Genomic DNA, 72,089 nt, shown 5'->3' with positions numbered 1-72,089 from the left:
TTCCCTTTATGGAGAATTCATCTAAATACTTCCTCAGTCCATCGGGGACACTCGCTACTATTTGGCCTCAAAGCCCAACCCCCAGGTTTCTCTCAGAGTCAGTCCTAGGGAAACACTCAGGGATTACAAGCTAAGGGATTCTTTTAGAACCCAGGCGCTGCTGTCTGTTGGAGGAACCTCCCCACACTCAGAATCCCAGAACACTACTTCCTGTGTGTGCTGGACGTGGGGAAACAGCACACGCATTTTTCAGGGGTCACAGTAATTCCCAAGTTGTGGGTTGTAATTTAAACCTCTCCACTACCCATGGAGAGGCACACGCTAATACTTAGTTTTACATCCCAAATCCCACTTTCAACCACACACTGGCCTAGGCAAACCATCAGGGAAGACAAGCAAAGGGATTCTATTAAAACCAAGACGCTGATGTCAGTTGGAGGAACTACCCCACACTCAGGATTCTTGAACCAAAACTTGTGTGGTGGGGAGATTTGAAGCCCCACTCCACGCAGATGAATGGGAGCTCTGGTGTTTCCCTTTATGGAGAATTCATCTAAATACTTCCTCAGTCCATCGGGGACACTCGCTACTATTTGGCCTCAAAGCCCAACCCCCAGGTTTCTCTCAGAGTCAGTCCTAGGGAAACACTCAGGGATTAAAAGCTAAGGGATTCTATTAGAACCCAGCCGCTTCTGTCACCTGAAATTGCCAGCTCACACTCAGGATAACAGAAAACTTCTTCATGTGTGTCCTGGTGGTGGGGATACAGAGTCCATGCTTTTTCAAGGAGCACAGGTATTCCCATGTTGTGGGTTTTTGGTTAATAACCTCCAAATCCCATGGAGAAGCACTCGCTAATACTTGGATTTAGAGCCCAACCCACCCTTTCTCCAGCACTCCGTATCAGGCAACCAAACAGTGTAGACAAGTTAAGCGATTTTATAAGAACCAAGGCCCTGCTCTCAGTTGGAGGAGGCTGCCCACTATTAGGATAACTGTGCAAGTGTTCGTGTGTGTGCTGGAGTTGTGGAAACAGACTCCACGGATCTTTATGGGGGCACAGGTGTTCCCAGGATAGGGATGTAATTTAAACACCTCCACAAACCCTAGAGAGGTCACCGCAAATACTTGGTTTCAGAGCCCAAACCACACTGTCCCCCGCATTCCCGCCTAGGCTTTCCATCAGGGAAGACAAGCAAAGGGATTCAAATAGAACCCAGGCGCTGCTGTCAATTGGAGGAACTTCCCTGCACTCAGAATTCCAGAACACATTCTTAGGTGTGGGAGAGATGTGCAGCCCCACTCCACCCAGATGAATGGAGGAAAAGGTGTTCCGTTTAGGGAGAAGTCCTCTAAGAACTTCCACAGTGGATCAGGGGGCACTCACTGCTACTTGGCCTCCAAGCCCAACCCCCAGCTTTCCCTCATGGCCTGGCCTAAAGGAACACTCAGGGAACAGAAGCTAAGGGATAATAATAGAACCCAGGTGCTGCTGTCAGTTTGAGGAACCTTCCCACACTCAGAACAACAGAACACTTCTTCGCGTGTGTGCTGGATGTAGGGAAACAGTCAAAGCATCTTTCAGGGGGCACATTTATTCCATGGTTGTGGGTTGTAGGTTAAAAACCCACATCTCATGGATAGGCTCTCGCTAATACTTGGTTTAGAGCCCAACCTCCACTTTCCCCCACTCTCCAGCCTAGGAATGCCATCAGGGAAGACAAGCTAAAGGATTCTATTAGAACCCAGGAGCTGCTGTCATTTGGAGGAGCCTCCCCACAATCAGGATACCTGAGCACGTCTCCGTGTGTGTGCTGGAGGTGGGGAAACAGATTCCACGCATCTTTATGGGGCACAGGTGTTCCAAGGTTGGGGAAGTAGTTTAAAATCCTCCACTATCCACAGAGGTGCACTCGCTAATACTTGGCTTTAGAGCCCATCCCCCACCATCGCTTACTGCTAGGCCTAGGAAAACACTTAGGGAAGTCAAGCTAAGGGATTCTATTAAAACCCAGGTGCTGCTGTCTGTTGGAGGAACCTCCCCACACTCAGAACCCCAGAACACTTCTTCCTGTGTGTGCTGGACGTGGGGAAAGAGCACACGCATTTTTCAGGGGTCACAGTAATTCCCAAGTTGTGGGTTGTAGTTTAAACCTCTCCACTGCCCATGGAGAGGCACACGCTATTACATAGTTTTACGTCCCAAATCCCACTTTCAACCACACACTGGCCTAGGCAAACCATCAGGGAAGACAAGCAAAGGGATTCTATTAAAACCAAGACGCTGATGTCAGTTGGAGGAACTACCCCACACTCAGGATACTGGAACCCAAACTTGTGTGGTGGGGAGATTTGAAGACCCACTCCACGCAGATGAATGGGAGCTCAGGAGTTTCCCTTTATGGAGAATTCATCTAAATACTTCCTCAGTCCATCGGGGACACTCGCTACTATTTGGCCTCAAAGCCCAACCCCCAGGTTTCTCTCAGAGTCAGTCCAAGGGAAACACTCAGGGATTACAAGCTAAGGGATTCTTTTAGAACCCAGGCGCTGCTGTCTGTTGGAGGAACCTCCCCACACTCAGAATCCCAGAACACTACTTCCTGTGTGTGCTGGACGTGGGGAAACAGCACACGCATTTTTCAGGGGTCACAGTAATTCCCAAGTTGTGGGTTGTAATTTAAACCTCTCCACTACCCATGGAGAGTCACACGCTAATACTTAGTTTTACATCCCAAATCCCACTTTCAACCACACACTGGCCTAGGCAAACCATCAGGGAAGACAAGCAAAGGGATTCTATTAAAACCAAGACGCTGATGTCAGTTGGAGGAACTACCCCACACTCAGGATTCTTGAACCCAAACTTGTGTGGTGGGGAGATTTGAAGCCCCACTCCACGCAGATGAATGGGAGCTCAGGTGTTTCCCTTTATGGAGAATTCATCTAAATACTTCCTCAGTCCATCGGGGACACTCGCTACTATTTGGCCTCAAAGCCCAACCCCCAGGTTTCTCTCAGAGTCAGTCCTAGGGAAACACTCAGGGATTACAAGCTAAGGGATTCTATTAGAACCCAGCCGCTTCTGTCACCTGAAATTGCCAGCTCACACTCAGGATAACAGAAAACTTCTTCATGTGTGTTGTGGTGGTGGGGATACAGAGTCCATGCTTTTTCAAGGAGCACAGGTATTCCCATGTTGTGGGTTTTTGGTTAATAACCTCCAAATCCCATGGAGAAGCACTCGCTAATACTTGGATTTATAGCCCAACCCACCCTTTCTCCAGCACTCCGTATCAGGCAACCAAACAGTGTAGACAAGTTAAGCGATTTTATAAGAAACAAGGCCCTGCTCTCAGTTGGAGGAGCCTGCCCACTCTCAGGATAACTGTGCAAGTGTTCGTGTGTGTGCTGGAGGTGTGGAAACAGACTCCACGGATCTTTATGGGGGCACAGGAGTTCCCAGGTTAGGGATGTAGTTTAAACACCACCACAAACCATAGAGAGGTCATCGCAAATACTTGGTTTCGGAGCCCAAACCACACTTTCCCCCACACTCCCGCCTAGGCTTTCCATCAGGGAAGACAAGCAAAGGGATTCAATTAGAAACCAGGCGCTGCTGTCAGTTGGAGGAACTTCCCTACACTCAGAATTCCAGAACAAATTCTTAGGAGTGGGAGAGATGTGCAGCCCCAATGCACCCAGATGAATGGAGGAAAAGGTGTTCCGTTTAGGGAAAAGTCCTCTAAGAACTTACTCAGTGGATCAGTGGCACTCACTGCTACTTGGCCTCCAAGCCCAACACCCAGCTTTCCCTCATGGCCTGGCCTAAAAGTACACTCAGGGAACAGAAGCTAAGGGATACTAATAGAATCCAGGTGCTGCTGTCAGTTTGAGGAACTTCCCCACACTCAGAATACCAGATCACATCTTCGTGTGTGTCCTGGATGTAGGGAAACAGTCAAAGCATCTTTCAGGGGGCACATTTATTCCATGGTTGTGGGTTGTAGGTTAAAAACCCACATTCCATGTATAGGCTCTGGCTAATACTTGGCTTTAGAGCCCATCCCCCACCATCGCTTAATACTAGGCCTGGGAAAACACTTAGGGAAGTGAAGCTAAGGGATTCTATTAAAACCCAGTTGCTGCTGTCTGTTGGAGGAACCTCCCCACACTCAGAACCCCAGAACACTTCTTCCTGTGTGTGCTGGACGTGGGGAAACATAATACATGCATTTTTCAGGGGTCACAGTAATTCCCAAGTTGTGGGTTGTAGTTCAAACATCTCCACTACACATGGAGAGGCACACGCTAATACTTAGTTTTAGATCCCAAATCCCACTTTCAACCACACACTGGCCTAGGCAAAACATCAGGGAAGACAAGCAAAGGGATTGAATTAGAACCCAGGCGCTGCTGTCAGTTGGAGGAACTACCCTGCACTCAGAATTCCAGAACACATTCTTAGGTGTGGGAGAGATGTGCAGCCCCACTCCACCCAGATGAATGGAGGAAAAGGTGTTCCGTTTAGGGAGAAGTCCTCTAAGAACTTCCTCAGTGGATCAGGGGGCACTCACTGCTACTTGGCCTCCAAGCCCAACCCCCAGCTTTCCCTCATGGCCTGGCCTAAAGGAACACTCAGGGAACAGAAGCTAAGGGATACTACTAGAACCCAGGTGCTTCTGTCAGTTTGAGGAACCTCCCCACACTCAGAACCCCAGAACACTTCTTCGCGTGTGTGCTGGATGTAGGGAAACAGTCAAAGCATCTTTCAGGGGGCACATTTATTCCATGGATGTGGGTTGTAGGTTAAAAACCCACATCCCATGGATAGGCTCTCAGTAATCCTTGGTTTAGGGCCCAACCCCCACTTTCCCCCACTCTCCAGCCTAGGAATGCCATCAGGGAAGAGAAGCTAAGGGATTCTATTAGAACTCAGGCGCTGCTGTCATTTGGAGGAGCCTCCCCACAATCAGGATACCTGAGCACGTCTCCGTGTGTGTGCTGGAGGTGGGGAAACAGATTCCACGCATCTTTATGGGGCACAGGTGTTCCAAGGTTGGGGAAGTAGTTTAAAACCCTCCACTACCCACAGAGGTGCACTCGCTAATACTTGGCTTTAGAGCCCATCCCCCACCATCGCTTACTGCTAGGCCTAGGAAAACACTTAGGGAAGTCAAGCTAAGGGATTCTATTAAAACCCAGGTGCTGCTGTCTGTTGGAGGAACCTCCCCACACTCAGAACCCCAGAACACTTCTTCCTGGGTGTGCTGGTTGTGGGGAAACATAGCACATGCATTTTTCAGGGGTCACAGTAATTCCCAAGTTGTGGGTTGTAGTTTAAACATCTCCACTGCCCATTTAGAGGCACACGCTAATACTTAGTTTTAGATCCCAAATCCCACTTTCAACCACACACTGGCCTTGGCAAACCATTAGGGAAGACAAGCAAAGGGATTCTATTAAAACTAAGACGATGATGTTAGTTGGAGGAACTACCCACCCTCAGGATACTGGAACACATCCTGGTGTTGTGGGGAGATTTGAAGCCCCACACCACGCAGATGAATGGGGGCTTAGGTGTTTCCCTTTAAGGAGAATTCATCTAAATACTTCCTCAGTCCATCGGGGACACTCGCTACTATTTGGCCTCAAAGCCCAACCCCCAGGTTTCTCTCAGAATCAGTCCTTGGGAAACACTCAGGGATTACAAGCTAAGGGATTCTATTAGAACCCAGCCGCTTCTGTCACCTGAAATTGCCAGCCCACACTCAGGATAGCAGAAAACTTCTTCATGTGTGTTCTGGTGGTGGGGATACAGAGTCCATGCTTTTTTCAAGGAGCACAGGTATTCCCATGTTGTGGGGTTTTGGTTAATAACCTCCAAATCCCATGGAGAAGCACTCGCTAATACTTGGATTTAGAGCCCAACCCACCCTTTCTCCAGCACTCCGTATCAGGCAACCCAACAGTGTAGAAAAGTTAAACGATTTTATAAGAACCAAGGCCCTGCTCTCAGTTGGAGGAGGCTGCCCACATTCAGGATAACTCTGCAAGTGTTCGTGTATGTGCTGGAGGTGTGGAAACAGACTCCACGGATCTTTATGGGGGCACAGGTGTTCCCAGGTTAGGGATGTAGTTTAAACACCTCCACAAACCATAGAGAGGTCATCGCAAATACTTGGTTTCGGAGCCCAAACCACACTTTCCCCCGCACTCCCGCCTAGGCTTTCCATCATGGAAGACAAGCAAAGTGATTCAATGAAAACCCAGGCGCTGCTGTCAATTGGAGGAACTTCCCTGCACTCAGAATTCCAGAACACATTCTTAGGTGTGGGAGAGATGTGCAGCCCCAATGCACCCAGATGAATGGAGGAAAAGGTGTTCCGTTTAGGGAGAAGTCCCCTAAGTACTTTCTCAGTGGATCAGGGGGCACTCACTGCTACGTGGCCTCCAAGCCCAACCCCCAGCTTTCCCTCATGGCCTGGCCTAAAGGAACACTCAGGGAACATTATCTAAGGGATACTAATAGAATCAAGGTGCTGCTGTCAGTTTGAGGAACTTCCCCACACTCAGAATCCCAGAACAAATCTTCGTGTGTGTGCTGGATGTAGGGAACAGTCAAAGCATCTTTCAGGGGGTACATTTATTCCATGGTTGTGGGTTGTAGGTTAAAAACCCACATCCCATGGATACGCTCTCGCTAATACTTGGTTTAGAGCCCAACCCCCACTTTCCCCCACACTCCAGCCTGGGCATGCCCTCAGGGAAGACAATCTTAGGGATTCTTTTAGAACCCAGGAACTGCTGTCATTTGGAGGAGCCTCCCCACAATCAGGATACCTGAGCCTGTCTCCGTGTGTGTGCTGGAGTTGGAGAAACAGAATCCACGCAACTTTATGGGGCAGAGGTGTTCCAAGGTTGGGGAAGTAGTATAAAACCCTCCACTACCCACAGAGACGCACTCACTAATACTTGGCTTTAGAGCCCATCCCCCACCATCGCTTACTGCTAGGCCTAGGAAAACACTTAGGGAAGTCAAGCTAAGGGATTCTATTAAAACCCAGGTGCTGCTGTCTGTTGGAGGAACCTCCCCACACTCAGAATCCCAGAACACTTCTTCCTGTGTGTGCTGGGTGTGGGGAAACATAGCACATGCATTTTTCAGGGGTCACAGTAATTCCCAAGTTGTGGGTTGTAGTTTAAACATCTCCACTGCCCATTTAGAGGCACACGCTAATACTTAGTTTTAGATCCCAAATCCCACTTTCAACCACACACTGGCCTTGGCAAACCATTAGGGAAGACAAGCAAAGGGATTCTATTAAAACTAAGACGATGATGTTAGTTGGAGGAACTACCCACCCTCAGGATACTGGAACACATCCTGGTGTTGTGGGAGATTTGAAGCCCCACACCACGCAGATGAATGGGGGCTCAGGTGTTTCCCTTTAAGGAGAATTCATCTAAATACTTCCTCAGTCCATCGGGGACACTCGCTACTATTTGGCCTCAAAGCCCAACCCCCAGGTTTCTCTCAGAATCAGTCCTTGGGAAACACTCAGGGATTACAAGCTAAGGGATTCTATTAGAACCCAGCCGCTTCTGTCACCTGAAATTGCCAGCCCACACTCAGGATAGCAGAAAACTTCTTCATGTGTGTTCTGGTGGTGGGGATACAGAGTCCATGCTTTTTTCAAGGAGCACAGGTATTCCCATGTTGTGGGGTTTTGGTTAATAACCTCCAAATCCCATGGAGAAGCACTCGCTAATACTTGGATTTAGAGCCCAACCCACCCTTTCTCCAGCACTCCGTATCAGGCAACTCAACAGTGTAGAAAAGTTAAACGATTTTATAAGAACCAAGGCCCTGCTCTCAGTTGGAGGAGGCTGCCCACATTCAGGATAACTCTGCAAGTGTTCGTGTATGTGCTGGAGGTGTGGAAACAGACTCCACGGATCTTTATGGGGGCACAGGTGTTCCCAGGTTAGGGATGTAGTTTAAACACCTCCACAAACCATAGAGAGGTCATCGCAAATACTTGGTTTCGGAGCCCAAACCACAATTTCCCACGCACTCCCGCCTAGGCTTTCCATCATGGAAGACAAGCAAAGTGATTCAATGAAAACCCAGGCGCTGCTGTCAATTGGAGGAACTTCCCTGCACTCAGAATTCCAGAACACATTCTTAGGTGTGGGAGAGATGTGCAGCCCCAATGCACCCAGATGAATGGAGGAAAAGGTGTTCCGTTTAGGGAGAAGTCCCCTAAGTACTTTCTCAGTGGATCAGGGGGCACTCACTGCTACGTGGCCTCCAAGCCCAACCCCCAGCTTTCCCTCATGTCCTGGCCTAAAGGAACACTCAGGGAACATAATCTAAGGGATACTAATAGAATCAAGGTGCTGCTGTCAGTTTGAGGAACTTCCCCACACTCAGAATCCCAGAACACATCTTCGTGTGTGTGCTGGATGTAGGGAAACAGTTAAAGCATCTTTCAGGGGGTACATTTATTCCATGGTTGTGGGTTGTAGGTTAAAAACCCACATCCCATGGATAGGCTCTCGCTAATACTTGGCTTAGAGCCCAACCCCCACTTTCCCCCACACTCCAGCCTAGGCATGCCCTCAGGGAAGACAATCTAAGGGATTCTTTTAGAACCCAGGCACTGCTGTCATTTGGAGGAGCCTCCCCACAATCAGGATACCTGAGCCTGTCTCCGTGTGTGTGCTGGAGTTGGAGAAACAGAATCCACGCAACTTTATGGGGCAGAGGTGTTCCAAGGTTGGGGAAGTAGTTTAAAACCCTCCACTACCCACAGAGATGCACTCACTAATACTTGGCTTTAGAGCCCATCCCCCACCATCGCTTACTGCTAGGCCTAGGAAAACACTTAGGGAAGTCAAGCTAAGGGATTCTATTAAAACCCAGGTGCTGCTGTCTGTTGGAGGAACCTCCCCACACTCAGAATCCCAGAACACTTCTTCCTGTGTGTGCTGGACGTGGGGAAACAGCACACGCATTTTCAGTAGTCACAGTAGTTCCCAATTTGTGGGTTTTAGTTTAAACATCTCCACTGCCCATGGAGAGGCACACGCTAATACTTAGTTTTAGGTCACAAATCCCACTTTCAACCACACACAGGCCTAGGCCAACCATCAGGGAAGACAAGCAAATGGATTCTATTAAAACCAAGACCCTGATGTCAGTTGGAGGAACTACCCCACCCTCAGGATACTGGAACCCAAACTTGTGTGGTGGGGAGATTTGAAGCCCCAATCCACGCAGATCAATGGGTGCTCAGGTGTTTACCTTTATGGAGAATTCATCTAAATTCTTCCTCAGTCCATCGGGGAAACTCGCTTCTATTTGGCCTCAAAGCCCCACCCCCATGTTTCTCTCAGAGTCAGTCCTAGGGAAACAGTCAGGGATTACAACTAAGTGATTCTATTAGAACCCAGCCGCTTCTGTCACCTGAAATTGCCAGCCCACACACAGGATAGCAGAAAATTTCTTCATGTGTGTTCTGGTGTTGGGGATACAGAGTCCACGCTTATTTCAAGAAGCACAGGTATTCCCATATTGTGGGGTTTTGGTTAATAACCTCCAAAACCCATGGAGAAGCACTCACTAATACTTGGATTTAGAGCCCAACCCACCCTTTCTCCAGCACTCCGTATCAGGCAACCAAACAGAGTAGACAAGTTAAACGATTTTATAAGAACCAAGGCCCTGCTCTCAGTTGGAGGATGCTGCCCACTCTCAGGATAACTGTGCAAGTGTTCGTGTGTGTGCTGGAGGTGTGGAAACAGACTACACAGATCTTTATGTGGGCACAGGTGTTCCCAGGTGAGGGATGTAGTTTAAACACCTCCACACACCATAGAGAGGTCATCGCAAATACTTGGTTTCGGAGCCCAAACCACACTTTCCCCCGCACTCCCGCCTAGGCTTTCCATCAGGGAAGACAAGCAAAGGGATTCAATTAGAACCCAGGCGCTGCTGTCAGTTGGAGGAACTTCCCTGCACTCAGAATTCCAGAACACATTCTTAGGTGTGGGAGAGATGTGCAGCCCCACTGCACCCAGATGAATGGAGGAAAAGGTGTTCCATTTAGGGAGAAGTCCTCTAAGTACTTCCTCAGTGGATCAGGGGGCACTCACTTCTACGTGGCCTCCAAGCCCAACCCCCAGCTTTCCCTCATGGCCTGGCCTAAAGGAACACTCAGGGAACAGAAGCTAAGGGATACTAATAGACCCCAGGTGCTGCTGTCAGTTTGAGGAACTTCCCCACACTCAGAATACCAGAACAATTCTTCGCGTGTGTGCTGGATGTAGGGAAACAGTCAAAGCATCTTTCAGGGGGCACATTTATTCCATGGTTGTGGTTTGTAGGTTAAAAACCCACATCCCATGGATAGGCTCTCGGTAATAATTGGTTTAGTGCCCAACCCCCACTTCCCCACTCTCTGGCCTAGGCATGCAATCAGGGAAAACAAGCTAAGGGATTCTATTAGAACCCAGGCGCTGCTGTCATTTGGAGGAGCCTCCCCACAATCAGGATACCTGAGCAAGTCTCCGTGTGTGTGCTGGAGATGAGGAAACAGATTCCACGCATCTTTTTGGGGCACAGGTGTTCCAAGGTTGGGGAAGTAGTTTAAAACCCTCCACTACCCACAGAGATGCACTCGATAATACTTGGCTTTAGAGCCCATCCCCCACCATCGCTTACTCCTAGGCCTAGGAAAACACTTAGGGAAGTCAAGCTAAGGGATTCTATTAAAACCCAGGTGCTGCTGTCTGTTGGAGGAACCTCCCCACACTCAGAACCCCAGAAGACTTCTTCCTGTGTGTGCTGGACGTGGCGAAACAGCACACGCATTTTCAGGGGTCACAGTAATTCAAAATTTGTGGGTTGTAGTTTAAACATCTCCACTGCCCATGGAGAGGCACACGCTAATACTTAGTTTTAGGTCCCAAATCCCACTTTCAACCACACACAGGCCTAGGCAAACCATCAGGGAGGACAAGCAAAGGGATTCTATTAAAACTAAGACGCTGTTGTCAGTTGGAGGAACTACCCCACCCTCAGGATACTGGAACCCAACCTTGTGTGGTGGGGAGATTTGAAGCCCCACTCCACGCAGATGAATCGGGGCTCAGGTGTTCCCCTTTATGGAGAATTCATCTAAATACTTCCTCAGTCCATTGGGGACACTCGCTACTATTTGGCCTCAAAGCCCAACCCCCAGGTTTCTCTCAGAGTCAGTCCTAGGGAAACACTCAGGGATTACAAGCTAAGGGATTCTATTAGAACCCAGCCGCTTCTGTCACTTGAAATTACCAGCCCACACTCAGGATAGCAGAAAACTACTTCATTTGTGTTCTGGTGGTGGGGATACAGAGTCCATGCTTTTTTCAAGGAGCACAGGTATTCCCATGTTGTGGGGTTTTGGTTAATAACCTCCAAATCCCATGGAGAAGCACTCGCTAATACTTGGATTTAGAGCCCAAACCACCCTTTCCCCAGCACTCAGTATCAGGCAACCAAACAGGGTAGACAAGTTAAGCGATTTTATAAGAACCAAGGACCTGCTCTCAGTTGGAGGAGGCTGCCCGCTTTCAGGATAACTGTGCAAGTGTTGCTGTGTGTGATGGAGGTGTGGAAACAGACTCCACGGATCTTTATGGGGGCACAGGTGTTCCCAGGTTTGGGATGTAGTTTAAACACCTCCACACACCATAGAGAGGTCATCGCAAATACTTGTTTTCGGAGCCCAAACCACACTTTTTCCCGCACTCCCGCCTAGGCTTTCCATCAGGGAACACAAGCAAAGGGATTCAATTAGAAACCAGGCGCTGCTGTCAGTTGGAGGAACTTCCCTGCACTCAGAATTCCAGAACACATTCTTAGGTGTGGGAGAGATGAGCAGCCCCACTCCACCCAGATGAATGGAGGAAAAGGTGTTCCGTTTAGGGAGAAGTCCTCTAAGTACTTCCTCAGTGGATCAGGGGGCACTCACTGCTACTTGGCCTCCAAGCCCAACCCCCAGCTTTCCCTCATGGCCTGGCCTAAAGGAACACTCAGGGAAAAGAAGCTAAGGGATACTACTAGAACCCAGGTGTTTCTGTCAGTTTGAGGAACCTCCCCACACTTAGAATACCAGAACATTTCTTCGTGTGTGTGCTGGATGTAGGGAAACAGTCAAAGCATCTTTCAGGGGGCACATTTATTCCATGGTTGTGGGTTGTAGGTTAAAAACCCACATCCCATGTATAGGCTCTCGCTAATACTTGGTTTAGAGCCCAACCCCCACTTTCCCCCACTCTCCAGCCTAGGCATGCCATCAGGGAAGACAAGCTAAGGGATTCTTTTAAACCCAGGCGCTGCTGTCATTTGGAGGAGCCTCCCCACAATCAGGATACCTGAGCACGTCTCCGTGTGTGTGCTGGAGGTGGGGAAACAGATTCCACGCTTCTTCATGGGGCACAGGTTTTCCAAGGTTGGGGAAGTTGTTTAAAAACCTCCACTACCCACAGAGATGCACTCGCTAATACTTGGCTTTAGAGCCCATCCCCCACCATCGCTTAATGCTAGGCCTAGGAAAACACTTAGGGAAGTCAAGCTAAGGGATTCTATTAAAACCCAGGTGCTGCTGTCAGTTGGAGGAACCTCCCCACACTCAGAACCCCAGAACACTTCTTCCTGTGTGTGCTGGACGTGGGGAAACAAAGCACACGCATTTTTCAGGGGTCACAGTAATTCCCAAGTTGTGGGTTGTAGTTTAAACCTCTCCACTGCCCATGGAGAGGCACACGCTAATACTTAGTTTTAGATCCCAAATCCCACTTTCAACCACACACTGGCCTAGGCAAACCATCAGGGAAGACAAGCAAAGGGATTCTATTAAAACCAAGACGCTGATGTCAGTTGGAGGAACTACCCCAACCTCAGGATACTGGAACCCAACTTTGTGTGGTGGGGAGATTTGAAGCCCCACTCCACGCAGATGAATGGGTGCCCAGGTGTTTCCCTTTATGGAGAATTCATCTAAATACATCCTCAGTCCATCGGGGACACTCGCTACTATTTGGCCTGGAAGCCCAACTCCCAGGTTTCTCTCAGAGTCAGTCCTAGGGAAACACTCAGGGATTACAAGCTAAGGGATTCTATTAGAACCCAGCCGCTTCTGTCACCTGAAATTGCCAGCCCACACTCAGGATAGCAGAAAACTACTTCATGTGTGTTCTGGTGGTGGGGATACAGAGACAATGCTTTTTTCAAGGAGCACAGGTATTCCCATGTTGTGGGGTTTTGGTTAATAACCTCCAAATCCCATGGAGAAGCTCTAGCTAATACTTGGATTTAGAGCCCAACCCACCCTTTCTCCAGCACTCCGTATCAGGCAACCAAACAGTGTAGACAAGTTAAGCGATATTATAAAAACCAAGGCCCTGCTTTCAGTTGGAGGAGGCTGCCCACTTTCAGGGTAACTCTGCAAGATTTCGTGTGTGTGCTGGGGGTGTGGAAACAGACTCCACGGTTCTATATGGGGGCACAGGTGTTCCCAGGTTAGGGTTGTAATTTATACACCTCCACACACCATAGAAAGGTCATCGCAAATACTTGGTTTCGGAGCCCAAACCACACATTCCCCCGCACTCCCGCCAAGGATTTCCATTAGGGAAGACAAGCAAAGGGATCCAATTAGAACCCAGGCGCTGCTGTCAGTTGGAGGATCTTCCCTGCACTCAGAATTCCAGAACACATTCTTAGGTGTGGGAGTGAATTGCAGCCCCACTGCACCCAGATGAATGGAGGAAAAGGTGTTCCGTTTAGGGAGAAGTCCTCTAAGTAATTCCTCAGTGGATCAGGGGGCACTCACTGCTACTTGGCCTCCAAGCCCAACCCCCAGCTTTCCCTTATGGCCTGGCCTAAAGGAACACTCAGGGAACAGAAGCTAAGGGATACTACTAGAACCCAGGTGCTTCTGTCAGTTTGAGGAACCTCCCCAAACTCAGAATAACAGAACACTACTTCGCGTGTGTGCTGGATGTAGGGAAACAGTCAAAGCATCTTTCAGGGGGCACATTTATTCCATGGTTGTGGGTTGTAGGTTAAAAACCCACATCCCATGGATAGGCTCTCGCTAATCCTTGGTTTAGAGCCCAACCCCCACTTTCCCCCACTCTCCAGCCTAGGCATGCCATCAGGGAAGACAAGCTAAGGGATTCTTTTAAACCCAGGCGCTGCTGTCATTTGGAGGAGCCTCCCCACAATCAGGATACCTGAGCACGTCTCCGTGTGTGTGCTGGAGGTGGGGAAACAGATTCCACGCATCTTTATGGGGCACAGGTGTTCCAAGGTTGGGGAAGTAGTTTAAAACCCTCCACTACCCACAGAGATGCACTCGCTAATACTTGGCTTTAGAGCCCATCCCCCACCATCGCTTACTGCTAGGCCTAGGAACACACTTAGGGAAGTCAAGCTAAGGGATTCTATTAAAACCCAGGTGCTGCTGTCTGTTGGAGGAACCTCCCCACACTCAGAACCCCAGAACACTTCTTCCTGTGTGTGCTGGACGTGGGGAAACATAGCACACGCATTTTTCAGGGGTCACAGTAATTCCCAAGTTGTGGGTTGTAGTTTAAACCTCTCCACTGCCCATGGAGAGGCACACGCTAATACTTAGTTTTAGATCCCAAATCCCACTTTCAACCACACACTGGCCTAGGCAAACCATCAGGGAAGACAAGCAAAGGGATTCTATTAAAACCAAGACGCTGATGTCAGTTGGAGGAACTTCCCCACCCTCAGGATACTGGAACCCAACCTTTTGTGGTGGGGAGATTTGAAGCCCCAATCCACGCAGATGAATGGGTGCTCAGGTGTTTCACTTTATGGAGAATTCATCTAAATACTTCCTCAGTCCATCGGGGACACTCGCTACTATTTGGCCTCAAAGCCCAACCCCCAGGATTCTCTCAGAGTCAGTCCTAGGGAAACACTCAGGGATTACAAGCTAAGGGATTCTATTAGAACCCAGCCGCTTCTGTCACCTGAAATTGGCAGCCCACACTCAGGATAGCAGAAAACTTCTTCATGTGTGTTCTGGTGGTGGTGATAAAGAGACAATGCTTTTTTCAAGGAGCACAGGTATTCCCATGTTGTGGGGTTTTGGTTAATAACCTCCAAATCCCATGGAGAAGCACTAGTTAATACTTGGATTTAGAGCCCAACCCACCCTTTCTCCAGCACTACGTATAAGGCAACCAAACAGTGAAGACAATTTAAGCGATTTTATAAGAACCAAGGCCCTGCTCTAGTTGTAGGAGGCTGCCCACTTTCAGGCATGCCATCAGGGAAGACAAGCTAAGGGATTCTATAAGAACCCAGGCGCTGCTGCCATTTGGAGGAGCCTCCCCACAATCAGGATACCTGAGCACGTCTCCGTGTGTGTGCTGGAGGTGGGGAAACAGATTCCACGCATCGTTATGGGGCACAGGTTTTCCAAGGTTGGGGAAGTAGTTTAAAACCCTCCACTACCCACAGAGATGCACTCTCTAAAACTTGGCTTTAGAGCCCATCCTCCACCATCGCTTACTGCTAGGGCTAGGAATACACTTAGGGAAGTCAAGCTAAGGAATTCTATTAAAACCCAGGAGCTGCTGTCTGTTGGAGGAATCTCCCCACACTCTGAACACCAGAACACTACTTCCTGTGTGTGCTGGACGTGGGGAAACATAGCACACGCATTTTTCAGGGGTCACAGTAATTCCCAAGTTGTGGGTTGTAGTTTAAACCTCTCCACTGCCCATGGAGGGGCACACGCTAATACTTAGTTTTAGATCCCAAATCCCACTTTCAACCACACACTGGCCTAGGCAAACCATCAGGGAATACAAGCAAAGGGATTCTATTAAAACCAAGACGCTGATGTCAGTTGGAGGAACTACCCCACCCTCAGGATACTGGAACCCAACCTTTTGTGGTGGGGAGATTTGAAGCCCCACTCCACGCAGATGAATGGTTGCTCAGGTGTTTCCCTTTATGGAGAATTCATCTAAATACTTCCTCAGTCCATCGGGGACACTCGCTACTATTTGGCCTCAAAGCCCAACCCCCAGGATTCTCTCAGAGTCAGTCCTAGGGAAACACTCAGTGATTACAAGCTTAGGGATTCTATTAGAACCCAGCCGCTTCTGTCACCTGAAATTGCCAGCCCACACTCAGGATAGCAGAAAACTTCTTCATGTGTGTTCTGGTGGTGGGGATACAGAGACAATGCTTTTTTCAAGGAGCACAGGTATTCCCATGTTGTGGGGTTTTGGTTAATAACCTCCAAATCCCATGGAGAAGCACTAGCTATTACTTGGATTTAGAGCGAACCCACCCTTTCTCCAGCACTCCGTATCAGGCAACCAAACAGTGTAGGCAAGTTACGCGATTTTATAAGAACCAAGGCCGTGCTCTCAGTTGGAGGAGGCTGCCCACTTTCAGGGTAACTGTGCAAGTGTTCGTGTGTGTGCTGGAGGTGTATAAACAGACTCCACGGATCTTTATGGGGGCACAGGTGTTCCCAGGTTAGGGATGTAGATTAAACACCTCCACACACCATAGAGATGTCATCGCAAATACTTGGTTTCGGATCCCAAACCACACTTTCCCCCGCACTCCCGCCTAGGCTTTCCATCAGGGAAGACAAGCAAAGGGATTCAATTAGAACCCAGGCGCTGCTGTCAGTTGGAGGAACTTCCCTGCACTCAGAATTCCAGAACACATTCTTAGGTGTGGGAGAGATGTGCAGCCCCACTGCACCCAGATGAATGGAGGAAAAGGTGTTCCGTTTAGGGAGAAGTCCTCTAAGTACTTCCTCAGTGGATCAGGGGGCACTCACTGCTACTTGGCCTCCAAGCCCAACCCCCAGCTTTCCCTCATGGCCTGGCCTAAAGGAACACTCAGGGAACAGAAGCTAAGGGATACTACTAGAACCCAGGTGCTTCTGTCAGTTTGAGGAACCTCCCCACACTCAGAATACCAGAACATTTCTTCGTGTGTGTGCTGCATGTAGGGAAACAGTCAAAGCATCTTTCAGGGGGCACATTTATTCCATGGTTGTGGGTTGTAGGTTAAAAACCCACATCCCATGGATAGGCTCTCGCTAATCCTTGGTTTAGAGCCCAACCCCCACTTTCCCCCACTCTCCAGCCTAGGCATGCCATCAGGGAAGACAAGCTAAGGGATTCTTTTAAACCCAGGCGCTGCTGTCATTTGGAGGAGCCTCCCCACAATCAGGATACCTGAGCACGTCTCCGTGTGTGTGCTGGAGGTGTGGAAACAGATTCCACGCATCTTTATGGGGCACAGGTGTTCCAAGGTTGGGGAAGTAGTTTAAAACCCTCCACTACCCACAGAGATGCACTCGCTAATACTTGGCTTTAGAGCCCATCCCCCACCATCGCTTACTGCTAGGCCTAGGAAAACACTTCGGGAAGTCAAGCTAAGGGATTCTATTAAAACCCAGGTGCTGCTGTCTGTTGGAGGAACCTCCCCACACTCAGAACCCCAGAACACTTCTTCCTGTGTGTGCTGGACGTGGGGAAACATAGCACACGCATTTTTCAGGGGTCACAGTAATTCCCAAGTTGTGGGTTGTAGTTTAAACCTCTCCACTGCCCATGGAGATGCACACGCTAATACTTAGTTTTAGATCCCAAATCCCACTTTCAACCACACACTGGCCTAGGCAAACCATCAGGGAAGACAAGCAAAGGGATTCTATAAAAACCAAGACGCTGATGTCAGTTGGAGGAACTACCCCACCCTCAGGATACTGGAACCCACCCTTGTGTGGTGGGGATATTTGAAGCCCCACTCCACGCAGATGAATGGGTGCTCAGGTGTTTCCCTTTATGGAGAATTCATCTAAATATTTCCTCAGTCCATCGGGGACACTCGTTTCTATTTGGACTCTAAGCCCAACCCCCAGGTTTCTCTCAGAGTCTGTCCTAGGGAAACACTCAGGGATTACAAGCTAAGGGATTCTACTAGAACCCAGCCGCTTCTGTCACCTAAAAATGCCAGCCCACACTCAGGATAGCAGAAAACTTCTTCATGTGTGTACTGGTGGTGGGGATACAGAGACAATGCTTTATTCAACGAGCACAGGTATTCCCATGTTGTGGGAATTTTGGTTAATAACCTCCAAATCCCATGGAGAAGCACTAGCTAATACTTGGATTTAGAGCCCAACCCACCCTTTCTCCAGCACTCCGTATCAGGCAACCAAACAGTGTAGGCAAGTTACGCGATTTTATAAGAACCAAGGCCCTGCTTTCAGTTGGAGGAGGCTGCCCACTTTCAGGGTAACTGTGCAAGTGTTCGTGTGTGTGCTGGAGGTGTGGAAACAGACTCCACGGATCTTTATGGGGGCACAGGTGTTCCCAGGTTAGGGATGTAGTTTAAACACCTCCACACACCATAGATAGGTCATCGCAAATACTTGGTTTCGGAGCCCAAACCACACTTTCCCCCGCACTCCCGCCTAGGCTTTCCATCAGGGAAGACAAGCAAAGGGATTCAATTAGAACCCAGGCGCTGCTGTCAGTTGGAGGAACTTCCCTGCACTCAGAATTCCAGAACACATTCTTAGGTGTGGGAGAGATGTGCAGCCCCACTGCACCCAGATGAATGGAGGAAAAGGTGTTCCGTTTAGGGAGAAGTCCTCTAAGTACTTCCTCAGTGGATCAGGGGGCACTCACTGCTACTTGGCCTCCAAGCCCAACCCCCAGCTTTCCCTCATGGCCTGGCCTAAAGGAACACTCAGGGAACAGAAGCTAAGGGATACTACTAGAACCCAGGTGCTTTTGTCAGTTTGAGGAACCTCCCCACACTCAGAATACCAGAACATTTCTTCGTGTGTGTGCTGGATGTAGGGAAACAGTAAAAGGATTTTTCAGGGGGCACATTTATTCCATGGTTTTGGGTTGTAGGTTAAAAACCCACATCCCATGGATAGGCTCTCGCTAATCCTTGGTTTAGAGCCCAACCCCCACTTTCCCCCACTCTCCAGCCTAGGCATGCCATCAGGGAAGACAAGCTAAGTGATTCTTGTAAACCCAGGCGCTGCTGTCATTTGGAGGAGCCTCCCCACAATCAGGATACCTCAGCACGTCTCCGTGTGTGTGCTGAAGGTGGGGAAACAGATTCCACGCATCTTTATGGGGCACAGGTGTTCCAAGGTTGGGAAGTAGTTTAAAACCCTCCACTACCCACAGAGATGCACTCGCTAATACTTGGCTTTAGAGCCCATCCCCCACCATCGCTTACTGCTAGGCCTAGGGAAACACTTAGGGAAGTCAAGCTAAGGGATTCTATTAAAACCCAGGTGCTGCTGTCTGTTGAACGAACCTCCCCACACTCAGAACCCCAGAACACTTCTTCCTGTGTGTGCTGGACATGGGGAAACAGAGCACACGCATTTTTCAGGGGTCACAGTAATTCCCAAGTAGTGTGTTGTTGTTTAAACCTCTCCATTGCCGATGGAGAGGCACACGCTGATACTTAGTTTTAGATCCCAAATCCCACTTTCAACCACACACTGGCCTAGGCAAACCATAAGGGAAGACAAGCAAAGGGATACTATTAAAACCAAGATGCTGATGTCAGTTGGAGGAACTACCCCACCCTCAGGATACTGGAACCCAACCTTGTGTGGTGGGGAGATTTGAAGCCCCAATCCACGCAGATGAATGGGTGCTCAGGTGTTTCCCTTTATGGAGAATTCATCTAAATACTTCCTCAGTCCATCGGGGACACTCGCTACTATTTGGCCTCAAAGCCCAACCCCCAGGATTCTCTCAGAGTCAGTCCTAGATAAACACTCAGGGATTACAAGCTAAGGGATTCTATTAGAACCCAGCCGCTTCTGTCACCTGAAATTGCCAGCCCACGCTCAGGATAGCAGAAAACTTCTTCATGTGTGTTCTGGTGGTGGGGATACAGAGACAATGCTTTTTCAAGGAGCACAGGTATTCCCATGTTGTGGGGTTTTGGTTAATAACCTCCAAATCCCATGGAGAAGCACTAGCTAATACTTGGATTTAGAGCCCAACCCACCCTTTCTCCAGCACTCCGTATCAGGCAACCAAACAGGGTAGACAAGTTAAGCGATTTTATAAGAACCAAGGCCCTGCTCTCAGTTGGAGGAGGCTGCCCACTTTCAGGGTAAGTGTGCAAGTGTTCTTGTGTGTGCTGGAGGTGTGGAAACAGACTCCACGGATCTTTATGGGGGCACAGGTGTTCCCAGGTTAGGGACGCAGTTTCAACACCTCCACACACCATAGAGAGGTCATCGCAAATACTTGGTTTCAGAGCCCAAACCACACTATCCCCGCACTCCCGCCTAGGCATTCCATCAGGGAAGACAAGCAAAGGGATTCAATTAGAACCCAGGCGCTGCTGTCAGTTGGAGGAACTTCCCTGCACTCAGAATTCCAGAACACATTCTTAGGTGTGGGAGAGATGTGCAGCCCCACTGCACCCAGATGAATGGAGGAAAAGGTGTTCCGTTTAGGGAGAAGTCCTCTAAGTACTTCCTCAGTGGATCAGGGGGCACTCACTGCTACTTGGCCTCCAAGCCCAACCCCCAGCTTTCCCTCATGGCCTGGCCTAAAGGAACACTCAGGGAACAGAAGCTAAGGGATACTACTAGAACCCAGGTGCTTCTGTCAGTTTGAGGAACCTCCCCACACTCAGAATACCAGAACATTTCTTCGTGTGTGTGCTGGATGTAGGGAAACAGTCAAAGCATCTTTCAGGGGGCACATTTATTCCATGGTTGTGGGCTGTAGGTTAAAAACCCACATCCCATGGATAGGCTCTCTCTAATCCTTGGTTTAGAGCCCAACCCCCACTTTCCCCCACTCTCCAGCCTAGGCATGCCATCAGGGAAGACAAGCTAAGGGATTGTATTAGAACCCAGGCGCTGCTGTCATTTGGAGGAGCCTCCCCACAATCAGGATACCTGAGCATGTCTCCGTGTGTGTGCTGGAGGTGGGGAAACAGATTCCACGCATCTTTATAGGGCACAGGTGTTCCAAGGTTGGGGAAGTAGTTTAAAACCCTCCACTACACACAGAGATGCACTCGCTAATACTTGGCTTTAGAGCCCATCCCCCACCATCGCTTACTGCTAGGCCTAGGAAAACACTTAGGGAAGTCAAGCTAAGGGATTCTATTAAAACCCAGGTGCTGCTGTCTGTTGGAGGAACCTCCCCACACTCAGAACCCCAGAACAATTCTTCCTGTGTGTGCTGGACGTGGGGAAACATAGCACACGCATTTTTCAGGGGTCACAGTAATTCCCAAGTTGTGGGTTGTTGTTTAAACCTCTCCATTGCCGATGGAGAGGCACACGCTGATACTTAGTTTTAGATCCCAAATCCCACTTTCAACCACACACTGGCCTAGGCAAACCATCAGGGAAGACAAGCAAAGGGATACTATTAAAACCAAGACGCTGATGTCAGTTGGAGGAACTACCCCACCCTCAGGATACTGGAACCCAACCTTGTGTGGTGGGGAGATTTGAAGCCCCAATCCACGCAGATGAATGGGTGCTCAGGTGTTTCCCTTTATGGAGAATTCATCTAAATACTTCCTCAGTCCATCGGGGACACTCGCTACTCTTTGGCCTCAAAGCCCAACCCCCAGGATTCTCTCAGAGTCAGTCCTAGATAAACACTCAGGGATTACAAGCTAAGGGATTCTATTAGAACCCAGCCGCTTCTGTCACCTGAAATTGCCAGCCCACACTCAGGATAGCAGAAAACTTCTTCATGTGTGTTCTGGTGGTGGGGATACAGAGACAATGCTTTTTCAAGGAGCACAGGTATTCCCATGTTGTGGGGTTTTGGTTAATAACCTCCAAATCCCATGGAGAAGCACTAGCTAATACTTGGATTTAGAGCCCAACCCACCCTTTCTCCAGCACTCCGTATCAGGCAACCAAACAGGGTAGACAAGTTAAGCGATTTTATAAGAACCAAGGCCCTGCTCTCAGTTGGAGGAGGCTGCCCACTTTCAGGGTAAGTGTGCAAGTGTTCTTGTGTGTGCTGGAGGTGTGGAAACAGACTCCAAGGATCTTTATGGGGGCACAGGTGTTCCCAGGTTAGGGACGCAGTTTCAACACCTCCACACACCATAGAGAGGTCATCGCAAATACTTGGTTTCAGAGCCCAAACCACACTATCCCCGCACTCCCGCCTAGGCATTCCATCAGGGAAGACAAGCAAAGGGATTCAATTAGAACCCAGGCGCTGCTGTCAGTTGGAGGAACTTCCCTGCACTCAGAATTCCAGAACACATTCTTAGGTGTGGGAGAGATGTGCAGCCCCACTGCACCCAGATGAATGGAGGAAAAGGTGTTCCGTTTAGGGAGAAGTCCTCTAAGTACTTCCTCAGTGGATCAGGGGGCACTCACTGCTACTTGGCCTCCAAGCCCAACCCCCAGCTTTCCCTCATTGCCTGGCCTAAAGGAACACTCAGGGAACAGAAGCTAAGGGATACTACTAGAACCCAGGTGCTTCTGTCAGTTTGAGGAACCTCCCCACACTCAGAATACCAGAACATTTCTTCGTGTGTGTGCTGGATGTAGGGAAACAGTCAAAGCATCTTTCAGGGGGCACATTTATTCCATGGTTGTGGGCTGTAGGTTAAAAACCCACATCCCATGGATAGGCTCTCTCTAATCGTTGGTTTAGAGCCCAACCCCCACTTTCCCCCACTCTCCAGCCTAGGCATGCCATCAGGGAAGACAAGCTAAGGGATTGTATTAGAACCCAGGCGCTGCTGTCATTTGGAGGAGCCTCCCCACAATCAGGATACCTGAGCATGTCTCCGTGTGTGTGCTGGAGGTGGGGAAACAGATTCCACGCATCTTTATAGGGCACAGGTGTTCCAAGGTTGGGGAAGTAGTTTAAAACCCTCCACTACACACAGAGATGCACTCGCTAATACTTGGTTTTAGAGCCCATCCCCCACCATCGCTTACTGCTAGGCCTAGGAAAACACTTAGGGAAGTCAAGCTAAGGGATTCTATTAAAACCCAGGTGCTGCTGTCTGTTGGAGGAACCTCCCCACACTCAGAACCCCAGAACAATTCTTCCTGTGTGTGCTGGACGTGGGGAAACATAGCACACGCATTTTTCAGGGGTCACAGTAATTCCCAAGTTGTGGGTTGTTGTTTAAACCTCTCCATTGCCGATGGAGAGGCACACGCTGATACTTAGTTTTAGATCCCAAATCCCACTTTCAACCACACACTGGCCTAGGCAAACCATCAGGGAAGACAAGCAAAGGGATACTATTAAAACCAAGACGCTGATGTCAGTTGGAGGAACTACCCCACCCTCAGGATACTGGAACCCAACCTTGTGTGGTGGGGAGATTTGAAGCCCCAATCCACGCAGATGAATGGGTGCTCAGGTGTTTCCCTTTATGGAGAATTCATCTAAATACTTCCTCAGTCCATCGGGGACACTCGCTACTCTTTGGCCTCAAAGCCCAACCCCCAGGATTCTCTCAGAGTCAGTCCTAGATAAACACTCAGGGATTACAAGCTAAGGGATTCTATTAGAACCCAGCCGCTTCTGTCACCTGAAATTGCCAGCCCACACTCAGGATAGCAGAAAACTTCTTCATGTGTGTTCTGGTGGTGGGGATACAGAGACAATGCTTTTTCAAGGAGCACAGGTATTCCCATGTTGTGGGGTTTTGGTTAATAACCTCCAAATCCCATGGAGAAGCACTAGCTAATACTTGGATTTAGAGCCCAACCCACCCTTTCTCCAGCACTCCGTATCAGGCAACCAAACAGGGTAGACAAGTTAAGCGATTTTATAAGAACCAAGGCCCTGCTCTCAGTTGGAGGAGGCTGCCCACTTTCAGGGTAAGTGTGCAAGTGTTCTTGTGTGTGCTGGAGGTGTGGAAACAGACTCCACGGATCTTTATGGGGGCACAGGTGTTCCCAGGTTAGGGACGCAGTTTCAACACCTCCACACACCATAGAGAGGTCATCGCAAATACTTGGTTTCGGAGCCCAAACCACACTATCCCCGCACTCCCGCCTAGGCATTCCATCAGGGAAGACAAGCAAAGGGATTCAATTAGAACCCAGGCGCTGCTGTCAGTTGGAGGAACTTCCCTGCACTCAGAATTCCAGAACACATTCTTAGGTGTGGGAGAGATGTGCAGCCCCACTGCACGCAGATGAATGGAGGAAAAGGTGTTCCGTTTAGGGAGAAGTCCTCTAAGTACTTCCGCAGTGGATCAGGGGGCACTCACTGCTACATGGCCTCCAAGCCCAACCCCCAGCTTTCCCTCATGGCCTGGCCTAAAGGAACACTCAGGGAACAGAAGCTAAGGGATACTACTAGAACCCAGGTGCTTCTGTCAGTTTGAGGAACCTCCCCACACTCAGAATACCAGAACATTTCTTCGTGTGTGTGCTGGATGTAGGGAAACAGTCAAAGCATCTTTCAGGGGGCACATTTATTCCATGGTTGTGGGTTGTAGGTTAAAAACCCACATCCCATGGATAGGCTCTCTCTAATCCTTGGTTTAGAGCCCAACCCCCACTTTCCCCCACTCTCCAGCCTAGGCATGCCATCAGGGAAGACAAGCTAAGGGATTGTATTAGAACCCAGGAGCTGCTGTCATTTGGAGGAGCCTCCCCACAATCAGGATACCTGAGCATGTCTCCGTGTGTGTGCTGGAGGTGGGGAAACAGATTCCACGCATCTTTATGGGGCACAGGTGTTCCAAGGTTGGGGAAGTAGTTTAAAACCCTCCACTACACACAGAGATGCACTCGCTAATACTTGGCTTTAGAGCCCATCCCCCACCATCGCTTACTGCTAGGCCTAGGAAAACACTTAGGGAAGTCAAGCTAAGGGATTCTATTAAAACCCAGGTGCTGCTGTCTGTTGGAGGAACCTCCCCACACTCAGAACCCCAGAACAATTCTTCCTGTGTGTGCTGGACGTGGGGAAACATAGCACACGCATTTTTCAGGGGTCACAGTAATTCCCAAGTTGTGGGTTGTTGTTTAATCCTCTCCATTGCCGATGGAGAGGCACACGCTGATACTTAGTTTTAGATCCCAAATCCCACTTTCAACCACACACTGGCCTAGGCAAACCATCAGGGAAGACAAGCAAAAGGATTCTATTAAAACCAAGACGCTGATGTCAGTTGGAGGAACTACCCCACCCTCAGGATACTGGAACCCAACCTTGTGTGGTGGGGAGATTTGAAGCCCCACTCCACGCAGATGAATGGGTGCTCAGGTGTTTCCCTTTATGGAGAATTCATCTAAATTCTTCCTCAGTCCATCGGGGACACTCGCTACTATTTGGCCTCAAAGCCCAACCCCCAGGATTCTCTCAGAGTCAGTCCTAGGGAAACACTCAGGGATTACAAGCTAAGGGATTCTATTAGAACCCAGCCGCTTCTGTCACCTGAAATTGCCAGCCCACACTCAGGATAGCAGAAAACTTCTTCATGTGTGTACTGGTGGTGGGGATACAGAGTCCATGCTTTTTTCAAGGAGCACAGGTATTCCCATGTTGTGGGTTTTTGGTTAATAACCTCCAAATCCCTTGGAGAAGCACTCACTAATACTTGGATTTAGAGCCCAACCCACCCTTTCTCCAGCACTCCGTATCAGGCAACCAAACAGGGTAGACAAGTTAAGCGATTTTATAAGGGCCAAGGCACTGCTCTCAGTTGGAGGAGGCTGCCCACTTTCAGGGTAACTGTGCAAGTGTTCGTGTGTGTGCTGGAGGTGTGGAAACAGACTCCACGGATCTTTAAGTGGGCACAGGTGTTCCCAGGTTAGGGATGTAGTTTAAACACCTCCACAAACCATAGAGAGGTCATCGCAAATACTTGGTTTCGGAGCCCAAACCACACTTTCCCCCGCACTCCCGCCTAGGCTTTCCATCAGGGAAGAAAAGCAAAGGGATTCAATTAGAACCCAGGCGCTGCTGTCAGTTGGAGGAACTTCCCTGCAGTCAGAATTCCAGAACACATTCTTAGGTGTGGGAGAGATGTGCAGCCCCACTGCACGCAGATGAATGGAGGAAAAGGTGTTCCGTTTAGGGAGAAGTCCTCTAAGTACTTCCTCAGTGGATCGGGGGCACTCACTGCTACTTGGCCTCCAAGCCCAACCCCCAGCTTTCCCTCATGGCCTGGCCTAAAGGAACACTCAGGGAACAGAAGCTAAGGGATACTACTAGAACCCAGGTGCTTCTGTCAGTTTGAGGAACCTCCCCACACTCAGAATACCAGAACATTTCTTCGTGTGTGTGCTGGATGTAGGGAAACAGTCAAAGCATCTTTCAGGGGGCACATTTATTCCATGGTTGTGGGTTGTAGGTTAAAAACCCACATCCCATGGATAGGCTCTCTCTAATCCTTGGTTTAGAGCCCAACCCCCACTTTCCCCCACTCTCCAGCCTAGGCATGCCATCAGGGAAGACAAGCTAAGGGATTGTATTAGAACCCAGGCGCTGCTGTCATTTGGAGGAGCCTCCCCACAATCAGGATACCTGAGCATGTCTCCGTGTGTGTGCTGGAGGTGGGGAAACAGATTCCACGCATCTTTATGGGGCACAGGTGTTCCAAGGTTGGGGAAGTAGTTTAAAACCCTCCACTACACACAGAGATGCACTCGCTAATACTTGGCTTTAGAGCCCATCCCCCACCATCGCTTACTGCTAGGCCTAGGAAAACACTTCGGGAAGTCAAGCTAAGGGATTCTATTAAAACCCAGGTGCTGCTGTCTGTTGGAGGAACCTCCCCACACTCAGAACCCCAGAACACTTCTTCCTGTGTGTGCTGGACGTGGGGAAACATAGCACACGCATTTTTCAGGGGTCACAGTAATTCCCAAGTTGTGGGTTGTAGTTTAAACCTCTCCACTGCCCATGGAGATGCACACGCTAATACTTAGTTTTAGATCCCAAATCCCACTTTCAACCACACACTGGCCTAGGCAAACCATCAGGGAAGACAAGCAAAGGGATTCTATTAAAACCAAGACGCTGATGTCAGTTGGAGGAACTACCCCACCCTCAGGATACTGGAACCCAACCTTGTGTGGTGGGGATATTTGAAGCCCCATTCCACGCAGATGAATGGGTGCTCAGGTGTTTCCCTTTATGGAGAATTCATCTAAATATTTCCTCAGTCCATCGGGGACACTCGTTTCTATTTGGACTCTAAGCCCAACCCCCAGGTTTCTCTCAGAGTCTGTCCTAGGGAAACACTCAGGGATTACAAGCTAAGGGATTCTACTAGAACCCAGCCGCTTCTGTCACCTAAAAATGCCAGCCCACACTCAGGATAGCAGAAAACTTCTTCATGTGTGTACTGGTGGTGGGGATACAGAGACAATGCTTTATTCAACGAGCACAGGTATTCCCATGTTGTGGGAATTTTGGTTAATAACCTCCAAATCCCATGGAGAAGCACTAGCTAATACTTGGATTTAGAGCCCAACCCACCCTTTCTCCAGCACTCCGTATCAGGCAACCAAACAGTGTAGGCAAGTTACGCGATTTTATAAGAACCAAGGCCCTGCTTTCAGTTGGAGGAGGCTGCCCACTTTCAGGGTAACTGTGCAAGTGTTCGTGTGTGTGCTGGAGGTGTGGAAACAGACTCCACGGATCTTTATGGGGGCACAGGTGTTCCCAGGTTAGGGATGTAGTTTAAACACCTCCACACACCATAGAGAGGTCATCGCAAATACTTGGTTTCGGAGCCCAAACCACACTTTCCCCCGCACTCCCGCCTAGGCTTTCCATCAGGGAAGACAAGCAAAGGGATTCAATTAGAACCCAGGCGCTGCTGTCAGTTGGAGGAACTTCCCTGCACTCAGAATTCCAGAACACATTCTTAGGTGTGGGAGAGATGTGCAGCCCCACTCCACCCAGATGAATGGAGGAAAAGGTGTTCCGTTTAGGGAGAAGTCCTCTAAGTACTTCCTCAGTGGATCAGGGGACACTCACTGCTACTTGGCCTCCAAGCCCAACCCCCAGCTTTCCCTCATGGCCTGGCCTAAAGGAACACTCAGGGAACAGAAGCTAAGGGATACTACTAGAACCCAGGTGCTTTTGTCAGTTTGAGGAACCTCCCCACACTCAGAATACCAGAACATTTCTTCGTGTGTGTGCTGGATGTAGGGAAACAGTAAAAGGATTTTTCAGGGGGCACATTTATTCCATGGTTTTGGGTTGTAGGTTAAAAACCCACATCCCATGGATAGGCTCTCGCTAATCCTTGGTTTAGAGCCCAACCCCCACTTTCCCCCACTCTCCAGCCTAGGCATGCCATCAGGGAAGACAAGCTAAGTGATTCTTGTAAACCCAGGCGCTGCTGTCATTTGGAGGAGCCTCCCCACAATCAGGATACCTCAGCACGTCTCCGTGTGTGTGCTGAAGTTGGGGAAACAGATTCCACGCATCTTTATTGGGCACAGGTGTTCCAAGGTTGGGAAGTAGTTTAAAACCCTCCACTACCCACAGAGATGCACTCGCTAATACTTGGCTTTAGAGCCCATCCCCCACCATCGCTTACTGCTAGGCCTAGGAAAACACTTAGGGAAGTCAAGCTAAGGGATTCTATTAAAACCCAGGTGCTGCTGTCTGTTGGAGGAACCTCCCCACCCTCAGAACCCCAGAACAATTCTTCCTGTGTGTGCTGGACGTGGGGAAACATAGCACACGCATTTTTCAGGGGTCACAGTAATTCCCAAGTTGTGGGTTGTTGTTTAAACCTCTCCATTGCCGATGGAGAGGCACACGCTGATACTTAGTTTAAGATCCCAAATCCCACTTTCAACCACACACTGGCCTAGGCAAACCATCAGGGAAGACAAGCAAAGGGATACTATTAAAACCAAGACGCTGATGTCAGTTGGAAGAACTACCCCACCCTCAGGATACTGGAACACAACCTTGTGTGGTGGGGAGATTTGAAGCCCCAATCCACGCAGATGAATGGGTGCTCAGGTGTTTCCCTTTATGGAGAATTCATCTAAATACTTCCTCAGTCCATCGGGGACACTCGCTACTCTTTGGCCTCAAAGCCCAACCTCCAGGATTCTCTCAGAGTCAGTCCTAGATAAACACTCAGGGATTACAAGCTAAGGGATTCTATTAGAACCCAGCCGCTTCTGTCACCTGAAATTGCCAGCCCACACTCAGGATAGCAGAAAACTTCTTCATGTGTGTTCTGGTGGTGGGGATAGAGAGACAATGCTTTTTCAAGGAGCACAGGTATTCCCATGTTGTGGGGTTTTGGTTAATAACCTCCAAATCCCATGGAGAAGCACTAGCTAATACTTGGATTTAGAGCCCAACCCACCCTTTCTCCAGCACTCCGTATCAGGCAACCAAACAGGGTAGACAAGTTAAGCGATTTTATAAGAACCAAGGCCCTGCTCTCAGTTGGAGGAGGCTGCCCACTTTCAGGGTAACTGTGCAAGTGTTCTTGTGTGTGCTGGAGGTGTGGAAACAGACTCCACGGATCTTTATGGGGGCACAGGTGTTCCCAGGTTAGGGACGCAGTTTCAACACCTCCACACACCATAGAGAGGTCATCGCAAATACTTGGTTTCGGAGCCCAAACCACACTATCCCCGCACTCCCGCCTAGGCATTCCATCAGGGAAGACAAGCAAAGGGATTCAATTAGAACCCAGGCGCTGCTGTCAGTTGGAGGAACTTCCCTGCACTCAGAATTCCAGAACACATTCTTAGGTGTGGGAGAGATGTGCAGCCCCACTGCACGCAGATGAATGGAGGAAAAGGTGTTCCGTTTAGGGAGAAGTCCTCTAAGTACTTCCTCAGTGGATCAGGGGGCACTCACTGCTACATGGCCTCCAAGCCCAACCCCCAGCTTTCCCTCATGGCCTGGCCTAAAGGAACACTCAGGGAACAGAAGCTAAGGGATTCTACTAGAACCCAGGTGCTTCTGTCAGTTTGAGGAACCTCCCCACACTCAGAATACCAGAACATTTCTTCGTGTGTGTGCTGGATGTAGGGAAACAGTCAAAGCATCTTTCAGGGGGCACATTTATTCCATGGTTGTGGGTTGTAGGTTAAAAACCCACATCCCATGGATAGGCTCTCTCTAATCCTTGGTTTAGAGCCCAACCCCCACTTTCCCCCACTCTCCAGCCTAGGCATGCCATCAGGGAAGACAAGCTAAGGGATTGTATTAGAACCCAGGCGCTGCTGTCATTTGGAGGAGCCTCCCCACAATCAGGATACCTGAGCATGTCTCCGTGTGTGTGCTGGAGGTGGGGAAACAGATTCCACGCATCTTTATGGGGCACAGGTGTTCCAAGGTTGGGGAAGTAGTTTAAAACCCTCCACTACACACAGAGATGCACTCGCTAATACTTGGCTTTAGAGCCCATCCCCCACCATCGCTTACTGCTAGGCCTAGGAAAACACTTAGGGAAGTCAAGCTAAGGGATTCTATTAAAACCCAGGTGCTGCTGTCTGTTGGAGGAACCTCCCCACACTCAGAACCCCAGAACAATTCTTCCTGTGTGTGCTGGACGTGGGGAAACAGAGCACACGCATTTTTCAGGGGTCACAGTAATTCCCAAGTTGTGGGTTGTTGTTTAAACCTCTCCATTGCCGATGGAGAGGCACACGCTGATACTTAGTTTTAGATCCCAAATCCCACTTTCAACCACACACTGGCCTAGGCAAACCATCAGGGAAGACAAGCAAAGGGATTCTATTAAAACCAAGACGCTGATGTCAGTTGGAGGAACTACCCCACCCTCAGGATACTGGAACCCAACCTTGTGTGGTGGGGAGATTTGAAGCCCCACTCCACGCAGATGAATGGGTGCTCAGGTGTTTCCCTTTATGGAGAATTCATCTAAATTCTTCCTCAGTCCATCGGGGACACTCGCTACTATTTGGCCTCAAAGCCCAACCCCCAGGATTCTCTCAGAGTCAGTCCTAGGGAAACACTCAGGGATTACAAGCTAAGGGATTCTATTAGAACCCAGCCGCTTCTGTCACCTGAAATTGCCAGCCCACACTCAGGATAGCAGAAAACTTCTTCATGTGTGTTCTGGTGGTGGGGATACAGAGTCCATGCTTTTTTCAAGGAGCACAGGTATTCCCATGTTGTGGGTTTTTGGTTAATAACCTCCAAATCCCTTGGAGAAGCACTCACTAATACTTGGATTTAGAGCCCAACCCACCCTTTCTCCAGCACTCCGTATCAGGCAACCAAACAGGGTAGACAAGTTAAGCGATTTTATAAGGGCCAAGGCACTGATCTCAGTTGGAGGAGGCTGCCCACTATCAGGATACATGTGCAAGTGTTCGTGTGTGTGCTGGAGGTGTGGAAACAGACTCCACGGATCTTTAAGGGGGCACAGGTGTTCCCAGGTTAGGGATGTAGTTTAAACACCTCCACAAACCATAGAGAGGTCATCGCAAATACTTGGTTTCGGAGCCCAAACCACACTTTCCCCCGCACTCCCGCCTAGGCTTTCCATCAGGGAAGAAAAGCAAAGGGATTCAATTAGAACCCAGGCGCTGCTGTCAGTTGGAGGAACTTCCCTGCACTCAGAATTCCAGAACACATTCTTAGGTGTGGGAGAGATGTGCAGCCCCACTGCACGCAGATGAATGGAGGAAAAGGTGTTCCGTTTAGGGAGAAGTCCTCTAAGTACTTCCTCAGTGGATCGGGGGCACTCACTGCTACTTGGCCTCCAAGCCCAACCCCCAGCTTTCCCTCATGGCCTGGCCTAAAGGAACACTCAGGGAACAGAAGCTAAGGGATACTACTAGAACCCAGGTGCTTCTGTCAGTTTGAGGAACCTCCCCACACTCAGAATACCAGAACATTTCTTCGTGTGTGTGCTGGATGTAGGGAAACAGTCAAAGCATCTTTCAGGGGGCACATTTATTCCATGGTTGTGGGTTGTAGGTTAAAAACCCACATCCCATGGATAGGCTCTCTCTAATCCTTGGTTTAGAGCCCAACCCCCACTTTCCCCCACTCTCCAGCCTAGGCATGCCATCAGGGAAGACAAGCTAAGGGATTGTATTAGAACCCAGGCGCTGCTGTCATTTGGAGGAGACTCCCCACAATCAGGATACCTGAGCATGTCTCCGTGTGTGTGCTGGAGGTGGGGAAACAGATTCCACGCATCTTTATGGGGCACAGGTGTTCCAAGGTTGGGGAAGTATTTTAAAACCCTCCACTACACACAGAGATGCACTCGCTAACAGTTGGCTTTAGAGCCCATCCCCCACCATCGCTTACTGCTAGGCCTAGGAAAACACTTAGGGAAGTCAAGCTAAGGGATTCTATTAAAACCCAGGTGCTGCTGTCTGTTGGAGGAACCTCCCCACACTCAGAACCCCAGAACAATTCTTCCTGTGTGTGCTGGACGTGGGGAAACATAGCACACGCATTTTTCAGGGGTCACAGTAATTCCCAAGTTGTGGGTTGTTGTTTAAACCTCTCCATTGCCGATGGAGAGGCACACGCTGATACTTAGTTTTAGATCCCAAATCCCACTTTCAACCACACACTGGCCTAGGCAAACCATCAGGGAAGACAAGCAAAGGGATATTATTAAAACCAAGACGCTGATGTCAGTTGGAGGAACTACCCCACCCTCAGGATACTGGAACCCAACCTTGTGTGGTGGGGAGATTTGAAGCCCCACTCCACGCAGATGAATGGGTGCTCAGGTGTTTCCCTTTATGGAGAATTCATCTAAATTCTTCCTCAGTCCATCGGGGACACTCGCTACTATTTGGCCTCAAAGCCCAACCCCCAGGATTCTCTCAGAGTCAGTCCTAGGGAAACACTCAGGGATTACAAGCTAAGGGATTCTATTAGAACCCAGCCGCTTCTGTCACTTGAAATTGCCAGCCCACTCTCAGGATAGCAGAAAATTTCTTCATGTGTGTTCTGGTGGTGGGGATACAGAGACAATGCTTTTTTCAAGGAGCACAAGTATTCCCATGTTGTGGGGTTTTGGTTAATAACCTCCAAATCCCATGGAGAAGCACTAGCTAATACTTGGATTTAGAGCCCAACCCACCCTTTCTCCAGCACTCCGTATCAGGCAACCAAACAGTGTAGACAAGTTAAGCGATTTTATAAGAACCAAGGCACTGCTCTCAGTTGGAGGAGGCTGCCCACTTTCAGGGTAACTGTGCAAGTGTTCGTGTGTGTGCTGGAGGTGTGGAAACAGACTCCACGGATCTTTATGGGGGCACAGGTGTTCCCAGGTTAGGGATGTAGTTTAAACACCTCCACACACCATAGAGAGGTCATGGCAAATACTTGGTTTCGGAGCCCAAACCACACTTTCCCCCGCACTCCCGCCTAGGCTTTCCATCAGGGAAGACAAGCAAAGGGATTCAATTAGAACCCAGGCGCTGCTGTCAGTTGGAGGAACTTCCCTGCCCTCAGAATTCCAGAACACATTCTTAGGTGTGGGAGAGATGTGCAGCCCCACTCCACCCAGATGAATGGAGGAAAAGGTGTTCCGTTTAGGGAGAAGTCCTCTAAGTACATCCTCAGTGGATCAGGGGGCACTCACTGCTACTTGTCCTCCAAGCCCAACCCCCAGCTTTCCCTCATGGCCTGGCCTAAAGGAACACTCAGGGAACAGAAGCTAAGGGATTCTACTAGAACCCAGGTGCTTCTGTCAGTTTGAGGAACCTCCCCACACTCAGAATACCAGAACATTTCTTCGTGTGTGTGCTGGATGTAGGGAAACAGTCAAAGCATCTTTCAGGGGGCACATTTATTCCATGGTTTTGGGTTGTAGGTTAAAAACCCACATCCCATCGATAGGCTCTCGCTAATACTTGGTTTAGAGCCCAACCCCCACTTTCCCCCACTCTCCAGCTTAGGCATGTCTTCAGGGAAGACAAGCTAAGGGATTCTATTAGAACCCAGGCGCTGCTGTCATTTGGAGGAGCCTCCCCACAATCAGGATCCCTGAGCACGTCTCCGTGTGTGTGCTGGAGGTGGGGAAACAGATTCCACGCATCTTTATGGGGCACAGGTGTTCCAAGGTTGGGGAAGTAGTTTAAAACCCTCCACTACACACAGAGATGCACTCGCTAATACTTGGCTTTAGAGCCCATCCCCCACCATCGCTTACTGCTAGGCCTAGGAAAACACTTAGGGAAGTCAAGCTAAGGGATTCATTTAAAACCCAGGTGCTGCTGTCTGTTGGAGGAACCTCCCCACACTCAGAACCCCAGAAAACTTCTTCCTGTGTGTGCTGGACGTGGGGAAACAGAGCACACGCATTTTTCAGGGGTCACAGTAATTCCCAAGTTGTGGGTTTTAGTTTAACCCTCTCCACTGCCCATGGAGGGGCACACGCTAATACTTAATTTTAGATACCAAATCCCACATTCAACCACACACTGTCCTAGGCAAACCATCAGGGAATGCAAGCAAAGGGATTCTATTAAAACCAAGACGCTGATGTCAGTTGGAGGAACTACCCCACCCTCAGGATACTGGAACCCAACCTTGTGTGGTGGGGAGATTTGAAGCCCCACTCCACGCAGATGAATGGGTGGTCAGGTGTTTCCCTTTATGGAGAATTCATCTTAATTCTTCCTCAGTCCATCGGGGACACTCGCTACTATTTGGCCTCAAAGCCCAACCCCCAGGATACTCTCAGAGTCAGTCCTAGGGAAACACTCAGGGATTACAAGCTAAGGGATTCTATTAGAACCCAGCCGCTTCTGTCACCTGAAGTTGCCAGCCCACACTCAGGATAGCAGAAAACTTCTTCATGTGTGTTCTGGTGGTGGGGATACAGAGACAATGCTTTTTTCAAGGAGCACAGGTATTCCCATGTTGTGGGGTTTTGGTTAATAACCTCCAAATCCCATGGAGAAGCACTAGCTAATACTTGGATTTAGAGCCCAAGCCACCCTTTCTCCAGCACTCCGTATCAGGCAACCAAACAGTGTAGACAAGTTAAGCGATTTTATAAGAACCAAGGCCCTGCTCTCAGTTGGAGGAGGCTGCCCACTTTCAGTGTAACTGTGCAAGTGTTCGTGTGTGTGCTGGAGGTGTGGAAACAGACTCCACGGATCTTTATGGGGGCACAGGTGTTCCCAGGTTAGGGATGTATTTTAAACACCTCCACACACCATAGAGAAGTCATCGCAAATACTTGGTTTCGGAGCCCAAACCACACTTTCCCCCGCACTCCCGCCTAGGCTTTCCATCAGGGAAGACAAGCAAAGGGATTCAATTAGAACCCAGGCGCTGCTGTCAGTTGGAGGAACATCCCTGCACTCAGAATTCCAGAACACATTCTTAGGTGTGGGAGTGATGTGCAGCCCCACTGCACGCAGATGAATGGAGGAAAAGGTGTTCCGTTTAGGGAGAAGTCCTCTAAGTACTTCCTCAGTGGATCAGGGGGCACTCACTGCTACTTGGCCTCCAAGCCCAACCCCCAGCTTTCCCTCATGGCCTGGCCTAAAGGAACACTCAGGGAACAGAAGCTAAGGGATACTACTAGAACCCAGGTGCTTCTGTCATTTTGAGGAACCTCCCCACACTCAGAATACCAGAACATTTCTTCGTGTGTGTGCTGGATGTTGGGAAACAGTCAAAGCATCTTTCAGGGGGCACATTTATTCCATGGTTGTGGTTTGTAGGTTAAAAACCCACATCCCATGGATAGGCTCTCGCTAATCCTTGGTTTAGAGCCCAACCCCCACTTTCCCCCACTCTCCAGCCTAGGCATGCCATCAGGGAAGACAAGCTAAGGGATTCTATTAGAACCCAGCGCTGCTGTCATTTGGAGGAGCCTCCCCACAATCAGGATACCTGAGCACGTCTCCGTGTGTGTGCTGGACGTGGGGAAACAGATTCCACGCATCTTTATGGGGCACAGGTGTTCCAAGGTTGGGGAAGTAGTTTAAAACCCTCCACTACACACAGAGATGCACTCGCTAATACTTGGCTTTAGAGCCCATCCCCCACCATCGCTTACTGTTAGGCCTAGGAAAACACTTAGGGAAGTCAAGCTAAGGGATTCTATTAAAACCCAGGTGCTGTTGTCTGCTGGAGGAACCTTCCCACACTCAGAACCCCAGAACAATACTTCCTGTGTGTGCTGGACGTGGGGAAACATAGCACACGCATTTTTCAGGGGTCACAGTAATTCCCAAGTTGTGGGTTGTAGTTTAAACCTCTCCACTGCCCATGGAGAGGCACACGCTAATACTTAGTTTTAGATCATAAATCCCACTTTCAACCACACACTGGCCTAGGAAACCATCAGGCAAGACAAGCAAAGGGATTCTATTAAAACCAAGACGCTGATATCAGTTGCAGGAACTACCCCACCCTCAGGATACTGGAACCCAACCTTGTGTGGTGGGGAGATTTGAAGCCCCAATCCACGCAGATGAATGTGTGCTCAGGTATTTCCCTTTATGGAGAATTCATCTAAATACTTCCTCAGTCCATCGGGGACACTCGCTACTATCTGGACTCAAAGCCCAACCCCCAGGTTTCTCTCAGAGTCAGTCCTAGGGAAACACTCAGGGATTACAAGCTAAAGGATTCTATTAGAACCCAGCCGCTTCTGTCACATGAAATTGCCAGCCCACACTCAGGATAGCAGAAAACTTCTTCATGTGTGTTCTGGTGTTGGGGATACAGAGTCCATGCTTTTTTCAAGGAGCACAGGTTTTCCCATGTTGTGGGGTTTTGGTTAATAACCTCCAAATCCCATGGAGAAGCACTCGCTAATACTTGGATTTAGAGCCCAACCCACCCTTTCTCCATCACTCCGTATCAGGCAGCCAAACACGGTAGACAAGTTAAGCGATTTTATAAGAACCAAGGCCCTGCTCTCAGTTGGAGGAGGCTGCCCACTTTCAGGGTAACTGTGCAAGTGTTCGTGTGTGTGCTGGAGGTGTGGAAACAGACTCCACGGATCTTTATGGGGGCACAGGTGTTCCTAGGTTAGGGATGTAGTTTAAACACCTCCACACACCATAGAGAAGTCATCGCAAATACTTGGTTTCGGAGCCCAAACCACACTTTCCCCCGCACTCCCGCCTAGGCTTTCCATCAGGAAAGGCAAGCAAAGGGATTCAATTAGAACCCAGGCGCTGCTGTCAGTTGGAGGTACATCCCTGCACTCAGAATTCCAGAACACATTCTTAGGTGTGGGAGTGATGTGCAGCCCCACTCCACCCAGATGAATGGAGGAAAAGTTGTTCCGTTTAGGGAGAAGTCCTCTAAGTACTTCCTCAGTGGATCAGGGGGCACTCACTGCTACTTGGCCTCCAAGCCCAACCCCCAGCTTTCCCTCATGGCCTGGCCTAAAGGAACACTCAGGGAACAGAAGCTAAGGGATACTACTAGAACCCAGGTGCTTCTGTCAGTTTGAGTAACTTCCCCACACTCAGAATACAAGAACATCTCTTCGTGTGTGTGCTGGATGTAGGGAAACAGTAAAAGCATCTTTCAGGGGGCACATTTATTCCATGGTTGTGTGTTGTAGGTTAAAAACCAACATCCCATGGATAGGCTCTCGCTAATCCTTGGTTTAGAGCCCAGCACCCACTTTCCCCCACTCTCCAGCCTAGGCATGCAATCAGGGAAGGCAAGCTAAGGGATTCTATTAGAACCCAGGCGCTTCTGTCATTTGGAGGAGCCTCCCCACAATCAGGATACCTGAGCACGTCTCCGTGTGTGTGCTGGAGGTGGGGAAACAGATTCCACGTATCTTTATGGGGCACAGGTTTTCCAAGGTTGGGGAAGTAGTTTAAAACCCTCCACTACCCACAGAGGTGCACTCGCTAATACTTGGATTAAGAGCCCATCCCCCACCATCGCTTACTGCTAGGCCTAGGAAAACACTTAGGGAAGTCAAGCTAAGGGATTCTATTAAAACCCAGGTGCTGCTGTCTGTTGGAGGAACCTCCCCACACTCAGAACCCCAGAACACTTCTCTCTGTGTGTGCTGGACGTGGGGAAACATAGCACACGCATTTATCAGGGGTCACAGTAATTCCCAAGTTGTGGGTTTTAGTTTAAACCTCTCCACTGCCCATGGAAAGGCACACGCTGATACTTAGTTTTAGATCCCAAATCCCACTTTCAACCACACACTGGCCTAGGCAATCCATCAGGGAAGACAAGCAAAGGGATTCTATTAAAACCAAGACGCTGATGTCAGTTGGAGGAACTACCCCACCCTCAGGATACTGGAACCCAACCTTCTGTGGTGGGGAGATTTGAAGCCCCACTCCACGCAGATGAATGGGTGCTCAGGTGTTTCCCTTTATGGAGAATTCATCTAAATACTTCCTCAGTCCATCGGGGACACTCGCTACAATTTGGCCTCAAAGCCCAACCCCCAGGATTCTCTCAGAGTCAGTCCTAGGGAAACACTCAGGGATTACAAGCTAAGGGATTCTATTAGAACCCAGCCGCTTCTGTCACCTGAAATTGCCAGCCCACACTCAGGATAGCAGAAAACTTCTTCATGTGTGTTCTGGTGGTGGGGATACATAGTCCATGCTTTTTCAAGAAGCACAGGTATTCCCATGTTGTGGGGTTTTGGTTAATAACCTCCAAATCCCATGGAGAAGCACTCGCTAATACTTGGATTTAGAGCCCAACCCACCCTTTCTCCAGCACTCCGTATCAGGCAACCAAACAGGGTAGACAAGTTAAGCGATTTTATAAGAACCAAGGCCCTGCTCTCAGTTGGAGGATGCTGCCCACTCTCAGGATAAATTTGCAAGTGTTCGTGTGTGTGCTGGAGGTGTGGAAACAGACTCCACGGATCTTTATGGGGGCACAGGTGTTCCCAGGTTAGGGATGCAGTTTAAACACCTCCACAAACCATAGAGAGGTCATCGCAAATACTAGGTTTCCGAGCCCAAACCACAATTTCCCCCGCACTCCCGCCTAGGCTTTCCATCAGGGAAGACAAGCAAAGGGATTCAATTAGAACCCAGGCGCTGCTGTCAGTTGGAGGAACTTCCCTGCACTCAGAATTCCAGAACAAATTCTTGATGTGGGAGAGATGTGCAGCCCCACTCCACCCAGATGAATGGAGGAAAATGTGTTCCGTTTAGGGAGAAGTCCTCTAAGTACTTCCTCAGTGGATCAGGGGGCACTCACTGCTACTTGGCCTCCAAGCCCAACCCCCAGCTTTCCCTCATGGCCTGGCCTAAAGGAACACTCAGGGAACAGAAGCTAAGGGATACTACTAGAACCCAGGTGCTTCTGTCAGTTTGAGGAAGCTCCCCACACTCAGAATACCAGAACAGTTCTTCGTGTGTGTGCTGGATGTAGGGAAACAGTCAAAGCATCTTTCAGGGGGCACATTTATTCCATGGTTGTGGGTTGTAGGTTAAAAACCCACATCCCATGGATAGGCTCTCGCTAATCCTTGGTTTAGAGCCCAACCCCCACTTTCCCCCACTCTCCAGCCTAGGCATGCCATCAGGGAAGACAAGCTAAGGGATTCTATTAGAACCCAGGCGCTGCTGTCATTTGGAGGAGCCTCCCCAAAATCAGGATACCTGAGCACGTCTCCGTGTGTGTGCTGGAGGTGGGGAAACAGATTCCACGCATAGTTATGGGGCACAGGTGTTCCAAGGTTGGGGAAGTAGTTTAAAACCCTCCACTACCCACAGAGATGCACTCGCTAATACTTGGCTTTAGAGCCCATCCCCCACCATCGCTTACTGTTAGGCCTAGGAAAACACTTAGGGAAGTCAAGCTAAGGGATTCTATTAAAACCCAGGTGCTGTTGTCTGCTGGAGGAACCTTCCCACACTCAGAACCCCAGAACAATACTTCCTGTGTGTGCTGGACGTGGGGAAACATAGCACACGCATTTTTCAGGGGTCACAGTAATTCCCAAGTTGTGGGTTGTAGTTTAAACCTCTCCACTGCCCATGGAGAGGCACACGCTAATACTTAGTTTTAGATCATAAATCCCACTTTCAACCACACACTGGCCTAGGAAACCATCAGGCAAGACAAGCAAAGGGATTCTATTAAAACCAAGACGCTGATATCAGTTGCAGGAACTACCCCACCCTCAGGATACTGGAACCCAACCTTGTGTGGTGGGGAGATTTGAAGCCCCAATCCACGCAGATGAATGTGTGCTCAGGTATTTCCCTTTATGGAGAATTCATCTAAATACTTCCTCAGTCCATCGGGGACACTCGCTACTATCTGGACTCAAAGCCCAACCCCCAGGTTTCTCTCAGAGTCAGTCCTAGGGAAACACTCAGGGATTACAAGCTAAAGGATTCTATTAGAACCCAGCCGCTTCTGTCACATGAAATTGCCAGCCCACACTCAGGATAGCAGAAAACTTCTTCATGTGTGTTCTGGTGTTGGGGATACAGAGTCCATGCTTTTTTCAAGGAGCACAGGTTTTCCCATGTTGTGGGGTTTTGGTTAATAACCTCCAAATCCCATGGAGAAGCACTCGCTAATACTTGGATTTAGAGCCCAACCCACCCTTTCTCCATCACTCCGTATCAGGCAGCCAAACACGGTAGACAAGTTAAGCGATTTTATAAGAACCAAGGCCCTGCTCTCAGTTGGAGGAGGCTGCCCACTTTCAGGGTAACTGTGCAAGTGTTCGTGTGTGTGCTGGAGGTGTGGAAACAGACTCCACGGATCTTTATGGGGGCACAGGTGTTCCTAGGTTAGGGATGTAGTTTAAACACCTCCACACACCATAGAGAAGTCATCGCAAATACTTGGTTTCGGAGCCCAAACCACACTTTCCCCCGCACTCCCGCCTAGGCTTTCCATCAGGAAAGGCAAGCAAAGGGATTCAATTAGAACCCAGGCGCTGCTGTCAGTTGGAGGTACATCCCTGCACTCAGAATTCCAGAACACATTCTTAGGTGTGGGAGTGATGTGCAGCCCCACTCCACCCAGATGAATGGAGGAAAAGGTGTTCCGTTTAGGGAGAAGTCCTCTAAGTACTTCCTCAGTGGATCAGGGGGCACTCACTGCTACTTGGCCTCCAAGCCCAACCCCCAGCTTTCCCTCATGGCCTGGCCTAAAGGAACACTCAGGGAACAGAAGCTAAGGGATACTACTAGAACCCAGGTGCTTCTGTCAGTTTGAGTAACTTCCCCACACTCAGAATACAAGAACATCTCTTCGTGTGTGTGCTGGATGTAGGGAAACAGTAAAAGCATCTTTCAGGGGGCACATTTATTCCATGGTTGTGTGTTGTAGGTTAAAAACCAACATCCCATGGATAGGCTCTCGCTAATCCTTGGTTTAGAGCCCAGCACCCACTTTCCCCCACTCTCCAGCCTAGGCATGCAATCAGGGAAGGCAAGCTAAGGGATTCTATTAGAACCCAGGCGCTTCTGTCATTTGGAGGAGCCTCCCCACAATCAGGATACCTGAGCACGTCTCCGTGTGTGTGCTGGAGGTGGGGAAACAGATTCCACGTATCTTTATGGGGCACAGGTTTTCCAAGGTTGGGGAAGTAGTTTAAAACCCTCCACTACCCACAGAGTTGCACTCGCTAATACTTGGATTAAGAGCCCATCCCCCACCATCGCTTACTGCTAGGCCTAGGAAAACACTTAGGGAAGTCAAGCTAAGGGATTCTATTAAAACCCAGGTGCTGCTGTCTGTTGGAGGAACCTCCCCACACTCAGAACCCCAGAACACTTCTCTCTGTGTGTGCTGGACGTGGGGAAACATAGCACACGCATTTATCAGGGGTCACAGTAATTCCCAAGTTGTGGGTTTTAGTTTAAACCTCTCCACTGCCCATGGAGAGGCACACGCTGATACTTAGTTTTAGATCCCAAATCCCACTTTCAACCACACACTGGCCTAGGCAATCCATCAGGGAAGACAAGCAAAGGGATTCTATTAAAACCAAGACGCTGATGTCAGTTGGAGGAACTACCCCACCCTCAGGATACTGGAACCCAACCTTCTGTGGTGGGGAGATTTGAAGCCCCACTCCACGCAGATGATGGGTGCTCAGGTGTTTCCCTTTATGGAGAATTCATCTAAATACTTCCTCAGTCCATCGGGGACACTCGCTACAATTTGGCCTCAAAGCCCAACCCCCAGGATTCTCTCAGAGTCAGTCCTAGGGAAACACTCAGGGATTACAAGCTAAGGGATTCTATTAGAACCCAGCCGCTTCTGTCACCTGAAATTGCCAGCCCACACTCAGGATAGCAGAAAACTTCTTCATGTGTGTTCTGGTGGTGGGGATACATAGTCCATGCTTTTTCAAGAAGCACAGGTATTCCCATGTTGTGGGGTTTTGGTTAATAACCTCCAAATCCCATGGAGAAGCACTCGCTAATACTTGGATTTAGAGCCCAACCCACCCTTTCTCCAGCACTCCGTATCAGGCAACCAAACAGGGTAGACAAGTTAAGCGATTTTATAAGAACCAAGGCCCTGCTCTCAGTTGGAGGATGCTGCCCACTCTCAGGATAAATTTGCAAGTGTTCGTGTGTGTGCTGGAGGTGTGGAAACAGACTCCACGGATCTTTATGGGGGCACAGGTGTTCCCAGGTTAGGGATGCAGTTTAAACACCTCCACAAACCATAGAGAGGTCATCGCAAATACTAGGTTTCCGAGCCCAAACCACAATTTCCCCCGCACTCCCGCCTAGGCTTTCCATCAGGGAAGACAAGCAAAGGGATTCAATTAGAACCCAGGCGCTGCTGTCAGTTGGAGGAACTTCCCTGCACTCAGAATTCCAGAACAAATTCTTGATGTGGGAGAGATGTGCAGCCCCACTCCACCCAGATGAATGGAGGAAAATGTGTTCCGTTTAGGGAGAAGTCCTCTAAGTACTTCCTCAGTGGATCAGGGGGCACTCACTGCTACTTGGCCTCCAAGCCCAACCCCCAGCTTTCCCTCATGGCCTGGCCTAAAGGAACACTCAGGGAACAGAAGCTAAGGGATACTACTAGAACCCAGGTGCTTCTGTCAGTTTGAGGAAGCTCCCCACACTCAGAATACCAGAACAGTTCTTCGTGTGTGTGCTGGATGTAGGGAAACAGTCAAAGCATCTTTCAGGGGGCACATTTATTCCATGGTTGTGGGTTGTAGGTTAAAAACCCACATCCCATGGATAGGCTCTCGCTAATCCTTGGTTTAGAGCCCAACCCCCACTTTCCCCCACTCTCCAGCCTAGGCATGCCATCAGGGAAGACAAGCTAAGGGATTCTATTAGAACCCAGGCGCTGCTGTCATTTGGAGGAGCCTCCCCAAAATCAGGATACCTGAGCACGTCTCCGTGTGTGTGCTGGAGGTGGGGAAACAGATTCCACGCATCTTTATGGGGCACAGGTGTTCCAAGGTTGGGGAAGTAGTTTAAAACCCTCCACTACCCACAGAGATGCACTCGCTAATACTTGGCTTTAGAGCCCATCCCCCACCATCGCTTACTGTTAGGCCTAGGAAAACACTTAGGGAAGTCAAGCTAAGGGATTCTATTAAAACCCAGGTGCTGTTGTCTGCTGGAGGAACCTTCCCACACTCAGAACCCCAGAACAATACTTCCTGTGTGTGCTGGACGTGGGGAAACATAGCACACGCATTTTTCAGGGGTCACAGTAATTCCCAAGTTGTGGGTTGTAGTTTAAACCTCTCCACTGCCCATGGAGAGGCACACGCTAATACTTAGTTTTAGATCATAAATCCCACTTTCAACCACACACTGGCCTAGGAAACCATCAGGCAAGACAAGCAAAGGGATTCTATTAAAACCAAGACGCTGATATCAGTTGCAGGAACTACCCCACCCTCAGGATACTGGAACACAACCTTGTGTGGTGGGGAGATTTGAAGCCCCAATCCACGCAGATGAATGTGTGCTCAGGTGTTTCCCTTTATGGAGAATTCATCTAAATACTTCCTCAGTCCATCGGGGACACTCGCTACTATCTGGACTCAAAGCCCAACCCCCAGGTTTCTCTCAGAGTCAGTCCTAGGGAAACACTCAGGGATTACAAGCTAAGGGATTCTATTAGAACCCAGCCGCTTCTGTCACATGAAATTGCCAGCCCACACTCAGGAGAGCAGAAAACTTCTTCATGTGTGTTCTGGTGTTGGGGATACAGAGTCCATGCTTTTTTCAAGGAGCACAGGTTTTCCCATGTTGTGGGGTTTTGGTTAATAACCTCCAAATCCCATGGAGAAGCACTCGCTAATACTTGGATTTAGAGCCCAACCCACCCTTTCTCCATCACTCCGTATCAGGCAGCCAAACACGGTAGACAAGTTAAGCGATTTTATAAGAACCAAGGCCCTGCTCTCAGTTGGAGGAGGCTGCCCACTTTCAGGGTAACTGTGCAAGTGTTCGTGTGTGTGCTGGAGGTGTGGAAACAGACTCCACGGATCTTTATGGGGGCACAGGTGTTCCCAGGTTAGGGATGTAGTTTAAACACCTCCACACACCATAGAGAAGTCATCGCAAATACTTGGTTTCGGAGCCCAAACCACACTTTCCCCCGCACTCCCGCCTAGGCTTTCCATCAGGGAAGGCAAGCAAAGGGATTCAATTAGAACCCAGGCGCTGCTGTCAGTTGGAGGTACATCCCTGCACTCAGAATTCCAGAACACATTCTTAGGTGTGGGAGTGATGTGCAGCCCCACTCCACCCAGATGAATGGAGGAAAAGGTGTTCCGTTTAGGGAGAAGTCCTCTAAGTACTTCCTCAGTGGATCAGGGGGCACTCACTGCTACTTGGCCTCCAAGCCCAACCCCCAGCTTTCCCTCATGGCCTGGCCTAAAGGAACACTCAGGGAACAGAAGCTAAGGGATACTACTAGAACCCAGGTGCTTCTGTCAGTTTGAGTAACTTCCCCACACTCAGAATACCAGAACATCTCTTCGTGTGTGTGCTGGATGTAGGGAAACAGTTAAAGCATCTTTCAGGGGGCACATTTATTCCATGGTTGTGTGTTGTAGGTTAAAAACCAACATCCCATGGATAGGCTCTCGCTAATCCTTGGTTTAGAGCCCAGCACCCACTTTCCGCCACTCTCCAGCCTAGGCATGCAATCAGGGAAGGCAAGCTAAGGGATTCTATTAGAACCCAGGCGCTTCTGTCATTTGGAGGAGCCTCCCCACAATCAGGATACCTGAGCACGTCTCCGTGTGTGTGCTGGAGGTGGGGAAACAGATTCCACGTATCTTTATGGGGCACAGGTTTTCCAAGGTTGGGGAAGTAGTTTAAAACGCTCCACTACCCACAGAGTTGCACTCGCTAATACTTGGATTAAGAGCCCATCCCCCACCATCGCTTACTGCTAGGCCTAGGAAAACACTTAGGGAAGTCAAGCTAAGGGATTCTATTAAAACCCAGGTGCTGCTGTCTGTTGGAGGAACCTCCCCACACTCAGAACCCCAGAACACTTCTCTCTGTGTGTGCTGGACTTGGGGAAACATAGCACACGCATTTTTCAGGGGTCACAGTAATTCCCAAGTTGTGGGTTTTAGTTTAAACCTCTCCACTGCCCATGGAGAGGCACACGCTGATACTTAGTTTTAGATCCCAAATCCCACTTTCAACCACACACTGGCCTAGGCAATCCATCAGGGAAGACAAGCAAAGGGATTCTATTAAAACCAAGACGCTGATGTCAGTTGGAGGAACTACCCCACCCTCAGGATACTGGAACCCAACCTTCTGTGGTGGGGAGATTTGAAGCCCCACTCCACGCAGATGATGGGTGCTCAGGTGTTTCCCTTTATGGAGAATTCATCTAAATACTTCCTCAGTCCATCGGGGACACTCGCTACAATTTGGCCTCAAAGCCCAACCCCCAGGATTCTCTCAGAGTCAGTCCTAGGGAAACACTCAGGGATTACAAGCTAAGGGATTCTATTAGAACCCAGCCGCTTCTGTCACCTGAAATTGCCAGCCCACACTCAGGATAGCAGAAAACTTCTTCATGTGTGTTCTGGTGGTGGGGATACATAGTCCATGCTTTTTCAAGGAGCACAGGTATTCCCATGTTGTGGGGTTTTGGTTAATAACCTCCAAATCCCATGGAGAAGCACTCGCTAATACTTGGATTTAGAGCCCAACCCACCCTTTCTCCAGCACTCCGTATCAGGCAACCAAACAGGGTAGACAAGTTAAGCGATTTTATAAGAACCAAGGCCCTGCTCTCAGTTGGAGGATGCTGCCCACTCTCAGGATAAATTTGCAAGTGTTCGTGTGTGTGCTGGAGGTGTGGAAACAGACTCCACGGATCTTTATGGGGGCACAGGTGTTCCCAGGTTAGGGATGCAGTTTAAACACCTCCACAAACCATAGAGAGGTCATCGCAAATACTTGGTTTCCGAGCCCAAACCACAATTTCCCCCGCACTCCCGCCTAGGCTTTCCATCAGGGAAGACAAGCAAAGGGATTCAATTAGAACCCAGGCGCTGCTGTCAGTTGGAGGAACTTCCCTGCACTCAGAATTCCAGAACAAATTCTTGATGTGGGAGAGATGTGCAGCCCCACTCCACCCAGATGAATGGAGGAAAATGTGTTCCGTTTAGGGAGAAGTCCTCTAAGTACTTCCTCAGTGGATCAGGGGGCACTCACTGCTACTTGGCCTCCAAGCCCAACCCCCAGCTTTCCCTCATGGCCTGGCCTAAAGGAACACTCAGGGAACAGAAGCTAAGGGATACTACTAGAACCCAGGTGCTTCTGTCAGTTTGAGGAACCTCCCCACACTCAGAATACCAGAACATTTCTTCGTGTGTGTGCTGGATGTAGGGAAACAGTCAAAGCATCTTTCAGGGGGCACATTTATTCCATGGTTGGGGGTTGTAGGTTAAAAACCCACATCCCATGGATAGGCTCTCGCTAATACTTGGTTTAGAGCCCAACCCCCACTTTCCCCCACTCTCCAGCCTAGGCATGCCATCAGGGAAGACAAGCTAAGGGATTCTATTAGAACCCAGGCGCTGCTGTCATTTGGAGGAGCCTCCCCACAATCAGGATACCTGAGCACGTCTCCGTGTGTGTGCTGGAGGTGTGGAAACAGATTCCACGCATCTTTATGCGGCACAGGTTTTCCAAGGTTAGGGAAGTAGTTTAAAACCCTCCACTACCCACAGAGATGCACTCGCTAATACTTGGCTTTAGAGCCCATCCCCCACCATCGCTTACTGCTAGGCCTAGGAAAACACTTAGGGAAATCAAGCTAAGGGATTCTAATAAAACCCAGGTGCTGTTGTCTGCTGGAGGAACCTTCCCACACTCAGAACCCCAGAACACTTCTTCCTGTGTGTGCTGGACGTGGGGAAACAGAGCACACGCATTTTTCAGGGGTCACAGTAATTCCCAAGTTTTGGGTTGTAGTTTAAACCTCTCCACTGCCCATGGAGAGGCACACGCTAATACTTAGATTTAGATCTCAAATCCCACTTTCAGCCACACACTGGCCTAATCAAACCATCAGGGTAGACAAGCAAAGGGATCCTATTAAACCAAGACGCTGATGTCAGTTGGAGGAACTACCCCACCCTCAGGATACTGGAACCCAACCTTCTGTGGTGGGGAGATTTGAAGCCCCACTCCACGCAGATGAATGGGTGCTCAGGTGTTTCCCTTTATGGAGAATTCATCTAAATACTTCCTCAGTCCATCGGGGACACTCGCTACTATTTGGGCTCAAAGCCCAACCCCCAGGATTCTCTCAGAGTCAGTCCTAGGGAAACACTCAGGGATTACAATCTAAGGGATTCTATTAGAACCCAGCCGCTTCTGTCACTTGAAATTGCCAGCCCACACTCAGGATAGCAGAAAACTTCTTCATGTGTGTTCTGGTGGTGGGGATACAGAGTCCATGTTTTTTCAAGGAGCACAGGATTTCCCAAGTTGTGGGGTTTGGTTAATAACCTCCAAATCCCATGGAGAAGCACTCGCTAATACTTGGCTTTAGAGCCCAACCCCCACCATCGCTTACTGCTAGGCCTAGGAAAACACTTATGGAAGTCAAGCTAAGCGATTCTATTAAAACCCAGGTGCTGCTGTCTGTTGGAGGAAACTCCACACACTCGGAAACCCAGAAAACTTCTTCCTGTGTGTGCTGGACGTGGGGAAACTTAGCACACGCATTTTTCAGGGGTCACAGTAATTCCCAAGTTCTGGGATGTAGTTTAAACCTCTCCACTGCCCATGGAGAGGCACACGCTAATACTTAGTTTTAGATCCCAAATCCCACTTTCAACCACACACTGGCCTAGGCAAGCAATCAGGGAAGACAAGCTAAGGGATTCTATTAGAACCCAGCCGCTTCTGTCACCTGAAATTGCCAGCCCACACTCAGGATAGCAGAAAACTTCTTCATGTGTGTTCTGGTGGTGGGGATACAGAGACAATGCTTTTTTCAAAGAGAACAGGTATTCCCATGTTCTGGGGTTTCGGTTAATAACCTCCAAATCCCATGGAAAAGCACTAGCTAATACTTGGATTTAGAGCCCCACCCACCCTTTCTCCAGCACTCCGTATCAGGCAACCAAACAGTGTAGACAAGTTAAGCGATTTTATAAGAACCAAGGCCGTGCTCTCAGTTGGAGGAGGCTGCCCACTTTCAGGGTAACTGTGCAAGTGTTCGTGTGTGGGCTGGAGGTGTGGAAACAGACTCCACGGTTCTTTATGGGGGCACAGGTGTTCCCAGGTTAGGGATGTAGTTTAAACACCTCCACACACCATAGAGAGGTCATCGCAAATACTTGGTTTCGGAGCCCAAACCACACTTTCCCCCGCACTCCCGCCTAGGCTTTCCATCATGGAAGACAAGCAAAGGGATTCAATTAGAACCCAGGCGCTGCTGTCAGTTGGAGGAACTTCCCTGCACTCAGAATTCCAGAAGACATTCTTAGGTGTGGGAGAAATGTGCAGCCCCACTCCACCCAGATGAATGGAGGAAAAGTTGTTCCGTTTAGGGAGAAGTCCTCTAAGTACTTCCTCAGTGGATCAGGGGGCACTCACTGCTACTTGGCCTCCAAGCCCAACCCCCAGCTTTCCCTCATGGCCTGGCCTAAAGGAACATTCAGGGAACAGAAGCTAAGGGATACTACTAGAACCCAGGTGCTTCTGTCAGTTTGAGGAACCTCCCCACACTCAGAATACCAGAACATTTCTTCGTGTGTGTGCTGGATGTAGGGAAACAGTCAAAGCATCTTTCAGGGGGCACATTTATTCCATGGTTGTGGGTTGTATGTTAAAACCCCACATCCCATGGATAGGCTCTCGCTAATCCTTGGTTTAGAGCCCAACCCCCACTTTCCCCCACTCTCCAGCCTAGGCATGCCATCAGGGAAGACAAGCTAAGGGATTCTATTAGAACCCAGGCGCTGCTGTCATTTGGAGGAGCCTCCCCACAATCAGGATACCTGAGCACGTCTCCGTGTGTGTGCTGGAGGTGAGGAAACAGATTCCACGCATCTTTATGGGGCACAGGTGTTCCAAGGTTGGGGAAGTAGTTTAAAACCCTCCACTACACACAGAGATGCACTCGCTAATACTTGGCTTTAGAGCCCATCCCCCACCATCGCTTACTGCTAGGCCTAGGAAAACACTTAGGGAAGTCAAGCTAAGGGATTCTATTAAAACCCAGGTGCTGCTGTCTGTTGGAGGAACCTCCCCACACTCAGAACCCCAGAACACTTCTTCCTGTGTGTGCTGGACGTGGGGAAACAGCACACGCATTTTTCAGGGGTCACAGTAATTCCCAAGTTGTGGGTTGTAGTTTAAACCTCTCCACTGCCCATGGAGAGGCACACGCTAATACTTAGATTTAGATCCCAAATCCCACTTTCAGCCACACACTGGCCTAATCAAACCATCAGGGTAGACAAGCAAAGGGATCCTATTAAACCAAGACGCTGATGTCAGTTGGAGGAACTACCCCACCCTCAGGATACTGGAACCCAACCTTCTGTGGTGGGGAGATTTGAAGCCCCACTCCACGCAGATGAATGGGTGCTCAGGTGTTTCCCTTTATGGAGAATTCATCTAAATACTTCCTCAGTCCATCGGGGACACTCGCTACTATTTGGGCTCAAAGCCCAACCCCCAGGATTCTCTCAGAGTCAGTCCTAGGGAAACACTCAGGGATTACAAGCTAAGGGATTCTATTAGAACCCAGCCGCTTCTGTCACTTGAAATTGCCAGCCCACACTCAGGATAGCAGAAAACTTCTTCATGTGTGTTCTGGTGGTGGGGATACAGAGTCCATGTTTTTTCAAGGAGCACAGGATTTCCCAAGTTGTGGGGTTTTGGTTAATAACCTCCAAATCCCATGGAGAAGCACTCGCTAATACTTGGCTTTAGAGCCCAACCCCCACCATCGCTTAATGCTAGGCCTAGGAAAACACTTAGGGAAGTCAAGCTAAGCGATTCTATTAAAACCCAGGTGCTGCTGTCTGTTGGAGGAAACTCCACACACTCGGAAACCCAGAAAACTTCTTCCTGTGTGTGCTGGACGTGGGGAAACATAGCACACGCATTTTTCAGGGGTCACAGTAATTCCCAAGTTGTGGGATGTAGTTTAAACCTCTCCAATGCCCATGGAGAGGCACACGCTAATACTAAGTTTTAGATCCCAAATCCCACTTTCAACCACACACTGGCCTAGGCAAACAATCAGGGAAGACAAGCTAAGGGATTCTATTAGAACCCAGCCGCTTCTGTCACCTGAAATTGCCAGCCCACACTCAGGATAGCAGAAAACTTCTTCATGTGTGTTCTGGTGGTGGGGATACAGAGTCCATGATTTTTTCAAGGAGCACAGGTATTCCCATGTTGTGGGTTTTTGGTTAATAACCTCCAAATCCCTTGGAGAAGCACTCACTAATACTTGGATTTAGAGCCCAACCCACCCTTTCTCCAGCACTCCGTATCAGGCAACCAAACAGGGTAGACAAGTTAAGCGATTTTATAAGGGCCAAGGCACTGATCTCAGTTGGAGGAGGCTGCCCACTATCAGGATACATGTGCAAGTGTTCGTGTGTGTGCTGGAGGTTTGGAAACAGACTCCACGGATCTTTAAGGGGGCACAGGTGTTCCCAGGTTAGGGATGTAGTTTAAACACCTCCACAAACCATAGAGAGGTCATCGCAAATACTTGGTTTCGGAGCCCAAACCACACTTTCCCCCGCACTCCCGCCTAGGCTTTCCATCAGGGAAGAAAAGCAAAGGGATACAATTAGAACCCAGGCGCTGCTGTCAGTTGGAGGAACTTCCCTGCACTCAGAATTCCAGAACACATTCTTAGGTGTGGGAGAGATGTGCAGCCCCACTGCACGCAGATGAATGGAGGAAAAGGTGTTCCGTTTAGGGAGAAGTCCTCTAAGTACTTCCTCAGTGGATCAGGGGGCACTCACTGCTACTTGTCCTCCAAGCCCAAACCCCAGCTTTCCCTCATGGCCTGGCCTAAAGGAACACTCAGGGAACAGAAGCTAAGGGATACTACTAGAACCCAGGTGCTTCTGTCAGTTTGAGGAACCTCCCCACACTCAGAATACCAGAACATTTCTTCGTGTGTGTGCTGGATGTAGGGAAACAGTCAAAGCATCTTTCAGGGGGCACATTTATTCCATGGTTTTGGGTTGTAGGTTAAAAACCCACATCCCATCGATAGGCTCTCGCTAATACTTGGTTTAGAGCCCAACCCCCACTTTCCCCCACTCTCCAGCTTAGGCATGTTATCAGGGAAGACAAGCTAAGGGATTCTATTAGAACCCAGGCGCTGCTGTCATTTGGAGGAGCCTCCCCACAATCAGGATCCCTGAGCACGTCTCCGTGTGTGTGCTGGAGGTGGGGAAACAGATTCCACGCATCTTTATGGGGCACAGGTGTTCCAAGGTTGGGGAAGTAGTTTAAAACCCTCCACTACACACAGAGTTGCACTCGCTAATACTTGGCTTTAGAGCCCATCCCCCACCATCGCTTACTGCTAGGCCTAGGAAAACACTTAGGGAAGTCAAGCTAAGGGATTCTATTAAAACCCAGGTGCTGCTGTCTGTTGGAGGAACCTCCCCACACTCAGAACCCCAGAACACTTCTTCCTGTGTGTGCTGGACGTGGGGAAACAGCACACGCATTTTTCAGGGGTCACAGTAATTCCCAAGTTGTGGGTTGTAGTTTAAACCTCTCCACTGCCCATGGAGAGGCACACGCTAATACTTAGATTTAGATCCCAAATCCCACTTTCAGCCACACACTGGCCTAATCAAACCATCAGGGTAGACAAGCAAAGGGATCCTATTAAACCAAGACGCTGATGTCAGTTGGAGGAACTACCCCACCCTCAGGATACTGGAACCCAACCTTCTGTGGTGGGGAGATTTGAAGCCCCACTCCACGCAGATGAATGGGTGCTCAGGTGTTTCCCTTTATGGAGAATTCATCTAAATACTTCCTCAGTCCATCGGGGACACTCGCTACTATTTGGGCTCAAAGCCCAACCCCCAGGATTCTCTCAGAGTCAGTCCTAGGGAAACACTCAGGGATTACAAGCTAAGGGATTCTATTAGAACCCAGCCGCTTCTGTCACTTGAAATTGCCAGCCCACACTCAGGATAGCAGAAAACTTCTTCATGTGTGTTCTGGTGGTGGGGATACAGAGTCCATGTTTTTTCAAGGAGCACAGGATTTCCCAAGTTGTGGGGTTTTGGTTAATAACCTCCAAATCCCATGGAGAAGCACTCGCTAATACTTGGCTTTAGAGCCCAACCCCCACCATCGCTTAATGCTAGGCCTAGGAAAACACTTAGGGAAGTCAAGCTAAGCGATTCTATTAAAACCCAGGTGCTGCTGTCTGTTGGAGGAAACTCCACACACTCGGAAACCCAGAAAACTTCTTCCTGTGTGTGCTGGACGTGGGGAAACTTAGCACACGCATTTTTCAGGGGTCACAGTAATTCCCAAGTTGTGGGATGTAGTTTAAACCTCTCCAATGCCCATGGAGAGGCACACGCTAATACTAAGTTTTAGATCCCAAATCCCACTTTCAACCACACACTGGCCTAGGCAAACAATCAGGGAAGACAAGCTAAGGGATTCTATTAGAACCCAGGCGCTTCTGTCACCTGAAATTGCCAGCCCACACACAGGATAGCAGAAAACTTCTTCATGTGTGTTCTGGTGGTGGGGATACAGAGTCCATGATTTTTTCAAGGAGCACAGGTATTCCCATGTTGTGGGTTTTTGGTTAATAACCTCCAAATCCCTTGGAGAAGCACTCACTAATACTTGGATTTAGAGCCCAACCCACCCTTTCTCCAGCACTCCGTATCAGGCAACCAAACAGGGTAGACAAGTTAAGCGATTTTATAAGGGCTAAGGCACTGATCTCAGTTGGAGGAGGCTGCCCACTATCAGGATACATGTGCAAGTGTTCGTGTGTGTGCTGGAGGTTTGGAAACAGACTCCACGGATCTTTAAGGGGGCACAGGTGTTCCCAGGTTAGGGATGTAGTTTAAACACCTCCACAAACCATAGAGAGGTCATGGCAAATACTTGGTTTCGGAGCCCAAACCACACTTTCCCCCGCACTCCCGCCTAGGCTTTCCATCAGGGAAGAAAAGCAAAGGGATTCAATTAGAACCCAGGCGCTGCTTTCAGTTGGAGGAACTTCCCTGCACTCAGAATTCCAGGACACATTCTTAGGTGTGGGAGATATGTGCAGCCCCACTGCACGCATGAATGGAGGAAAAGGTGTTCCGTTTAGGGAGAAGTCCTCTAAGTACTTCCTCAGTGGATCGGGGGCACTCACTGCTACTTGGCCTCCAAGCCCAACCCCCAGCTTTCCCTCATGGCCTGGCCTAAAGGAACACTCAGGGAACAGAAGCTAAGGGATACTACTAGAACCCAGGTGCTTCTGTCAGTTTGAGGAACCTCCCCACACTCAGAATACCAGAACATTTCTTCGTGTGTGTGTTGGATGTAGGGAAACAGTCAAAACATCTTTCAGGGGGCACATTTATTCCATGGTTGTGGGTTGTAGGTTAAAAACCCACATCCCATGGATAGGCTCTCTCTAATCCTTGGTTTAGAGCCCAACCCCCACTTTCCCCCACTCTCCAGCCTAGGCATGCCATCAGGGAAGACAAGGTAAGGGATTGTATTAGAACCCAGGCGCTGCTGTCAGTTGGAGGAACTTCCCTGCCCTCAGAATTCCAGAACACATTCTTAGGTGTGGGAGAGATGTGCAGCCCCACTCCACCCAGATGAATGGAGGAAAAGGTGTTCCGTTTAGGGAGAAGTCCTCTAAGTACTTCCTCAGTGGATCAGGGGGCACTCACTGCTACTTGTCCTCCAAGCCCAACCCCCAGCTTTCCCTCATGGCCTGGCCTAAAGGAACACTCAGGGAACAGAAGCTAAGGGATACTACTAGAACCCAGGTGCTTCTGTCAGTTTGAGGAACCTCCCCACACTCAGAATACCAGAACATTTCTTCGTGTGTGTGCTGGATGTAGGGAAACAGTCAAAGCATCTTTCAGGGGGCACATTTATTCCATGGTTTTGGGTTGTAGGTTAAAAACCCACATCCCATCGATAGGCTCTCGCTAATACTTGGTTTAGAGCCCAACCCCCACTTTCCCCCACTCTCCAGCTTAGGCATGTCATCAGGGAAGACAAGCTAAGGGATTCTATTAGAACCCAGGCGCTGCTGTCATTTGGAGGAGCCTCCCCACAATCAGGATCCCTGAGCACGTCTCCGTGTGTGTGCTGGAGGTGGGGAAACAGATTCCACGCATCTTTATGGGGCACAGGTGTTCCAAGGTTGGGGAAGTAGTTTAAAACCCTCCACTACACACAGAGATGCACTCGCTAATACTTGGCTTTAGAGCCCATCCCCCACCATCGCTTACTGCTAGGCCTAGGAAAACACTTAGGGAAGTCAAGCTAAGGGATTCATTTAAAACCCAGGTGCTGCTGTCTGTTGGAGGAACCTCCCCACACTCAGAACCCCAGAACACTTCTTCCTGTGTGTGCTGGACGTGGGGAAACAGAGCACACGCATTTTTCAGGGGTCAAAGTAATTCCCAAGTTGTGGGTTTTAGTTTAACCCTCTCCACTGCCCATGGAGGGGCACACGCTAATACTTAGTTTTAGATACCAAATCCCACATTCAACCACACACTGTCCTAGGCAAACCATCAGGGAAGACAAGCAAAGGGATTCTATTAAAACCAAGACGCTGATGTCAGTTGGAGGAACTACCCCACCCTCAGGATACTGGAACCCAACCTTGTGTGGTGGGGAGATTTGAAGCCCCACTCCACGCAGATGAATGGGTGGTCAGGTGTTTCCCTTTATGGAGAATTCATCTAAATTCTTCCTCAGTCCATCGGGGACACTCGCTACTATTTGGCCTCAAAGCCCAACCCCCAGGATTCTCTCAGAGTCAGTCCTAGGGAAACACTCAGGGATTACAAGCTAAGGGATTCTCTTAGAACCCAGCCGCTTCTGTCACCTGAAGTTGCCAGCCCACACTCAGGATAGCAGAAAACTTCTTCATGTGTGTTCTGGTGGTGGGGATACAGAGACAATGCTTTTTTCAAGGAGCACAGGTATTCCCATGTTGTGGGGTTTTGGTTAATAACCTCCAAATCCCATGGAGAATCACTAGCTAATACTTGGATTTAGAGCCCAACCCACCCTTTCTCCAGCACTCCGTATCAGGCAACCAAACAGTGTAGACAAGTTAAGCGATTTTATAAGAACCAAGGCCCTGCTCTCAGTTGGAGGAAGCTGCCCACTTTCAGGGTAACAGTGCAAGTGTTCGTGTGTGTGCTGGAGGTGTGGAAACAGCTCCACGGATCTTTATGGGGGCACAGGTGTTCCCAGGTTAGGGATGTAGTTTAAACACCTCCACACACCATAGAGAGGTCATCGCAAATACTTGGTTTCGGAGCCCAAACCACACTTTCCCCCGCACTCCCACCTAGGCTTTCCATCAGGGAAGACAAGCAAAGGGATTCAATTAGAACCCAGGCGCTGCTGTCAGTTGGAGGAACTTCCCTGCCCTCAGAATTCCAGAACACATTCTTAGGTGTGGGAGAGATGTGCAGCCCCACTCCACCCAGATGAATGGAGGAAAAGGTGTTCCGTTTAGGGAGAAGTCCTCTAAGTACTTCCTCAGTGGATCAGGGGGCACTCACTGCTACTTGGCCTCCAAGCCCAACCCCCAGCTTTCCCTCATGGCCTGGCCTAAAGGAACACTCAGGGAACAGAAGCTAAGGGATACTACTAGAACCCAGGTGCTTCTGTCAGTTTGAGGAACATCCCCACACTCAGAAAACCAGAACATTTCTTCGTGTGTGTGCTGGATGTAGGGAAACAGTCAAAGCATCATTCAGGGGGCACATTTATTCCATGGTTTTGAGTTGTAGGTTAAAAACCCACATCCCATCGATAGGCTCTCGCTAATACTTGGTTTAGAGCCCAACCCCCACTTTCCCCCACTCTCCAGCTTAGGCATGTCATCAGGGAAGACAAGCTAAGGGATTCTATTAGAACCCAGGCGCTGCTGTCATTTGGAGGAGCCTCCCCACAATCAGGATCCCTGAGCACGTCTCCGTGTGTGTGCTGGAGGTGGGGAAACAGATTCCACGCATCTTTATGGGGCACAGGTGTTCCAAGGTTGGGGAAGTAGTTTAAAACCCTCCACTACCCACAGAGATGCACTCGCTAATACTTGGCTTTAGAGCCCATCCCCCACCATCGCTTACTGCTAGGCCTAGGAAAACACTTAGGGAAGTCAAGCTAAGGGATTCTATTAAAACCCAGGTGCTGCTGTCTGTTGGAGGAACCTCCCCACACTCAGAACCCCAGAACACTTCTTCCTGTGTGTGCTGGACGTGGGGAAACAGAGCACACGCATTTTTCAGGGGTCACAGTAATTCCCAAGTTGTGGGTTTTAGTTTAACCCTCTCCACTGCCCATGGAGGAGCACACGCTAATACTTAGTTTTAGATCCCAAATCCCACATTCAACCACACACTGTCCTAGGCAAACCATCAGGGAAGACAAGCAAAGGGATTCTATTAAAACCAAGACGCTGATGTCAGTTGGAGGAACTACCCCACCCTCAGGATACTGGAACCCAACCTTGTGTGGTGGGGAGATTTGAAGCCCCACTCCACGCAGATGAATGGGTGCTCAGGTGTTTCCCTTTATGGAGAATTCATCTAAATACTTCCTCAGTCCATCCGGGACACTCGCTACTATTTGGGCTCAAAGCCCAACCCCCAGGATTCTCTCAGAGTCAGTCCTAGGGAAACACTCAGGGATTACAAGCTAAGGGATTCTATTAGAACCCAGCCGCTTCTGTCACCTGAAGTTGCTAGCCCACACTCAGGATAGCAGAAAACTTCTTCATGTGTGTTCTGTTGGTGGGGATACATAGACAATGCTTTTTTCAAGGAGCACAGGTATTCCCATGTTGTGGGGTTTTGGTTAATAACCTCCAAATCCGATGGAGAAGCACTAGCTAATACTTGGATTTAGAGCCCAACCCACCCTTTCTCCAGCACTCCGTATCAGGCAACCAAACAGTGTAGACAAGTTAAGCGATTTTATAAGAACCAAGGCCCTGCTCTCAGTTGGAGGAGGCTGCCCACTTTCAGGGTAACTGTGCAAGTGTTCGTGTGTGTGCTGGAGGTGTGGAAACAGACTCCACGGATCTTTATGGGGGCACAGGTTTTCCCAGGTTAGGGATGTCGTTTAAACACCTCCACACACCATAGAGAAGTCATCGCAAATACTTGGTTTCGGAGCCCAAACCACACTTTCCCCCGCACTCCCGCCTAGGCTTTCCATCAGGGAAGACAAGCAAAGGGATTCAATTAGAACCCAGGCGCTGCTGTCAGTTGGAGGAACATCCCTGCACTCAGAATTCCAGAACACATTCTTAGGTGTGGGAGTGATGTGCAGCCCCACTCCACCCAGATGAATGGAGGAAAAGGTGTTCCGTTTAGGGAGAAGTCCTCTAAGTACTTCCTCAGTGGATCAGGGGGCACTCACTGCTACTTGGCCTCCAAGCCCAACCCCCAGCTTTCCCTCATGGCCTGGCCTAAAGGAACACTCAGGGAACAGAAGCTAAGGGATACTACTAGAACCCAGGTGCTTCTGTCATTTTGAGGAACCTCCCCACACTCAGAATACCAGAACATTTCTTCGTGTGTGTGCTGGATGTTGGGAAACAGTCAAAGCATCTTTCAGGGGGCACATTTATTCCATGGTTGTGGGTTGTAGGTTAAAAAGCCACATCCCATTGATAGGCTCTCGCTAATCCTTGGTTTAGAGCCCAACCCCCACTTTCCCCCACTCTCCAGCCTAGGCATGCCATCAGGGAAGACAAGCTAAGGGATTCTATTAGAACCCAGCGCTGCTGTCATTTGGAGGAGCCTCCCCACAATCAGGATACCTGAGCACGTCTCCGTGTGTGTGCTGGAGGTGGGGAAACAGATTCCACGTATATTTATGGGGCACAGGTGTTCCAAGGTTGGGGAAGTAGTTTAAAACCCTCCACTACCCACAGAGTTGCACTCGCTAATACTTGGATTTAGAGCCCATCCCCCACCATCGCTTACTGCTAGGCCCAGGAAAACACTTAGGGAAGACAAGCTAAGGGATTCTATTAAAACCCAGGTGCTGCTGTCTGTTGGAGGAACCTCCCCACACTCAGAACCCCAGAAAACTTCTTCCTGTGTGTGCTGGACGTGGGGAAACATAGCACACGCATTTATCAGGGGTCACAGTAATTCCCAAGTTGTGGGTTTTAGTTTAAACCTCTCCACTGCCCATGGAGAGGCACACGCTGATACTTAGTTTTAGATCCCAAATCCCACTTTCAACCACACACTGGCCTAGGCAATCCATCAGGGAAGACAAGCAAAGGGATTCTATTAAAACCAAGACGCTGATGTCAGTTGGAGGAACTACCCCACCCTCAGGATACTGGAACCCAACCTTGTTTGGTGGGGAGATTTGAAGCCCCACTCCACGCAGATGAATGGGTGCTCAGGTGTTTCCCTTTATGGAGAATTCATCTAAATACTTCCTCAGTCCATCGGGGATACTCGCTACTATCTGGACTCAAAGCCCAACCCCCAGGATTCTCTCAGAGTCAGTCCTAGGGAAACACTAAGGGATTACAAGCTAAGGGATTCTATTTGAACCCAGCCGCTTCTGTCACCTGAAATTGCCAGCCCACACTCAGGATAGCAGAAAACTTCTTCATGTGTGTTCTGGTGGTGGGGATACATAGTCCATGCTTTTTCAAGGAGCACAGGTATTCCCATGTTGTGGGGTTTTGGTTAATAACCTCCAAATCCCATGGAGAAGCACTCGCTAATACTTGGATTTAGAGCCCAACCCACACTTTCTCCAGCACTCCGTATCAGGCAACCAAACAGGGTAGACATGTTAAGCGATTTTATAAGAACCAAGGCCCTGCTCTCAGTTGGAGGAGGCTGCCCACTCTCAGGATAAATTTGCAAGTGTTCGTGTGTGTGCTGGAGGTGTGGAAACAGACTCCACGGATCTTTATGGGGGCACAGGTGTTCCCAGGTTAGGGATGCAGTTTAAACACCTCCACAAACCATAGAGAGGTCATCGCAAATACTTGATTTCGGAGCCCAAACCACACTTTCCCCCGCACTCCCGCCTAGGCTTTCCATCAGGGAAGACAAGCAAAGGGATTCAATTAGAACCCAGGCGCTGCTGTCAGTTGGAGGAACTTCCCTGCACTCAGAATTCCAGAACACATTCTTGATGTGGGAGAGATGTGCAGCCCAACTCCACCCAGATGAATGGAGGAAAATGTGTTCCGTTTAGGGAGAAGTCCTCTAAGTACTTCCTCAGTGGATCAGGGGGCACTCACTGCTACTTGGCCTCCAAGCCCAACCCCCAGCTTTCCCTCATGGCCTGGCCTAAAGGAACACTCAGGGAACAGAAGCTAAGGGATACTACTAGAACCCAGGTGCTTCTGTCAGTTTGAGGAACCTCCCCACACTCAGAATACCAGAACAGTTCTTCGTGTGTGTGCTGGATGTAGGGAAACAGTCAAAGCATCTTTCAGGGGGCACATTTATTCCATGGTTGTGGGTTGTAGGTTAAAAACCCACATCCCATGGATAGGCTCTCGCTAATCCTTGGTTTAGAGCCCAACCCCCACTTTCCCCCACTCTCCAGCCTAGGCATGCCATCAGGGAAGACAAGCTAAGGGATTCTATTAGAACCCAGGCGCTGCTGTCATTTGGAGGAGCCTCCCCACAATCAGGATACCTGAGCACGTCTCCGTGTGTGTGCTGTAGGTGGGGAAACAGATTCCACGCATATTTATGGGGCACAGGTGTTCCAAGGTTGGGGAAGTAGTTTAAAACCCTCCACTACCCACAGAGATGCACTCGCTAATACTTGGCTTTAGAGCCCATCCCCCACCATCGCTTACTGCTAGGCCTAGGAAAACACTTAGGGAAGTCAAGCTAAGGGATTCTATTAAAACCCAGGTGCTGTTGTCTGCTGGAGGAACCTTCCCACACTCAGAACCCCAGAACAATACTTCCTGTGTGTGCTGGACGTAGGGAAACATAGCACACGCATTTTTCAGGGGTCACAGTAATTCCCAAGTTGTGGGTTGTAGTTTAAACCTCTCCACTGCCCATGGAGAGGCACACGCTAATACTTAGTTTTAGATCATAAATCCCACTTTCAACCACACACTGGCCTAGGAAACCATCAGGCAAGACAATCAAAGGGATTCTATTAAAACCAAGACGCTGATATCAGTTGCAGGAACTACCCCACCCTCAGGATACTGGAACCCAACCTTGTGTGGTGGGGAGATTTGAAGCCCCAATCCACGCAGATGAATGTGTGCTCAGGTGTTTCCCTTTATGGAGAATTCATCTAAATACTTCCTCAGTCCATCGGGGACACTCGCTGCTATCTGGACTCAAAGCCCAACCCCCAGGTTTCTCTCAGAGTCAGTCCTAGGGAAACACTCAGGGATTACAAGCTAAGGGATTCTATTAGAACCCAGCCGCTTCTGTCGCATGAAATTGCCAGCCCACACTCAGGATAGCAGAAAACTTCTTCATGTGTGTTCTGGTGTTGGGGATACAGAGTCCATGCTTTTTTCAAGGAGCACAGGTTTTCCCATGTTGTGGGGTTTTGGTTAATAACCTCCAAATCCCATGGAGAAGCACTCGCTAATACTTGGATTTAGAGCCCAACCCACCCTTTCTCCATCACTCCGTATCAGGCAGCCAAACACGGTAGACAAGTTAAGCGATTTTATAAGAACCAAGGCCCTGCCCTCAGTTGGAGGAGGCTGCCCACTTTCAGGGTAACTGTGCAAGTGTTCGTGTGTGTGCTGGAGGTGTGGAAACAGACTCCACGGATCTTTATGGGGGCACAGGTGTTCCCAGGTTAGGGATGTAGTTTAAACACCTCCACACACCATAGAGAAGTCATCGCAAATACTTGGTTTCGGAGCCCAAACCACACTTTCCCCCGCACTCCCGCCTAGGCTTTCCATCAGGGAAGGCAAGCAAAGGGATTCAATTAGAACCCAGGCGCTGCTGTCAGTTGGAGGTACATCCCTGCACTCAGAATTCCAGAACACATTCTTAGGTGTGGGAGTGATGTGCAGCCCCACTCCACCCAGATGAATGGAGGAAAAGGTGTTCCGTTTAGGGAGAAGTCCTCTAAGTACTTCCTCAGTGGATCAGGGGGCACTCACTGCTACTTGGCCTCCAAGCCCAACCCCCAGCTTTCCCTCATGGCCTGGCCTAAAGGAACACTCAGGGAACAGAAGCTAAGGGATACTACTAGAACCCAGGTGCTTCTGTCAGTTTGAGTAACTTCCCCACACTCAGAATACCAGAACATCTCTTCGTGTGTGTGCTGGATGTAGGGAAACAGTTAAAGCATCTTTCAGGGGGCACATTTATTCCATGGTTGTGTGTTGTAGGTTAAAAACCAACATCCCATGGATAGGCTCTCGCTAATCCTTGGTTTAGAGCCCAAACCCCACTTTCCCCCACTCTCCAGCCTAGGCATGCAATCAGGGAAGGCAAGCTAAGGGATTCTATTAGAACCCAGGCGCTGCTGTCATTTGGAGGAGCCTCCCCACAATCAGGATACCTGAGCACGACTCCGTGTGTGTGCTGGAGGTGGGGAAACAGATTCCACGTATCTTTATGGGGCACAGGTGTTCCAAGGTTGGGGAAGTAGTTTAAAACCCTCCACTACCCACAGAGTTGCACTCGCTAATACTTGGATTTAGAGCCCATCCCCCACCATCGCTTACTGCTAGGCCTAGGAAAACACTTAGGGAAGTCAAGCTAAGGGATTCTATTAAAACCCAGGTGCTGCTGTCTGTTGGAGGAACCTCCCCACACTCAGAACCCCAGAACACTTCTCTCTGTGTGTGCTGGACGTGGGGAAACATAGCACACGCATTTATCAGGGGTCACAGTAATTCCCAAGTTGTGGGTTTTAGTTTAAACCTCTCCACTGCCCATGGAGAGGCACACGCTGATACTTAGTTTTAGATCCCAAATCCCACTTTCAACCACACACTGGCCTAGGCAATCCATCAGGGAAGACAAGCAAAGGGATTCTATTAAAACCAAGACGCTGATGTCAGTTGGAGGAACTACCCCACCCTCAGGATACTGGAACCCAACCTTCTGTGGTGGGGAGATTTGAAGCCCCACTCCACGCAGATGATGGGTGCTCAGGTGTTTCCCTTTATGGAGAATTCATCTAAATACTTCCTCAGTCCATCGGGGACACTCGCTACAATTTGGCCTCAAAGCCCAACCCCCAGGATTCTCTCAGAGTCAGTCCTAGGGAAACACTCAGGGATTACAAGCTAAGGGATTCTATTAGAACCCAGCCGCTTCTGTCACCTGAAATTGCCAGCCCACACTCAGGATAGCAGAAAACTTCTTCATGTGTGTTCTGGTGGTGGGGATACATAGTCCATGCTTTTTCAAGGAGCACAGGTATTCCCATGTTGTGGGGTTTTGGTTAATAACCTCCAAATCCCATGGAGAAGCACTCGCTAATACTTGGATTTAGAGCCCAACCCACCCTTTCCCCAGCACTCCGTATCAGGCAACCAAACAGGGTAGACAAGTTAAGCGATTTTATAAGAACCAAGGCCGTGCTCTCAGTTGGAGGAGGCTGCCCACTCTCAGGATAAATTTGCAAGTGTTCGTGTGTGTGCTGGAGGTGTGGAAACAGACTCCACGGATCTTTATGGGGGCACAGGTGTTCCCAGGTTAGGGATGCAGTTTAAACACCTCCACAAACCATAGAGAGGTCATCGCAAATACTTGGTTTCCGAGCCCAAACCACAATTTCCCCCGCACTCCCGCCTAGGCTTTCCATCAGGGAAGACAAGCAAAGGGATTCAATTAGAACCCAGGCGCTGCTGTCAGTTGGAGGAACTTCCCTGCACTCAGAATTCCAGAACACATTCTTGATGTGGGAGAGATGTGCAGCCCCACTCCACCCAGATGAATGGAGGAAAATGTGTTCCGTTTAGGGAGAAGTCCTCTAAGTACTTCCTCAGTGGATCAGGGGGCACTCACTGCTACTTGGCCTCCAAGCCCAACCCCCAGCTTTCCCTCATGGCCTGGCCTAAAGGAACACTCAGGGAACAGAAGCTAAGGGATACTACTAGAACCCAGGTGCTTCTGTCAGTTTGAGGAACCTCCCCACACTCAGAATACCAGAACATTTCTTCGTGTGTGTGCTGGATGTAGGGAAACAGTCAAAGCATCTTTCAGGGGGCACATTTATTCCATGGTTGTGGGTTGTAGGTTAAAAACCCACATCCCATGGATAGGCTCTCGCTAATACTTGGTTTAGAGCCCAACCCCCACTTTCCCCCACTCTCCAGCCTAGGCATGCCATCAGGGAAGACAAGCTAAGGGATTCTATTAGAACCCAGGCGCTGCTGTCATTTGGAGGAGCCTCCCCACAATCAGGATACCTGAGCACGTCTCCGTGTGTGTGCTGGAGGTGTGGAAACAGATTCCACGCATCTTTATGCGGCACAGGTTTTCCAAGGTTAGGGAAGTAGTTTAAAACCCTCCACTACCCACAGAGATGCACTCGCTAATACTTGGCTTTAGAGCCCATCCCCCACCATCGCTTACTGCTAGGCCCAGGAAACACTTAGGGAAGTCAAGCTAAGGGATTCTATTAAAACCCAGGTGCTGTTGTCTGCTGGAGGAACCTTCCCACACTCAGAACCCCAGAACACTTCTTCCTGTGTGTGCTGGACGTGGGGAAACATAGCACACGCATTTTTCAGGGGTCACAGTAATTCCCAAGTTTTGGGTTGTAGTTTAAACCTCTCCACTGCCCATGGAGAGGCACACGCTAATACTTAGATTTAGATCTCAAATCACACTTTCAGCCACACACTGGCCTAATCAAACCATCAGGGTAGACAAGCAAAGGGATCCTATTAAACCAAGACGCTGATGTCAGTTGGAGGAACTACCCCACCCTCAGGATACTGGAACCCAACCTTCTGTGGTGGGGAGATTTGAAGCCCCACTCCACGCAGATGAATGGGTGCTCAGGTGTTTCCCTTTATGGAGAATTCATCTAAATACTTCCTCAGTCCATCGGGGACACTCGCTACTATTTGGGCTCAAAGCCCAACCCCCAGGATTCTCTCAGAGTCAGTCCTAGGGAAACACTCAGGGATTACAAGCTAAGGGATTCTATTAGAACCCAGCCGCTTCTGTCACTTGAAATTGCCAGCCCACACTCAGGATAGCAGAAAACTTCTTCATGTGTGTTCTGGTGGTGGGGATACAGAGTCCATGTTTTTTCAAGGAGCACAGGATTTCCCAAGTTGTGGGTTTTGGTTAATAACCTCCAAATCCCATGGAGAAGCACTCGCTAATACTTGGCTTTAGAGCCCAACTCCCACCATCGCTTACTGCTAGGCCTAGGAAAACAGTTTTGGAAGTCAAGCTAAGCGATTCTATTAAAACCCAGGTGCTGCTGTCTGTTGGAGGAAACTCCACACACTCGGAAACCCAGAAAACTTCTTCCTGTGTGTGCTGGACGTGGGGAAACATAGCACACGCATTTTTCAGGGGTCACAGTAATTCCCAAGTTCTGGGATGTAGTTTAAACCTCTCCACTGCCCATGGAGAGGCACACGCTAATACTTAGTTTTAGATCCCAAATCCCACTTTCAACCACACACTGGCCTAGGCAAACAATCAGGGAAGACAAGCTAAGGGATTCTATTAGAACCCAGCCGCTTCTGTCACCTGAAATTGCCAGCCCACACTCAGGATAGCAGAAAACTTCTTCATGTGTGTTCTGGTGGTGGGGATACATAGACAATGCTTTTTTCAAAGAGAACAGGTATTCCCATGTTGTGGGGTTTCGGTTAATAACCTCCAAATCCCATGGAAAAGCACTAGCTAATACTTGGATTTAGAGCCCCACCCAACCTTTCTCCAGCACTCCGTATCAGGCAACCAAACAGTGTAGACAAGTTAAGCGATTTTATAAGAACCAAGGCCGTGCTCTCAGTTGGAGGAGGCTGCCCACTTTCAGGGTAACTGTGCAAGTGTTCGTGTGTGGGCTGGAGGTGTGGAAACAGACTCCACGGTTCCTTATGGGGGCACAGGAGTTCCCAGGTTAGGGATGTAGTTTAAACACCTCCACACACCATAGAGAGGTCATCGCAAATACTTGGTTTCGGAGCCCAAACCACACTTTCCCCCGCACTCCCGCCTAGGCTTTCCATCAGGGAAGACAAGCAAAGGGATTCAATTAGAACCCAGGCGCTGCTGTCAGTTGGAGGAACTTCCCTGCACTCAGAATTCCAGAACACATTCCTAGGTGTGGGAGAGATGTGCAGCCCCACTCCACCCAGATGAATGGAGGAAAAGGTGTTCCGTTTAGGGAGAAATCCTCTAAGTACTTCCTCAGTGGATCAGGGGGCACTCACTGCTACTTGGCCTCCAAGCCCAACCCCCAGCTTTCCCTCATGGCCTGGCCTAAAGGAACACTCAGGGAACAGAAGCTAAGGGATACTACTAGAACCCAGGTGCTGCTGTCAGTTTGAGGAACCTCCCCACACTCAGAATACCAGAACACTTTTTCGCGTGTGTGCTGGATGTAGGGAAACAGTCAAAGCATCTTTCAGGGGGCACATTTATTCCATGCTTGTGGGTTGTAGGTTAAAATCCCACATCCCATGGATAGGCTCTCGCTAATAGTTGGTTTAGAGCCCAACCCCCACTTTCCCCCACTCTCCAGCCTAGGCATGCCATCAGGGAAGACAAGCTAAGGGATTCTATTAGAACCCAGGCGCTGCTGTCATTTGGAGGAGCCTCCCCACAATCAGGATACCTGAGAATGTCTCCGTGTGTGTGCTGGAGGTGGGGAAACAGATTCCACGCATCTTTATGGGGCACAGGTGTTCCAAGGTTGGGGAAGTAGTTTAAAACCCTCCACTACCCACAGAGATGCACTCGCTAATACTTGGCTTTAGAGCCCATCCCCCACCATCGCTTACTGCTAGGCCTAGGAAAACACTTAGGGAAGTCAAGCTAAGGGATTCTATTAAAACCCAGGTGCTGCTGTCTGTTGGAGGAACCTCCCCACACTCAGAACCCCAGAACACTTCTTCCTGTGTGTGCTGGACGTGGGGAAACATAGCACACGCATTTTTCAGGGGTCACAGTAATTCCCAAGTTGTGCGTTGTAGTTTAAACCTCTCCACTGCCCATGGAGGGGCACACGCTAATACTTAGTTTTAGATCCCAAATCCCACTTTCAACCACACACTGGCCTAGGCAAACCATCAGGGAAGACAAGCAAAGGGATTCTATTAAAACGAAGACGCTGATGTCAGTTGGAGGAACTACCACACCCTCAGGATACTGGAACACAACCTTGTGTGGTGGGGAGATTTGAAGCCCCACTCCACGCAGATTAATGGGTGCTCAGGTGTTTCCCTTTATGGAGAATTCATCTAAATACTTCCTCAGTCCATCGGGGAGACTCGCTACTATTTGGCCTCAAAGCCCAACCCCCAGTATTCTATCAGAGTCAGTCCTAGGGAAACACTCAGGGATTACAAGCTAAGGGATTCTATTAGAACCCAGGCGCCGCTGTCATTTGGAGGAGCCTCCCCACAATCAGGATACCTGAGCACGTCTCCGTGTGTGTGCTGGAGGTGGGGAAACAGATTCCACGCATCTTTATGGGGCACAGGTGTTCTAAGGTTGGGGAAGTAGTTTAAAACCCTCCACTACCCACAGAGATGCACTCTCTAATACTTGGCTTTAGAGCCCATCCCCCACCATCGCTTACTGCTAGGCCTAGGAAAACACTTAGGGAAGTCAAGCTAAGGGATTCTATTAAAACCCAGGTGCTGCTGTCTGTTGGAGGAACCTCCCCACACTCAGAACCCCAGAACACTTCTTCCTGTGTGTGCTGGACGTGGGGAAACATAGCACACGCATTTTTCAGGGGTCACAGTAATTCCCAAGTTGTGCGTTGTAGTTTAAACCTCTCCACTGCCCATGGAGGGGCACACGCTAATACTTAATTTTAGATCCCAAATCCCACTTTCAACCACACACTGGCCTAGGCAAACCATCAGGGAAGACAAGCAAAAGGATTCTATTAAAATCAAGACGCTGATGTCAGTTGGAGGAACTACCCGACCCTCAGGATACTGGAACCCAACCTTGTGTGGTGGGGAGATTTGAAGCCCCACTCCACGCAGATGAATGGGTGCTCAGGTGTTTCCCTTTATGGAGAATTCATCTAAATACTTCCTCAGTCCATCGGGGACTCTCGCTACTATTTGGCTCAAAGCCCAACCCCCAGGATTCTCTCAGAGTCAGTCCTAGGGAAACACTCAGGGATTACAAGCTAAGGGATTCTATTAGAACCCAGCCGCTTCTGTCACCTGAAATTGCTAGCCCACACTCAGGATAGCAGAAAACTTCTTCATGTGTGTTCTGGTGGTGGGGATCCAGGGACAATGCTTTTTTCAAGGAGCACAGGTATTCCCATGTTGTGGGGTTTTGGTTAATAACCTCCAAATCCCATGGAGAAGCACTAGCTAATACTTGGATTTAGAGCCCAACCCACCCTTTCTCCAGCACTCCGAATCATGCAACCAAACAGTGTAGACAAGTTAAACGGTTTTATATGTACCAAGGCCCTGCTCTCAGTTGGAGGAGGCTGCCCACTTTCAGGGTAACTGTGCAAGTGTTCGTGTGTGTGCTGGAGGTGTGGAAACAGACTCCACGGATCTTTATGGGGGCACAGGTGTTCCCAGGTTAGGGATGTAGTTTAAACACCTCCACACACCATAGAGAGGTCATCGCAAATACTTGGTTTCGGAGCCCAAACCACACTTTCCCCCGCACTCCCGCCTAGGCTTTCCATCAGGGAAGACAAGCAAAGGGATTCAATTAGAACCCAGGCGCTGCTGTCAGTTGGAGGAACTTCCCTGCACTCAGAATTCCAGAACACTTTCTTAAGTGTGGGAGAGATGTGCAGCCCCACTCCACCCAGATGAATGGAGGAAAAGGTGATCCGTTTAGGGAGAAGTCCTCTAAGTACTTCCTCAGTGAATCAGGGGGCACTCACTGCTACTTGGCCTCCAAGCCCAACCCCCAGCTTTCCCTCATGGCCTGGCCTAAAGGAACACTCAGGGAACAGAAGCTAAGGGATACTAATAGAACCCAGGTGCTGCTGTCAGTTTGAGGAACCTCCCCACACTCAGAATACCAGAACACTTCTTCGCGTGTTTGCTGGATGTAGGGAAACAGTCAAAGCATCTTTCAGGGGGCACATTTATTCCATGGTTGTGGGTTGTAGGTTAAAAACCCACATCCCATGGATAGGCTCTCGCTAATACTTGGTTTAGAGCCCAACCCCCACTTTCCCCCACCCTCCAGCCTAGGCATGCCATCAGGGAAGACAAGCTAAGGGATTCTATTAGAACCCAGGCGCTGCTGTCATTTGGAGGAGCCTCCTCACAATCAGGATACCTGAGTGTCTCCGTGTGTGTGCTGGCGGTGGGGAAACAGATTCCACGCATCTTTATGGGGCACAGGTGTTCCAAGGTTGGGGAAGTAGTTTAAAACCCTCCACTACCCACAGAGATGCACTCGCTAATACTTGGCTTTAGAGCCCATCCCCCACCATCGCTTTCTGCTAGGCATAGGAAAATACTTAGGGAAGTCAAGCTAAGGGATTCTATTAAAACCCAGGTGCTGCTGTCTGTTGGAGGAACCTCTCCACACTCAGAACCCCAGAAAACTTCTTCCTGTGTGTGCTGGACGTGGGGAATCATAGCACACGCATTTTTCAGGGGTCACAGTAATTCCCAAGTTGTGGGTTGTAGTTTAAACCTCTCCACTGCCCATGGAGAGGCACACGCTAATACTTAGTTTTAGATCCCAAATCCCAATTTCAACCACACACTGTCCTAGGCAAACCATCAGGGAAGACAAGCAAAGGGATTCTATTAAAACCAAGACGCTGATGTCAGTTGGAGGAACTACCCCACCCTCAGGATACTGGAACCCAAACTTGTGTGGTGGGGAGATTTGAAGCTCCACTCCACGCAGATGAATGGGTGCTCAGGTGTTTCCCTTTATGGAGAATTCATCTAAATACTTCCTCAGTCCATCGGGGACACTCGCTACTATTTGGGCTCAAAGCCCAACCCCCAGGATTCTCTCAGAGTCAGTCCTAGGGAAACACTCAGGGATTACAAGCTAAGGGATTCTATTAGAACCCAGCCGCTTCTGTCACCTGAAATTGCCAGCCCACACTCAGGATAGCAGAAAACTTCTTCATGTGTGTTCTGGTGGTGGGGATACAGAGACAATGCTTTTTTCAAGGAGCACAGGTATTCCCATGTTGTGGGGTTTTGGTTAATAACCTCCAAATCCCATGGAGAAGCACTTGCTAATACTTGGATTTAGAGCCCAACCCACACTTTCTCCAGCACTCCGTATCAGGCAACCAAACAGGGTAGACAAGTTAAGCGATTTTATAAGAACCAAGGCCCTGCTCTCAGTTGGAGGAGGCTGCCCACTTTCAGGGTAACTGTGCAAGTGTTCGTGTGTGTGCTGGAGGTGTGGAAACAGACTCCACGGATCTTTATGGGGGCACAGGTGTTCCCAGGTTAGGGATGTATTTTAAACACCTCCACACACCATAGAGAGGTCATCGCAAATACTTGGTTTCGGAGCCCAAACCACACTTTCCCCCGCACTCCCGCCTAGGCTTTCCATCAGGGAAGACAAGCAAAGGGATTCAATTAGAACCCAGGCGCTGCTGTCAGTTGGAGGAACTTCCCTGCACTCAGAATTCCAGAACACATTCTTAGGTGTGGGAGAGATGTGCAGCCCCACTCCACCCAGATGAATGGAGGAAAAGGTGTTCCGTTTAGGGAGAAGTCCTCTAAGTACTTCCTCAGTGGATCAGGGGACACTTACTGCTACTTGGCCTCCAAGCCCAACCCCCAGCTTTCCCTCATGGCCTGGCCTAAATAACACACAGGGAACAGAAGCTAATGGATACTACTAGAACCCAGGTGATTCTGTCAGTTTGAGGAAGCTCCCCACACTCAGAATACCAGAACATTTCTTCGTGTGTGTACTGGATGTAGGGAAACAGTCAAAGCATCTTTCAGGGGGCACATTTATTAAATGGTTGTGGGTTGTAGGTTAAAAACCCACATCCCATGGATAGGCTCTCGCTAATACTTGGTTTAGAGCCCAAACCCCACTTTCCCCCACTCTCCAGCATAGGCATGCCATCAGGGAAGACAAGCTAAGGGATTCTATTAGAACCCAGGCGCTGCTGTCATTTGGAGGAGCCTCCCCACAATCAGGATACCTGAGCACGTCTCCGTGTGTGTGCTGGAGGTGGGGAAACAGATTCCACGCATCTTTATGGGGCACAGGTGTTCCAAGGTTGGGGAAGTAGTTTAAAACCCTCCACTACCCACAGAGATGCACTCGCTTATACTTGGCTTTAGAGCCCATCCTCACCATCGCTTACTGCTAGGCCTAGGAAAACACTTAGGGAAGTCAAGCTAAGGGATTCTATTAAAACCCAGGTTCTGCTGTCTGTTGGAGGAACCTCCCCACACTCAGAACCCCAGAACACTTCTTCCTGTGTGTGCTGGACGTGGGGAAACATAGCACACGCATTTTTCAGGGGTCACAGTAATTCCCAAGTTGTGCGTTGTAGTTTAAACCTCTCCACTGCCCATGGAGAGGCACACGCTTATACTTAGTTTTAGATCCCTAATCCCACTTTCAACCACACACTGGCCTAGGCAAACCATCAGGGAAGACAAGCAAAGGGATTCTATTAAAACCAAGACGCTGATGTCAGTTGGAGGAACTACCCCACCCTCAGGATACTTGAACCCAACCTTGTGTGGTGGGGAAATTTGAAGCCCCACTCCACGCAGATGAATGGGTGCTCAGGTGTTTCCCTTTATGGAGAATTCATCTAAATACTTCCTCAGTCCATCGGGGACACTCGCTACTATTTGGCCTCAAAGCCCAACCCCCAGGATTCTCTCAGAGTCAGTCCTAGGGAAACACTCAGGGATTACAAGCTAAGGGATTCTATTAGAACCCGGCCGCTTCTGTCACCTGAAATTGCCAGCCCACACTCAGGATAGCAGAAAACTTCTTCATGTGTGTTCTGGTGGTGGGGATACAGAGACAATGCTTTTTTCAAGGAGCACAGGTATTCCCATGTTGTGGGATTTTGGTTAATAACCTCCAAATCCCATGGAGAAGCACTAGCTAATACTTGGATTTAGAGCCCCACCCACCCTTTCTCCAGCACTCCGTATCAGGCAACCAAACAGTGTAGACAAGTTAAGCGATTTTATAAGAACCAAGGCCGTGCTCTCAGTTGGAG

The sequence above is a fragment of the Vicugna pacos genome, unplaced genomic scaffold, assembly GCF_048564905.1.
Source record: "Vicugna pacos unplaced genomic scaffold, VicPac4 scaffold_13, whole genome shotgun sequence".
Taxonomy (NCBI): Eukaryota; Metazoa; Chordata; class Mammalia; order Artiodactyla; family Camelidae; genus Vicugna; species Vicugna pacos.
This window is presented reverse-complemented; position numbering follows the sequence as displayed.